Source organism: Ambystoma mexicanum, chromosome 10, assembly GCF_040938575.1.
Source record: "Ambystoma mexicanum isolate Mex_15411 chromosome 10, UKY_AmexF1_1, whole genome shotgun sequence".
Classification (NCBI taxonomy): Eukaryota; Metazoa; Chordata; class Amphibia; order Caudata; family Ambystomatidae; genus Ambystoma; species Ambystoma mexicanum.
Window position 1 is genome coordinate 161,480,523 of NC_090932.1, and position 72,089 is coordinate 161,552,611.

Consider the following 72,089-nt stretch of genomic DNA (forward strand, 5'->3'; position numbering starts at 1 on the left):
CGAAGGCAGGAAGCAAGGGAGGAGTACAAAACTCTACATCCCTTCGTCTTGCAGCCTGCCTGCAAGAATCCAGTTAAAACTGGGAGGCTGGCTGTCCTGAAAGGCCTGCCATCCCCCAAAATTTGAATGTTGCAAGGCTATTTGATTGGCTGGGTTCCTGCATAAAAGTCTGATTGTGAAAGCTGAAGAGCTAGTTGACCACTGTACCTGAATTCGAAGAGAAAGATGAAGAAACCGCTGCTGAGATGATTTCCAGCGACCAGAGAGCCTGCTGTGTAACCAGAGCCTGCCGTTACCCTTCCTTCCATACGACCCGGGGACTCCAAAAATGATGACCACGATACAGAGCTTGATGGGATCCACTAGACTCAAGAAGCCTGCATTTTGAGCCATCCCATGTCATGCTGCGTCCTTTCAGGCTTCAATACCCCAGGACCTCGAGCCAGTGCATGGACTTCTGAATTGAGCTGAAACTTTGGTGGCGTCCTGCTGGACCTCCAGAGACGCAATTCCAGTCCTTGAAGTCCCCTCATCAAAGTGCTTGACCAGATTAGCAACGCACTTAAAATTAGTAGTATTCGTTCTTTTTCTGGCTCCTGAAAAGGTTGCCAAAACCACAGAGCTGCATCCAGCCGTGAAGAAACTCTTTCCTGCCGTCTGCCCCCCGTTGATATCTTGCTGCAAAATTCCTTCCAGGGTCCTGTCTTCCGTCTTCATGACAAAGGAATCCATCGACCATGTTTTTTGCTGCAGATCTGAAGTCTTCCCTGCTGCAACTCTTCTTCTGTGCTGAGGTACTGTGTTGTCTGGGGTAATTACTTTTTGATTCCTCTGTAGCTTTGGGGTGTTTCTTGTGATTGGAAGTCCTCTCATCCAGTTCACCCAGGCCCATTGCTGGAATCCTCCTAGGGTGTTGGTGGAATCCTCGTAGTGTCTTCTCAGAAGTCCCTGGCCCCTTTCAGCCTCTTCAAGTGTAATACCTACCTGTTTGAACGGTCTTCCTTGGGAACTCTGACTTTTGCTACTTCTGTGCCTTCCTGAACTGTCTGTTGGATATTAGAAACCTAGCGACCCCCCTCCCCCCCTTCTGCCACTGATAACACTCATACTCCAAGAATAAGGGACATACTTTCTAAGGAGTGGGCCTGTTGCCTAGAAAAGAGAACAAGTGTTTAAAAGTGTACTTACTTGTACATGAGTTGGTTGGTAACTGTTGCATTGAATGCGTGTTGTGCCATTCTCAAAAGTATATGTAAGGTTCTTTTGCTTGCCTCTGAATTGGTTGGGCCTCTTCCCAAGAGTAATTCTGTTGGCTTTACTTAACTTTTTCTTCTAGAATATTAGTGTATACATTTAACAACTGGGTCTTGCTTCCCCTAACCTGCTGTATAGCCTGTGTAAACTAAGTCTGCCTTTGGTTTTACCTACTTGGAATAACATTGAGTCGTTAAGTGTAACATTGGGTTTTGCTTTCCCTAGTCTGTTTTATACAGATGCTAAAACAGTCTTAGGTTTATATCTACCTTTAAGTTGCTGATAGCTCCTTCAATAAGTATATGGGGCCATCCTAAAATGTGTTAGAGTTCTTGCTTACCTTAGTCTGTGTTACACTGATCTGAAAAGCAACTATAATTGTATATCACACAAAAAGGTTTTACTTGCCTGGTATAACTGAGTGTTATCCTGAATGTAGTTATAGGTGTATACTGTTACTTGAATCTGTGTTCCACTATTCAGAAAAGTATCCTGATGGTGGAGGGGAGGTGCTGTAGCGTGCAAACAAGATGGCCACCTGATCGAGTTGCTTTGCAGCCCGCGACCTCTGGACAGCGACATATGCACCCTTGCCCTGCACTAAACATAGCGAAAATGGCAAATAATTGATCAGGAGGGGCACGTCACCTCCCTTGCCGACTTTGGGCTCTGTTGACCCCCTAAAACCACAACTGGCCACTGTGCGCTCTCCTCTCTGTCAGAGCCTCGTGCTCCGTCTGTCTGCAAAAAGACAACCTACAGACGTGCCTGGAAACACCAGAGCGGAGAGAGCGGCACGAGAGGTTGCCCGCTGCTGCAGGCATTGGTCGGTGCTGGCACTCCCACAACCATTTGGCTCTCACTGTGCCCGACGACCTAGCGTTCTGGAAGCAGCCGGGCGGTCCGCTTCTGTGGCAGCGATAGCATGGTGAGTGGCCTCATACCACATGACACTGGTCCCTTTTTAAACTGCAACCTACCTGCATGCGCTCTGCCCTGCTGTCGTCGTAGTTTCCGGCCTGCTTTAAGATGGCAAGCTGCTCCACGATGCCACTCAACACGCGCTCAACCGTCAAACACTCGTCCAACATCTGCAACCTCCTCGAACTCATGGATCTTGATGTGCTCGCCATCACGGAGACCTGGTTCAAGGCGAACTCCGGCATGAGCTTTGATACACTCCTCCCTGTAGGTTACAAAATCCTCTCTGTGCCTAGGCCTAAGAAGAAAGGTGGGGGAGTGGTGCTCATCTTTCCAAAATGGATACCTGTATCCATCATCCGTACTCGGGCCTACTCCTCCTTCAAGTGTCTAGCATATTCTCACTCTTCCCTAAATCTTCTCTCATTATGGCCACCTTCTGTCGGCCACCTGGACAGTCCACTCTCTTCCTCCCAGAATGGGCTCACCTGGCCGCCTCTCTACTCCTCCTGATGGGTGATCTCAACATCCATCTGGACTCTCCTGACTCCTCAGGACCTTTGCGCAACCTATGTAACGCTCTCCCTATCTATCCTACTCTCTGGCCCCACTCACACCGGGACCACACCTTGGATGTTTTCATCTCTACTGACATCCCTTTCTCTGCCCCTCTCACTACCTCTCTCTCTCCTGGACCGACCACTCTTTTCTCAAGGCACCCGACACACTCCACTCGATGCAATACAACTGCCACTTGGCTTCATAGTCACCAGATCCATGAGAAAAGTGACAGTGACTGCCTTTGCCTCCACCTACTCTCCTCCTCCCATTCCTACGGCTGACTCCCACTCTGACACAGCCCTCGCTAACCTCAACCTCTCTATCTCCAACACTCTTGACCCTCTTGCCCCTGAAACCTTCCAAAAAGTGCAACTCTTGGTACGACTCTGATATGGCCGCCCTTAATCGAAAATGTAGGGCAGCTGAGCGGAAATGGAACTCATCGGCAACCATCTTACAAACTGGCCTGCAGCCTTCTTCAAAGGCAATATCGACTCCTCATCCACTCCAAGAAAATTCTATATTCAAGCCTGCATCTCCGCGGCATCAAACAACACAGCCAAGCTTTTCATAATCTGCATGCATTCTGAAGCAGCCTCTTCTTCTGTCAAACCCACCCAGGACCTTTGCTCGGCACTGGCTGCACATTTCATCACTAAAACCCAAGACATCCCTTCCTCCCTCTCTTTCACCCCATATCATACACCAACACCAGAGCCTCCCTTGGCCCCCTCTCCTCTCTCACCCATCACACCTGATGAGGTCACCAGACAAGTCTGGTCTATGAAGGCCTCATCCAAACAGGTGGACCCCTGCCCCTCTAAAACCATTAAGGACAATATTGACACTTCAACACCTTCTTCAATTACCTTGTATTCTTCTCCAAACAAGTTATGTCGAAGACAATCATCACTTTGAGCAAGGTCTCTAAAGTTTTATGTTTTTCTTGTTTTTGAAAAACTTCACAACCACGCAAATCTTACCTGCACAATAATCTTGTAAAAATTGCTAAAGCGATTAAATCTCGTAATAAAAAAAAAAATAGAAATATTGACACTGTCGCCCCAGCTTTGGCTGATCTCTACAATCTCTTTTTCAACTGGAGGTTTCCCATCTACCCTTAAGCACTCCCTTGTGCACCTTCTGCTCAAGAAACCCTCTGCCGACCCCTCCATTTCAGCAAACTACCATCCTATCTCCATCACTCCCTTCTTGGGCAAACTCCTGGGGAAGTTGGCTATCACTCAGCTGACCCTACACACTGAATCTATTGGCTGCTTCCATGACCATCAATCTGGCTTTAGATCATCCAGAGGCACGGAAACTGCTCCTCTGAACACCTGTGAAGACCTGCTCTGAAATCTTGACACAAACGCTCCCTCTGTCCTCATTCTCCTTGACCTCATCTGCCTTTGACACGGTTAACCACAACATCTGGATCGCACATCTCTGTGACACCCTGGGAATCCCAGGTCAGACTCTGGCATGGTTCATTTCTTTTCTCTCCGACCGCCCATCCCAGGTGGAACTTGGAGCCTTTCACTCCACTACTGCTCTATCAACTTCTGGCGTTTCTCAGGGATCTAACCTCTCCCCTTGGTTCTTCAATGTCTTTATGGCTGCCTTGGCAGGTGTGATTGCCATTTTCAACCCTAACTTCCAATGTTACGCAGATGAAACGCAACTATCTTTCAGGCTACCCTCAGCCGCATCCTTGTCGTCGTCGTCCTCCTCCTCCTCGCTCATACCTGACTGTCCGCCATTCAGTCATGGTGTGCTGCAAACGACCTCTGCCTCAATGCCAGTAAGACTGAGATCGTTTTCATTGGGACCCCTACTCCCGTTTTTCCACTTTCGCTCTGGCTGGCCTCCCTTGGCCCTGCGCCCGCACCCACCTTCGAGGCAAAAAATCTTGGGTCATCTTCAACTCCACTTTCTCTGTCTCCTCTCACATTTTTGACATCTCCAAAAAGTCTATCAGCTACACTTCCTCACAGGTACTCTTCCTTCTCTCACTTTCTCACAGCGGCTCACTGTATTTGTATTTATTTTATTTGTATAGTGCACCAGGCCCGAGGGCAACCAGGAGCATATCGTAGATCAGCAGGTACATAAGAAAGGTTTACAACAGTCAATTTTATTCACAGTACAAATACGTTACATCAATCAGAGAACATTCAAAAGTAAAGTACATAACATTGCAGCAAAGGATTAGATGGCTTGTGCAGGCAATTGGTCACATAAAGCGGATAGCCATAATTTGACTTTGTGTTTGAATACGGTGGGAAAGGGTAGGGTTCTAACAGTGAGTGGCAGTGTGTTCCAGAGTTTGGCAGCCAAGACTGGGAAGCTAGCGCCTCCAGCTTTCTGTAGTTTGTATTTGGGGATCATGAGACATTGTGCTTGCGAAGATCTGAGTGATCGTGTGGGTAAATACTGAGAGAACCGAGAGGCTAGGTAGATGGGGGGCCTGGTTGTTGACACATTTGTGAGTAATGGCCAGGGATTTCAATCATATCCTTTGGGCAACTGAGAGCCAGTGTAGACTTTTCCTAGTTTTGGTGATGTGCAGATCTAGGAATGTTGAGAGCTGCTCTGATAGCATTATTTTGAGTGATCTGGAGCTTTTTGAGGTTGCGTTGGTTGGTGCCTTGATAGAGAGCATTACAATAATCTAGTTTGGACATGACCAAGGTCCTAGCAAGAATAATGCAATTCTGAGTGGAGAGGAACGGACGGCAGGCTGTGATCAGCTTGCATGTGTAAGCAGAGGCAGCGACAAACGCATTGGTTTGTCTATTAAGAGATAGTGTGGAATCAAGGTAGATTCCCAGAGTTTTTGTATCTTTGGATAGTTTGATAGAGTTACCATCAACATTGAAGGTGTTAAATGAAGGGTCAAGCTTATTGGGTCTTTGTTGGGTGCCAAGGATGAGGAGCTCTGTCTTATCATTTAGACAGAGCTCGTGTTGAGCCATCCAAGCTTGGATAACTTGGTAGATGTCATTTAGAGCTTTAGAGACAGCGATTAGTCACCAGTGATAGGAATGAGTATCTGGGTGTCATCAGCGTAGTTGGTATAGGTGACACCCAGATAGTCAAGCACATCAAACAGAGGTTTGGTAAATACATTGTAAAGTGTGGGAGATACACATGACCCTTGTGGGACTCAACAGGGGACCGGAGTTGGATCTGCAGAGGTGGTGGGGGAGAATACTCTCATGTGCCTATTGTCCAAGAAGGATCTGATCCAGTCAGTTGCTTTTTCTGAGAAGTGGGCAGCTGTTTTCAAATGGTGGCAGAGGATTCGGTGATTGACCAAATGGAAGGCTGCTGACAGGTCCAATAGTAGGAGGGCCAGTTTGCCTTTGTCTTTTAGGTCCTCCATTTGGGTTTTGAGGTCTAGTAATGCTGTTTCTGTCCCATGCTTAGGTCTAAAGCCAGATTGCCTTGTGCCAAGTACGTTGTTAGTTTCTAGATACTTCAGTATCTGTAAGTAAGCTGCTCTATCTAATATTTTTAGAAGGAACGGGACCGTGGTGATGGCTCTGTAGTTGGATGGTGTTGCTGGATCTAGTGTGGGTTTTTTTTAGCAAGGGGATGACACACACATCTTTTAGATTGTTAGGAACAATTCCAGAGTGGAATGAGGAATTTATGAAGGTCATGAGCCGATTCCTTAATGATCGGTGCAGGGCAGGAGTCGCATTGGCAGTTGGATGGTTTTAGATTGCTAATCATTTTTTCTACCTCAGGAATAGTGAGGTGTGTGGGTGAAGGCGGTGGTGTCTGTTTTGGGAGTGGGGAGTTTAGATTGGGAGGTGGCAAGAAGGCAGTTTTGTTTGACATTGATTTTAGCTTGTAAGGTGGTTATTTTTGTGAGGAGAGCATTTTGAATATTATTGTACCATGTGCTGTCTTTGCTACATGTGTCAAGGATAGGCAAGGGGGATTCTAATTCTTTAAGAATTTTAAATAACTCCTTGGTGTTGGATTCTGCTTGCGAAATACGCTGGTTGTATATCTTTTTTTGCTTGAAAAATCGCTTCCTTGTAGTTAAGGGATGCAATGAAGAGGTTGTCTTTGTTGGTTGCGCAAGGGAGACTTCTCCAAAGCGCTTCAGCTTTACGTTTTTCTTTACGCAGATCTCTAAGTTGTAGTGTAAACCATGAGTTCAAATGAGTCCATTGTTTAGCTTTCCGTAGTTTGAGCGGTGCTATAGTGTGTCTGGCTTTGAGGAGTGTTTGATTAAAGGTGTCCACTAGGATGGTGGGGTCGTTGTATTGTAGAGTACAGGTGTTAATAATAGGTAGGATGAGGGGGGAGTAGTTTGTCCTTGGTGGTGTGTTTTTTTGTTCCTAGTAGGAATAGGGGGCGCTATATTAGGTTTAGAAGAGGGGTTGGTGGCAGGTATGTGAAAGATGATGATGTGATGGTCAGACCAAGCACAGGTGGAGTTGGAGCTTATTGATGTATTGCAATTTAAGTCTGCAATCCAGTCGAGCGTTCTACCCTTGTTATGGGTGGGTTCGAGGATACGTTGCTGGAAGCCTAGGTTAGATATGATATTGGCAACCTCGGTGGTCATGGTATCCTTAGGATCTGATAATCCAAGGTTAATGTCTCCTAGTAATAGCACTTGGGAGTTGGGCTTGGTATTATCAGTGAGGACAGATGATAAATCCTCTGCGAAGGAGGTGATGGGTCCTGGTGGTCTGTAAATGCGGTGTAGTGTTGCTGTGTTGGTCGGTGACAAAGATAGTTTAACTGAGAGAGATTCGGCAGAGCTAAATTGGGTGTTGGGGATGAGTCTCATGTTGATGTTGTCCCTATGTATAAATGCAACGACACCCCCTTGGGGGAGGTTAGATTGGCGGTCATTTCTAAGGATGGTGTAGCCATCTGGGATGGCAAGGACCAAGAGTGGGCCAGAGGCGGCATGTAGCCAAGTTTCTGTGATGGCGATGAAATCGAGGTTTTGGACGGTGATGAGGTCTGTGATATCGAGAGTGTGGGCAGTGAGGGACCTAGCATTGATGAAGGCTCCCTTTAATTCTTTAGTAGGGGTGGTTGCATGGAAGTCGGGTTGAGTATGCGTGGTAGGCCGTGGGCTAGAGGTGTGAATGTGGAATGTGTTGCGCTGGGTGCAAGCTATGTGAGGCAGTCTGGATCTGCGTCTAGTATTCCTAAAATGGAGTGAACACGGTTTATTCGGAGTGGGTTTCATAGCGAAATGTTGGAGCCACAAGGCAGGCGCATTTAGATATGGGTTGGTGGGGTGGTCGGGGGGGTTAGATGTGCTGTTATACTTGGGTAAGTAGAGGTGAGTAAAGTTGACAGGGGGGGAGAAGTGAATCAATGGTAGTGTGTTTTGGAGCATGGTGGTCGGGTATGTACTAAGGTGGTGGTTGGGAATTTCAACTGTGCCACCAGATGTTGCACAGAGCGCAATGATTAATTGCCAAGTAATGACGAAGTGTATGAGGAGGAAGCTGGCAGTGGGCTGCAGCATCATATTGTGACACAAGTGGGCTAATTGTTAGATTAGGTGGTGTGCGTTCCCTGTGAAGGCGCAAAGGGACATATATGGAGGAAAGCGATAGTTATGCTGTGTGTGTCTCTGGATTCATGACATGCATGCTAGGCAAGCTTAGATGGGAATGCTGTGGCAAGCAGTAGGTAGGCTGTGATCTTAATACTAAGTTAAAGTGTCGGGGCCCAGCAGAGGGTAGGGCACAACAGTAGGGTAAATCCTAAATACAGATGTCTAGGCAGAAAGATGAGATTAATACTGAATTCAGGTGTCCGGGCTCGGTGCGCCTCACAGTAGTGAGCAAGGCACAGCAATAGGCTAGGTACTAAATACAGCTTGCTAGATACAAGAATGAGCTTGATGCTAGGTGCATGTGTCAGAGCAAGTTGCCAAATAGGGGTGACTAGGCGCAGCAATAATCTTAATACTATGCTAGATGCAGGTATCAAGACACATCAGTGGGTTAGATTCCAAATACAAGGTGCATCAATTGGCTAGCTGCTAAATACAAGGAGGTGCAGGTCAGTGTAGGTTAAGTACTAGGTATGGGAATCAGGCACCAAGGTGTGTTAATGCTGAGTGGCAAGTAATGCGCGCGAGATCCGAGCGCCGTGTGTGCATGTTAGGCGCTAAGGCTCAAGATGCAGGCATTAGGTGGGAATGCAATAGAGGTGGACTACTAACTGAATGCCAAATAGTCACAGTGCACAATCACAGTAAGGCACGTTGCACACAGTAAGGCACAATGGCACAAGTAATGCAATATAGGAGGACTGTTGGCCAACTGCCATACAATCACAGTGCTTAATCACAGTACGGCACGTTGCAGAGTGGCTCAAGTAAAGCAATATAGGAAGACTGTTGGCGGACTAGCATACAATCACAGTGCGCAATCACAGTAAGGCACGATGCAAAAAGGCACGAGTAATGCAATATTGGAGGATTGTTGGCAGACTAGCATGTAATCACAGTATGGCATGTTGCAAAATTACAGTATACATAGAGTATGGCACTGTTTTAGGCACCTGTGTCAAGATAATGCAAGGTATTTCAGCCGTGACGTAAGCCAGGATGAAATACTTCAGTATTCCTGTAGAAGTTCAACAGTAAGGCAGCACAACTGGGTGAGGGGCGGGTGTGAGCAGTACAGAGGTGAGGCCACACACAAAGTTTCTGCGCAGAAGTTTCAAAGCAGGCAGAGTATTGCGATGGGATCACGTAAGAGAGAAAAGGTAGAAAGCTCTTACCTACATGAAAAGGTGAGTGTGTGTGGGGTTTGACGAATCACAAGGATTTCGAGCAGCTATCCTGGCCCAGGCACAGATGGCTCACAACAGGCTCTGGACAGGAAGCCTTAGTGTGTGGCCTTTGTGGGTGGGCCGGCAGAAGAGATTGGTAGATGAGGAATCGGTGGACCAATCATGCAGAGCCCAGTATGGAAGGGGCTGTAAGGTCCGGCTAAAAGTCTCCAGATCCTTGGTTCTCTCTAAGCTGGACTATTGCAACAGCCTCTTCCTCAACCTCCCGTCTTCTGCCCTGCACCCTCTGCAACTCATCCAGAACAGAACCGCAAGACTTGTCCTTGGTCTCAAGTCCAGGGACTGCATCTTCCCACATGTCTAATGACGTACAAAGAAAAAAAATATGGAAATTGGCTGATGTTCTCAGAGCGTTTATTGTGAAAAAAAGCACATTATAAATTGCAGAGTATTAGTGTTAGCTTTTAAAAATAGTGTTTTTTTTGTTATTCCAGTTTGGGATGCACTGTGCTGTGAGAGGATGTGTGTTGATATTGAGACGTAGGTGTTGACTGTGCGCGTTTGGCTACGCTGCCCACTAACATCATGAAAATAGGTGGAGAATATTGCTTGGAATAGTGATGTCATCTTCAGGGATGGGGGGTGGATATGAATTAGTGCCGCAGGGGCAGTTTAACTTGGGGCGATGCGGCAACGGATAAGATTAGCACAAGATGGCTGTTCCCCTCTGCCTGATTTTGCATTTGTAGAAGTGCGGAAAACTCTGGTAAGGTGCATAGGAAATGTTTTTACGATCATTCAGTTTGCTTAAAACCACATGCCCGAACGCTCTGGACAATAACATTTTTGAGTGCACTAATCCTTTAATGTCTTTCTTAAACAGTTCACCATGGACATCTCTCTGTTGGGTTCACTCTTTGTCCAACACACTGTTAATCGGGCATCATGCATCACCCCGTTCTGCATGCATCCCTCCCCTGGCTTCACAATTGCCAATTTTCACAGTTCACTTTAGGTTTAACACAATGCGAGATTCACTCTTCTTAGCTTTCGCCTTGGCATCCCTTTGTCAGCTTCACTTAGCCATCTTTAACAAAGTTCATGCTTTTACTCACACTCTTCAGAAAGCAGCGATTCTTTCTCCTAGCTTTCGTTCGGCATCCCTTCCTCAGGTTCACACTTGCCTTGTTTTACAGTATTTGCAGTTTCATCAGAAACAAGGTTCCCTTCCCCTAGTTTTCTTTCTGCAACAGGTCAGAGACTTTCGATTGTACAAGGGATTTTACGTGACCCTTGTAGGACCACTCTGACACCTCACGCCACCCTCTCCCAGGGCCTTCTGGTACTTGCAATTTCAAAACGGGTCCCGGTCAGTCTTGCGAATGAACAACAACGCGGCGCTGGACCCCTCTGCACATGGACCTTAACTGGCTTTCTTTTAAAGTTCATAAACACACAAGTTCTTTGTTGTTCTTTGTTGTATTCAAATGTCTTGCATTCAAAAATGTTTCTACTTGCAGTCTTGGGCTCAGTACAGTTTGGGTTACTATCAGCTTCCTCCGATTCAACGGCTGTGCTGAACCTGTTGGCTTCTCTGATCTCCAGAGTCCAGGAAAGTGCCACGGTAGCCAGCTTGCCTTCCCGCCTGCACGATCTATGCAGGAGGTCTCTGTGCACCGTTGCCATCTTTTGCTCCGCACACCAGCTGTAACTCCGGGTCTTATAATTTCCCTTTCGGAGGCTTTGCAGGTCTGAATTGAAAAGGGCAAGACCAGCTCCCCCTTCGTCGTTCCTCTAGGTCTCGCCGCCTTTCTCCTCCGTTTGCTGGTTTGGTATAGCTGTCTCCTCCTGCGTTGCCTTGCTCGTAGTGTGCTCTTGTGCTCTGCCTTTTATCCCCGTGGGGAAGATAAAGGGCCATCAAGTGTGTGTGGTCATTGTCAATTGCCTGACTCTGCCTAACCCGTGTGTTGGGACATGTCAGGTAAACGGCTCTAGTGTTAGTCCGTTGTCTGTTCCGCTGTAAGAAAGTATTTGTTTCGGAAAGGGGGCTCGAGGGGGGGGTAGAGCTTCTAGGTATCCTATTGGGTAGGATGAGGGAAAAGATGTTACAAGGAAGGGGCTACCAGATCTCAACCGTCTGTATCCCACCTCCATTCCCCAAAGACCCCTCATCCAGGTGATCCTCCCCCGCTGGTCCACCCCCAGGAACTGGATCCAATAGCAATGGGCTTGTCTTGGCCACTTGGATGACAGATTCCCGGGGGCCATTGGGTGAGACACCTTCAGGTTTCTCACAGTAAGCAAACGTTCCCGAAGAAGTAATGCTTTATAGGTGCAAAGAGTACTATTCAAGGCTTGGGAAATCCACATGGGTTACACGCCCTATCTAAGCTGAACTAAAGCAAGCCTATTAGAGAGCTTTGGTGAGCCCCAAGAAACCAAAAGACCAAGTCCTCGCTGAAGTTAGCCTGTCTGAGGGCCAGAGGACTTTGTGGAGCCTGGGAAACACGAAACATAAAGAGCAGAAGTTGAGAGAGAGAACCTGGAGCTTTAGACTCTTAAAGCGCAAAACAAGAACATTGTCAAGCACCAAGAAGGAAATGGTAGAATTGTATTTAGAAAACGTTTTCTTCCTGGAACGAAGGAACCGTATGGAAGTAAGATTTGGCGTACAGAACATGCATAGATGTTGATGACTGTATTGTGAGAAATTGACTAACTTTTGAAACCTCTTGAAAATGGATCCAAGTGATTGGGCCAGGCAGAAGCCAAGGGCAGAGACCATTGCTTCATCCTCCTTTTTCTGTTATCTTTTCTTAAGTGGTAGGGCTAGTTAGTTAAGTAGGATTTGGACTAGAGACTGTTTCTTTTGGAGTTTTACAAGCACCCTTTTAGTTTGTTAGGCAGGGAACTTCCATAGGCATTTATTATTATTATTATTCAAATAAACCACACTGAACATGGCACATCTTAGTCCGCTCCTTCAAGTTCGCCACAGTTCAAATATTCAGAAGCATATAAGTATAATAAATCTAACCAGAATGTGAATCTAAAAATAAGATTTACTGTATTGTATAATTGTGAGGCGTTCTCTGTCCCATTATGTCTTAAAATAGAGTAGGGTCTTCTTTGTTCTGCTGTATTTGATCTCAATATACTGATACATACGTGTGTAGTTTACCAGAGAACAGTTGGGCATTCTAAATGTTTTCATTTGTTTACAGTACAGTGTGCAACACTGTATTATCATTCGTATTGTAGTTTATCACAGTGCAATAGGGCATTCTGTATTGTAAGGAAGGATCTGTATTGATCCTCCCGCACTAGTCCCCCAACCAAGAACTGGATCCAAAAGCGATGTCTGAGTCCGGGCCACCTGTATGACAGATGGGGACTAGCAGGTGAGACACCTTCAGGCTTCTCACAATATCCATAGGACAGAGGTGAGGCGGCATTTTGAATCCATAGCCTGGTGCAGCGGGGCAGTCTATGTCACAATAGAGTTTGAATTCTGTAAGCTGAACATTGTAAATCTGACAGACATTTCCAAATGCGTAAGTTACATCGAATTTTAAAAGCATTCTTCTAAGTTATACCGATTTTGGGCTACTTCCAAATGGCTGAGCTTTTATAGCAAGGATTTTGTGCACCTTTAAGCAAAGTTGTATTATTTATTTGCAGGCAAACTATCCAGACGAGGTGCAGTATAGATTAAAAGTACAAGGAGTAGACCTGGTGATGCATCTTGAGAGGAACAAGTAAGTTTTATTTTTCTGACTGTCCACATTTTCTCCTGCTTCTCGTTCTGTGCAAATGACAAATTGATTTTTTGATTAATGAACCATCCTCTCAATTAGTGGTCACTAATTCATAACCGTGATCCTCATTCATCCTCTCCAGTAATGGGTAATTAATAATCACAAATGATGGTCACTCTTCTTCTCCAGTAATTGTGACTCGTCCTCTGTGATACCACGACACCCTCCTCCAGGATGATTGTTCATCCTCCTTTATGATGGTCCCATGATCTACAGTATGGTCAGATTTTATTTCATTTTAGCACTTTTGGCCAGTGGAAAGTACGCTGCAATTTGGCAAAGCCTATACAATCTGAGATTATCGTGGGATTGGGGAATATAGAGGCATTGCCTCAGGATAGAAAATGGGGAAATTCAGAATGGGAGAAGATATTTTCTTTTTTACAACCAAACTTTACTTGCATTCTATCAAATACATAACACAAACATTTCAAAAATCAACTTTCACATAAATCTCATTAATCATAAAAACCATGGCACGGTATCCCTCACTCAATACTGAATAACAAAGGACATGATCATGTTTTCAAGAAATTCAATCACAGATGATTACCCCGATATAGGATGAGACAATATCATTAACATCGAGATATATACATTTCTGGAGCTTGTGGGTCTGTGTAGATCACATGCTCTGCATAATCAGACCGCTAGTGGAAGTCGCAGAGTATTACAAGATTTCTTTGTGAAACTCGAAAGCATTCTTCGACAGGGCGTGTTTAGTAATACTATCCCGAGGGTGTTGTGTACTGTACCCATGGTCCTTCACGCGTCGAGGTCCCTCAGATTGTTTTTTTCCACCATCAAAGTCGGTCGCAAAAGCGGCGTTCTCTTGTAGACTGATGCCTTTCATTAACTAAACTTGTACTTATAGACTTTCTTTACTTTGTTGTTCGCCTTGCCGCATGACCGCTTGACTGCTCCCGATGAACGCCCGCCCTCTCTGTCGTCGACGACTGACTGATCGACAACCAGACACAGCTTTCACGTGCCTCTTCGGGCTTTGACTCATTATAGTAGGGAGCGAGTGGCGATGTTCTTCATACTGACCTTTTTAGAGAATTCCTATTCCGTCATACACTTTCTTCTTTTCTCACCTATCTGCCCTTTTAAAATATAATCGACAAAACCCCATTTAAATTTTGCCCCTCCTGCCACCGAAAATTCCTGTGGAAGGACACACACAGAGTGTGCAATCACTGTCTTCCGACGGATCACACTGAAAAGGATTGTAAATCCTGTAAACCGTTTCAACCTAAAACCCTAAAGGATCGGCGGACCAAACCCTGGGCCACTCATGCCATGCAGGCTGAAGCCTCCATCGTTGTGACGGAAGACTCAAGCGAGGGTAGTATTGGGGTCATAAGTGACGCCGAAAGTGAGCGAGGTCCGTCGTAAGCCCAAGTGCGGGCCCCCGACTCAAGAAGCAGGCCTGTGGTTTTGCGATGGAGAAGACACCCGGTGGCCAAGGCCAAGAACTGTTTTATGATGACGATGACATCTACGTGATCCAGTCGCCAGACCAACGGGACCAGCCGGTAGCAGATTTGTCTGTTGACGGTCAACTTGAGTACAATCAACTGCTATTAAATGCGGCTCAACATTTTCATATCGACACTCAGGAGGCACAGGTCAACAAGGACTTTGTGGAAGAAATTGAGAAGGACAAACGGTCTGCCACACAGTTTAATCCACTCCTGCAGTTTGTCTACAGACGTATCCAGCCATCCCTACTGGCGTCTAGTCTCATGAGGGCAGTCAACCCTAGAATAGAGAAGCTATTCAAACCCACGCCCACTGACCCCTTGTATATTGGGGGTCAGCTCAAACCAGATTCGGTAGTGGTCACCACCACCAGGAAAAGGGCAGGCACTCCCCTGGTGTCGGCAGAAGCCCTGCCAGACAAGGAGAGCAAAAAGATATATACTTTCGGGAGAAAGGTTGCCTCCTCTGCAGCATACCAGACCCGAATCGCTAACAACACTATGCTGTTAGCTAGTTACGACTGCCACAAATGAGATGATCTGGAACGCCAAATCAACGCCCTCCTAGAGCCACTAAAGGCTCAATTATTGAAGACTATCTCAGAAGGCAAGCAGATCTCAAACTGCATCCTAAAGAATAACCTTGATCCGGCAGATAATGCAGGACGCATCATAGCGGAGGGAATGATAATCAAGTGCCATGCCTGTTTAGACGGTCAGGGTTCAAGCTAGAGACTCCAGCAACCCTCTTAAAAATGTCAGTTGAGCAAAAGACCCCTCAAGAGGGCCAAGGAGGAGTACAACACTCTTAAATCCCTTGGACAGTTGACAAACCCTATTCCCAACGGGGCTCCCCAAACTCTAGATTTTGGGGCCAGGGTGCGCAACGTTCTTCAGGCTACTCTCACGGTGGACAGTCTTCATCTGGGGGCCAGACACAAGGCCAAGGTTCCTTGTCCAATTTTCAAAGAAGAAATAAAAGGGGCAGAGGAAGTGGCAGAACCTCCCAAACAATGACACGCTGTTTCAGGTACCCTGCCATGCCACTCCAGTAGGAGGACGAATTTCTCATTTCACCCATGCATGGGAGGGGATAACGTCTGACAAGTGGGTGTTGTCCACTGTGGCAGGCGGGTATTGTATCGAGTTGCTAAAAAAAAAACACTACCACCCATGGAGACAAAAAAATATGATGGCAGAAGAATAAAGCCTACTGCTGGAGGAAATAAAGGCGCTGCTTGAGACGGACACCATAGAGATTGTCTCGGCAAACGGGGGTATTTATTCAACGTACTTCTGTGTGCCAAAGAAAGACCCTTACCATGCGCACAGTACTATATCTGCGAACAAATATGTCAAACCCCAAAAGTTTTGTATGACCACGCTCCAGGAAGTGATTCCACTCATAAAACGGGGAGACTACATTGCTACATTGGATGTGAAAGATGCATACTTTCATACTTCAATGCAGCCTGCGCACAGAAAATACCTGCATTTCAGGATGGCGGGAGTACACTACCAGTTCAAAGTACTCCCATTCGGCATCGCTTTGGCACCAAGAGTATTTACAAAGGTGCTTGCAGTAGTGGCAGCATACCTGCGCAGAAATTCCATCCCAGTATACCCTTATCTGGACATCTGGCTAATCACTGAGTAATCTCCTCAAATTTGTAAATCAAATACGCAAAAGACAATAAACCTTCTCTTCAATCTGGGTTTCGCCATCAACGAGAAGATATCCAGTCTAGTCCCCAGCCAAATAAAACAATGTATAGGGGCTATCCTAAACACAAAGGAAGAGATGGCTTTTCCTTCAAACGAGAGAGTACAAAATATGCTGTTGCAGGTACCTCACTACAAGGTCGGTCGCCAGATAACTGTACGCAAAGCAATGCGCTTGCTCGGGATGATGGCCTCTTGCATTCACTTGGTTACACACACGCGCGCATGCGTACAATACAGGAATGGTTAGCAAAACAGTGGTCTCGGGGACAATCTAGTGGTTGTTTCACTAACCCTGGTTCAGGCTCTTTGCTGGTGGTCCAAGGACAACCTGTTAAAAGGAAAACCTGTTTGCGCTCCACCAGCACAAACAATTCTAACTACAGACACCTCACTCACCCGATGGGGTGGAGGTGGCACCCACTTCTTCCACCAAAAGGCCCACGGCCAGTTGACATACGCTACTACTGCCCAAAGACCTATCAACTTCCTAGTTCTCTTGACAGTCCTCAAAGTTCTTCGGGCCTTTCAGCAACATCTCAATGGTCAAACAGTGCAGGTCCTCACACAGCACCACGACTATGTTCTATCTGAACAAGCAGGGAGGCACACACTCTGAAAGTCTGTGCAAGCTATCCCAAAAAGCGGAACATGTTCCTAGCATCTCAACATGTTCCAGGGGAACCCAATTCTCTGGCAGACACTCTAAGCAGACACCCTCTACCTGAAGAAAACAAGTGGCAAATCGACAGACATATCTTAGACAGACTATTCTCACTATGGGGACACCCCCCACTAGACTTATTCGCCACAAACCTAAATGCACAATGCCCAGACTTTGCGTCCAGGTTTCCCAAACCAGTGTCCAAGGGGAGGATGAACTGGTCAGGGAAATCTGCTTACCCTACCTCCCCCAAAAGCCCCACCGCCTGACACCGCTCCTGAGTAAGGTAGTGCACAAGAAACAATTAACTCTGATCCTGGTTGCTCCTATGTGGGCGAGACAGCCTTGTTTTCCACATCTGCTCAAACTGGCGACACAATAAAGCTCCCTTGCCCATACAACATGTTGACACAACACAAAGGGGCATCCTTCCACCCGTGCCCACAATCAATGAACTTGGCAGCTTGGCTCCTGAAGTCAGAGTTTGGCGACTTGAATCTTCCAGAGATGTAAACCCAACACCAGGCACTGCTATTTTAATAAGTGGAAAAGATTTGTGATATGGCGTACATCACAATCACTAAACCCAATAGAATGTTCCCCAGCTACACTACACAATTTACCTTCTAGGCTCCGGCCTAGTATTTAATTCCATAAAAGTGCATCTGGCGGCCCTGTCGGCTTACACCACTTCACAGAACATGTCCTGGTGTAAAGTCCCTGTCATTAAGGCATTCATGGAAGGGGTAAAGAGGCGATTACCCCCCGCACCTCAATTTCCAACCCTCCTCCGGGTTGGGATTTCAGTGTTGTGCTCTCCTAGCTCATGGGTCCACACTTTGAGCCTATGCACAAGGCCAACCTAAAATTTCTTACTTACAAGAATTGGCTTTCATTGCAAACGTCCTTCTAGATGACATCTGCAAAGCTGCCGCATGAAGTTCCATCCCTATGTTCACACAGCATTACTGCATTGGCACACACTCTAAAGCAGATTCACAGGTGGGACAATCGGTCCTAAAACCTCTCTCTGCCGCTGTACCTTCTAACTTTCCACCTACACCACTGCTCGCTAATCTATGCAGAGCTTGTGATCTAAGCAGATCCACAAGCTCCAGAAGGGATACATTACTCACCGTAATCGTATTTCTGTTGCTTGTGTCTGCTTAGATTCACATGTGCCCACCCTTCCAAGAAGACGTTGACCAATGGTTCTATAAAATCTGGCCAATTGCTGTCAAGTCGAAACTAAATGAAAGGAAATCCAATGATGAGAGGAATAGTACTAGAATCATCTTGGATGCTTATAGTTGATACATAATGGTGGACTGTCAATGTAGGAATATTACTACTGTAAAAGTTATTTAGAATGTCTCTATACAAACTAGATTTGATTGTGAAGATGAATGGTAGAATGGTGTGTTAGTGATATACACATAGTGCATTTTTGTGTAGACATTTCTCCTATTTGCACAAAAACTTTTATTCAAAAAAATATTTGTTGATTGGAAATGAATTGTCTTATTGTTTAAAAATGATGTATTTTATGAAATTGTAACAGAATAAAATGATTTATTTTTAATAAGAACACACTCTATGGTCCTCAGCATGGGCTTTCTGAAACACATTTATTGGAATTTTTCAGGACATAGGGCATCCTCTGTTTAGTATATATTGAACTCACCCCAGATGCCCATATAGGGGTCCCCACCTTTGTTTTTGGATGTGTGGACAGCCCCACCAGATATGTTCTTTTGTCCCTTCCTTCCCACACTCCCGCCAACACAGGAGAGTTACTACTATACATTTTATGCATTTTTTTATTTATTTTTTATTTTGTGTATTAATCAAATTAGATTTTTACGAAAGAAGTTACGAATCAAATGTTTAATCTCTAAAGGTCTTTCCATATCTTGAGAAAAAGAAGAAGCAAAGTCTTGCGAAAAGTGAGAAGAGTTCAGATGAAGTTCTGAAGAAAATCAAACACAGTTCAGGCACTCGGGTGTATTGTCTGTGTACCCTGATTTTATTAGAAGGAGAGACTTTTCTATGTGTTGCAAAAGTTTGTAGGTGGCTACCAGCCATGAGGTTTTGTCTCCCATCATCATGCGAGACCAACATAGGTCTTCGTCCCTCAATACAAAATCTGAAAATAGATGTTTCATGTAGTGGGCTCTCATAGTTGAAGTACCTGAACAAGAAAGAAGGAGATGATGGATCGACTCCAAGTCTGGTGAGTCGCAAAATCTGCATCCTGTAACGGGCGCTTGCCCTCGAATAGTCAGGATTCGTTTGTGAGTAATAAGTTGAACCTTGCTCTCAGTAGTAGGTTCCTTGCCTGTTTTGATGGAAACTGCTTTAAATGCATTTTCCCTGGTGTGCGATGGCATCTATGCAGAATTTTGTATTGTAGCTCCTAACTCTGTGCATACATGTAGGGCCCAAAGACCTCCTGCCTGAATAGCCTGTCCCCAACCCTTGTCCATGAGTTGTCTACCCATGCCTGCCTCGCACTTGCTTCTCACTTTCAGCTGGCCATTCCGTTCGAATGGATTGTGTCCTCACATGTATTCCTCATCTTTGATATTCGATATCCATCTTTAGCTGCTTCGGGAAAATAATTCGGCAGAGGGTGCTGTGTGTTGATGCATTCGACTCGATGTCCCTCGAGGATGATGTCATCAGAGATATACATATATGGCACACACCGCGCCCGTTAGCTTCAGAGTTCTGTTTTTCAGAGTAAGCTCACACTTCGAGAAACTACAGCGCTCAGGACTGTGATTCAAAGATGTTTTTAACCGACCCACACCGGGTTTGTCTGTGGTGTCTCGGGGTGGAGCCTAAGACCTCGGCCTTCTCCAAATGCTAGTCAAGGACCGGAAAGGCTCTGAAGGAGAGAAAGGGTAAATTAGCGGTAGGTAGAAACCGCAAAAACTCCCCACCAACTACCCCTTAGAAACCTTCCGACAAGCCGAAAGGCGACTCTCCTCGAAGGAAGAAGGTTAAAAGATCAAGTTTGAGGAGTGGCTCCCACCACTCATCGTCGTCGTAGTTGAAAAAGAGGCACCACAGGTCTCAGATATCCTCATCCCAATGGTACAGGGAGTGATCATTTTACCGAAAGCCCTCTCAGATTACGCTCCCTCTTAAACTTACATTGGAATTTCCCTTGTTCACCCTCCACCCCTCCTCCTAGGCCCCCTTGGAGGCTCAAGGATGCCATGTTAACTGATGAGGTCCTAAAAGCTCATGTTTCGGAAGCCATCATAAATTACATCCAAGCTAATGATACAGGGGAGCTTGAATTCCGGACAGTATGGGATGCAAGGAAGGCAGTAATCTGGGGGGGAGGGGTTTATTAAGCAGTCGGTAGACGGTAGCATGGGGGAGAGCTCAGAAACATCGTCGGGCTACGTTAGAGGGCGTGGTCCGGGAGAAGGATTGTGAGACAATGCCGAAAAAAGCCAATCGACGCACCCTGCAGGATCTCCGGACAGCTGAACAGGCTTTAGAAGTGCACTTAACTGGGAAGTAGGCCCATTAACATTAACAATACTGTCAATAAAATAATATTTCTCCCCTAAGGGTAACAAGGCCAACATACTATAAGTGGCCACGCTGAAGAAGTTAATTACTCGCAATCAAATTGGGGCCCTGAGAGGGGAGGACGGGAAACGAGAGATCGGAGACACAGAAGTTACAGATTATGGAAGAGTTTTTCCAGAATCTGTTGGCCCCATATCAAGGGAATTGAACCGCCATTCAGTAATTTATTGGTCAATAACATCTCTCCCGAATCTCTGAACAGACAAGTGGAGCCATGGAGGCGGATATAACTTTACAAGAAGTGACTCAAGCAATTCAATCTCTCCCCGCTGGGAAAACCCCCGGCCCAGATGGTTTCAACAATACATTTTATAAAATGTTTGCTGATCACCTGGTCTGGCAATCTCACTAAACTAGTTAACTTGCTACTGGACTAAGTGTCAAACTGGAAATTGTATCGTGCCTTCTATTGCTATTAATATATGTATATTTGCCTACGCCAAGCTGCTAACAAGCTACTTGTGAAGAAATTCGTGTTGCAAGGTCCTGACCCTAAAATCAATGTAAACCCCCATTTTAGGTTCTTTCTCCCTGTAAAGTCACCCTGTGAGTTAAAATGGTGGACGATGTCATTCAGAATAGAACACGGCCGTCATGACCTCTGTGTACAGCTAATATGTAACTTGCCTGCAGGCCACTTGTTAGGGTCATGAACTGAGACCTTGTCCTTTGCTGACCTGTGTGTAATGGATTACCTGTGTCAACAAAACTGATCTATGAACATATATTAACTGCAATGTCGTTTGAATAACTGAATGGGAACGCCTGTTTAACTACATTGTATAAACTATGTCCTAAGGCTTAATGTTAAACCTAGAGAATACACTGTTGCCATTTTGACTTGTTGATGTGTAAACCAAAGATGAACTAGATACATATAGACGAACAAATTAGAAGCGAACCTGGCAGGAACCCTAGATCAGTAATGTATTTATGGAATAGTTAACCCGCAGTAGGGCTGGACAGCAGGCTGAAAATTGTATAAAAGCCTGACTGTTTCAATGAATATTCCCACTCACTGAGCACACCGAACCACACTGGAGTTCGCTGTGTTGTACTGAGGGCCGATAGCTATCTGATTTTTCTTTGACTTTTTGTAACTGTTTAGCATAAAATAAAGACCTTTGTAACCTGTGTTTGGTGTATTTCCTTTTTGGGCTACCCAGCCTCATATTATTTCTTTGTTCCACCACTTTAATCCTAAACCGGGGAAACGCCAACTGTACAGTAGATTCTTAGCAAGCAGAATGGCCGAGGGCCTCCCAAGCATCATCCGCAATGACCAAACTGGCTTTTATAAAAAAAAAACTGGGTTGCCCATCATGATGTTAGATGGCTGGTGGTGGAACTAATCACCCTACCCCCCCCCCCCCGAATCCCCAGTAGATTGACTCTCCTCTCTCTGAATGCACACCAGACTTTTGACAGTATGTCCTGGCATTATCTAGCAGCCCTCTTCCCTGCCTATGGATTTGGCACGGTATTATCTAAATTGATTATGGCGAACTACCAAATTCCGTTCACCAGAATCAAAGTTAATGCACTTACATCTGCACTTCTCCCCCTTGGTAGGGGCACTAGACAAGGTTGCGCCCTCTACCCCCCAGTATTCGCTTTAGCAATGGAGCCTCTAGCACAAAGGATATGCTTGCACCCCTGCATTACAGGGTTGACACATGGAGGTGGGGGGGGGCTTAGCATAAGGTGGCATACAATGTCAAAACTGTTATCTGCTTCCTCCAGGATCCTCTATCGTCCCTACCGCCGCTTCTAGACCTACTGGAACGATTTGCCTTGATATCAGGCTTTTGCATCAATCATGAAATGTTTCTAGGCTGACAATAACTAAGCCCCCTGAGGTCTTCCATACTTTGAAAACCGCCTTCCCTTTTAGATGGTTAGATCGGGAGATACATACCTAAGGGTCTGTATCACAAATACATATACCTTCCTGCTGCCTGCCAATATCCACACCTTTTGGGAAGAGGCCAAGGACATGTTGCAAAGATGGGAGATGCAAGAAATCTCATGGTTAGACCAAATCTGTGTAGTCAAGATGACCTTGCTGCCTAGGCTCCTCTACATCTTCCAGGCTTTGTCAATCATGATCCCAGAACGGGACCTCCTAGAATTGCACAAAGTAGTAGGGTGCTTTATTTGGCAGGGTTCACCTGGAATCCCCTGCAAAATTCTTCTCTGGTCTAAGGGTCTCGGGGGACTCTGAGTCCCATCCATCCAGCGCTCCTTTCGGGCAAAACAAATCACCCCCTTCACCTAATCCAGAATAGAAATGCAAGACTTATCTTTGGCCTCAAGCCCAGGGACCACATCTCTCCATACCTAAAATCTCTACACTGGCTCCAGGTTGTTGCGAGGACCCTCTATCATCCACAACTCTTTCCCTAAATACCTCACTGCTAGAGACCTTTGGTCTTCTAGCTCCAACTGTTTGCAGATCAGACACTTTTCCAAGCAGAGTGGGGGGGAGGGGTAGATCTCTCTTCCACAGGAGCCTCCCTCTGGATGGCCTCCCTGCCCCTCTTGGGCTTGAGCCGGCACTCCTTAAATTCCGAAAACTTCTCAAGACCATCATTTTTTCTTCTTCCTTCCCTCTCTCCCTCCCCTGCTAATGTCCCCTCTGCCACGTTTTGACTGGCTGCCTGGTTCCTTCCGAGTCCTACAGGCCACCAGGCCCTCCTCGTCCTGTCTACCCGAGCACTTCGTTCTCCCCTGACCCTCCATCCCTACCCAACCTGCACTTGCCCTCCTGGCTCCCTCCCCCCTGTACTAGCCTGGCAGTCCTAAACCCCTACTGAACCTGATCCAGCCCTGTCCTCACACTTGGCATGTGGACCCTCAATCCCTGCACTCCTTGCTTTCCCCTGGCACTTGACCACCTGGCCTCCCCTGTATCACTCGCCTAGTCGAGGGGCCTTCTTTCCCCCTTCCCTCTTCCCCCTCATCCCCCTCAGCACTTGCATGCTCTCCACTCTTCCCTTCCCATTTTAACATTAATGCTTTCCGCTCTGACCGGCAATCGCCCTGCCAGTCCTCTGCACTTTGTGACTTCTTGTTGCTCCACTTGCAGAAACCGAATGACACAAGGCCTAGTAGGACATTTTTTTTTTTTTATTATTCATCCCTGTTCTCCCCCTTCCAGCCCCCCTCTATTTTGTTTTGTGGCGCCTTGAAACACCATTTGCTGTATTGGCGCATATACACCCAATAAATTAATAGATTGGGCATTGGAGGAAAGATTGCCAAAATGGAAGGTTTCTTCCCAAAGCTACAAGTAGCTATCAGGGCCTCCTGGAAACCATGTGTACCACCCTGCGCCAATGGGATAGAGCTTGCTCCCAACTTTAATTTAAATCAGGCCTCTGGCCTCTTTCTCTCCTGTTAGAAATGAGTTTTCCCCGGGTATAGGAGGCAGGTGGTTTGTTCAATGGGAATCACAGGGAGTGCTACGACTGATTCTAGTTGAATCACAGGGAGTGCTCCCCATGTGTCTAGTTGATTCTACTTTTGGAGGATGTTCCAGAGGATATCTCCATCCCGATTTCAGGTCCTAGAGCAAATCTTATGGCACGCCTACTAATGGCAGCAAAAACAAACCATGCCCGATTCTGGAAGACTCCAGACGGCCCTTGTATTTTGTATTGGTGGGTAGAAGTATTGGTGATCCTAGCCATGGAAAAGCTCATTGCACACATTCTCCTGTATTTGGGGGCCCTTTCTTGGGCTTTACTCTGGAGAAGGAACATATGTTTTTTCAGCCACCTATTATGAAACATCTGTTAGTCTTCATGCTGATGGATAGTTCTGGTGGAGGGAAATGTGGGAAGGCGTGGCGTGTGTTACTATTTGTGTGACTTTATTATATTTTTTTTGTTTTACCATTTTTTGATATTTCCTTTTGCTGTCTCACGTTATTTTGTGCCTTATTTGATAGTTGTGGTTAAAGGTTTTGATGGTTCTTTGATGCCTTTACTAGTATTGCATTGTGATTGCACTATGTTCATCGAGATTTCAATAAAAAGACAACTTGTAACAAAACAAATTACGATACACTGTGGAACATTGGCGTTCATAAAAGATGAAGGGCCTCATCACAAGTTGGGAGGTAAGCCCTGAAAGTGTCAGTAACGGAATTAGCGGCGCCAATACCGCTCCACTGGATCACAAGCTGATGCAAAATACCGCAGACTGTAAAATCAGCCGGTTCTATTACATCCAGCACTGTTACAGCCAGCCAAATCTGCATCGGCAACACAAAGCGCAATCACCGCCGCATCACAAGTCCACGTACGGTGGTATTTGCGTCGAAAGCCGCCACTAATACAGCCAAAAACACAGCGCAATTACCTCCAACCTCCAGCTGGAGGTAAATGAACACAGGTGTCAGAAATGAAGCCACAGGTGATCCCAATCCACTCCAGAGGGCTACATAAGGTACAGCCCTACCCTAAACACTGTTTCCAACACCATGTAGCCACTAGCCACTGTGAGCGGGAACAGGCAGCAGCTCATGCTGCGCCTGGAAGTAAAGAGGCAGGACAACCAGGCCTGGGCACAGAGAGGACAGGGGGAGGAGGAGAATGAGGAGGATATCCCGAGCAAGGCGTGCACTGATCCCCAGGGTCAGGCCCACACCCTGGACCTTCACCTACGACCAGTTGGTCACCCTGTACCACTTCAACAGGGAGACCATAACAGAGCTGCTCACCACAATACAGGACGACATAGGGAGCAGAATCAACATCTGGACAGCTGTGTCCCCACTACTGAAGCTAGGGTCTGTCCTACAATTCCTTGGAACTGGCACCTTCCAGCACGCTGTGGCTATGATGCACGGAATGGCACAGCCCACATTCTGTGCAGTGTTGGGCCAGGTGCTTGAAACCCTCCTGCAGCAAGTGCAATGCCACATTTGACTGTCTACCACGCCAGCCCAGGTCTGTGCTATGAAGGCACAGTTCTCTGCCGTTGCCCAAATGTGATAGCAGCCGTGGACTGTACCCATGTTGCGTTGGTCACCCCCAAGGCCCACGAAGCAGTTTACTGTAACCGCAAGCAGTTCCACTCCCTGAATGTGGAGGTGACCTGCGACCTCAACCTGTACATCACCACATGCTGTGCCACCACAACTTGTCTGGTTCCACCCATGATTCCATGGTCCTACGGAACAGCACGCTGCCTGGATACATGGAGAGGCACAGAGGACAACAAATGTGGATAGTGGGTGGGTGGGTAAAATTGCCTGCACAGCTGTGCAGCGAAGCACCTGGCCGAATGCCGGGGGGGGGGTTTCAATGACTACTCAAAGCAAGGCATGACAAGCACATGCAATAGACGTACCCCCTGCCCTAACATCACAGTACAACCCAGGTAGCATGCATATGTCGGACATACCTGGATGGCGAAGCTCATGTACACATACAGTAGCAACTCCTAACACAACCATGACTACAGGTACCACAGTGCAACATGCAAAATCCAAAGCAATGCTGACAAATGGCCACTGCATCATACAACAGCAACCCTGCCAGTAGCACAGCCATGCACCCATATGCGCCCAGCCTGCAATTCCGACCCACTGACCCCAGAAGCCTAGTGGGGGCCGATGGGGAAACCCGCAATGCCACATGCATTTGAGAGATGCACTGCCACAAGACAGCCATCATGTCAGCTGCACATGTCACTGACTAACACCTTACGTAATAACTGCTGCAGGGGAACAGGGTGCATGTGAAGTGAAAGCAATGCATGATACGAGTGACACAGCATGCACAGATATTGCACAGACACATACCACGAAATGAAGCCCATTATGCATACACATGATGTCCATTGCCCTGATACTGTGTAAGGCAACCCCACTCATTCCACCGTGACGGATGTCTGTGCCACCCCCCATGCAGGTGACTCCTGATACCCACAACTGCTGCCCTGTGCATGACCCACAAACTCTGCAGGATATTGCCTACAAGCACACTCGCTGCAGGACTTGTGTGTGTATAGAGTTTACCTTCGGCACAATTCCGCTGCCTCGACCGTACTCGTGGAGCCCTGATGTACGATCCAGAGAAAGTGGGTAAAATTGTGTGCACAATATCTGTACGAAGAGAAATGTTCTGCTAGTCCCCGACGTGGACATGCTTCCCCCCCATGCCAGAGATGATGTGAGGGATGGGAGACTGGCTTGCAAGGGACTGATAGAACATGTCTTTTGATGCATTCAAATGGCACATGCCATGCATCACTGTGAGACACTCGCGGCTAACCCACCACCATTTCCCCAGCAGACTATCCCCCCTCCGGTCACCCAAGCACATCCACCAGGGCGAAAGGTATTTCAATGTTCTTTCTGTGGCCTCTTCTGCCCCGCCCCCTTCCCCCCCTCACAATGCCTATCCCGGGTGATCTGTGGCCCAATTGGCACTGGGACTGGCGCATTGGTGTACTCTGCTGCGACTCCTCGGTGGAGAAGCTATCGAGCCTAGCCCCCGGATGTACGAGTGTGACCTCTGTGCTCTGGCGGATTGCCCCTGTAAGGGCCATGACCCCCTGTATCATTTCTTTGACCCTCTGTCCATAACCAGTCAGGGCGGTAGTACTGGCAGTTGCCACTGCTGAGGTTTTTGACAAGGCCTGCACAATCCTGCGGTTGGCCCCTTGCAGGCATTCACAGATCGCCTGGAAGTGTTCAGAATGGGTGTACCCAATTGCCTCCATCTCCTCCAGCCTCTGCGGTACTGTTGCTTCGTTGTGTGTGCTGAATGGTAGGGAGGCTGTGCAGTGGCTCTGGGCTGTTGGCCGCTGTGTCACATAAAATTTGCCTCGATACATCCTAAAGTATGAGTACCTTATTGTTTGGTTAGTTACTGTTACATATTTAATGTCCTGTATCAAAACGCTGTTTTCCAAACTTTAGCTCCATCACACAGTAGCAGCTTTTGTTTTCTGACGCCTATTACACCGGACACTAACTACCCCTGGTTGTAATTGTATCTCACATGACTACCTTATCCATGATCTTATAGCAGTGGCATGTCTTCCTTGTAAGCAGTATCGACACAAACTGATGCCCTGTAAAAGTAGTTGCATGTTGTTTAGCCCAGTAGTTGTCTCCAACATTGCCGTCCACTGAAGTACCCTTGTTACGGCGGCCTCTGGTCCACTAAACTGTTTTGCATTCTGTTAGGACTCGAAGTAATATCAGCATTGTAACGGGCCTTGTTGTTAGTTTCGGCCTACAGTAAATCTGCACCTTTGTTACCCCTTGCTGTTGTCCAGCTCTAATCTGCTAGTCATTAATTAACTTGACCGTATAAGCATTCCCTTAGTAACTATTGCAATTTTCTTAGCCTGTTACCAGAGGCACTGCCATCCTCCTCATATCAACCTAGCATGGATAATATACCACCTAAGTGGAATGATATTGCCCCACCCCTTTTTTGCCAGCCCTCATCTGTAAACCTAAGGACCCCCTCTTCACTACTCCAAGCACCATCACCCGTTCCACCAACTCCCTAGTCAGCAGGCTAACTAGGTTAAGGAGTCGCACCAAACCTCATCACTATGTAAACTACCCTAGACCCTCTTGCATGAGAAACAAACTACTGGGTATGCGTACCCATCCTAAAGTATTAACTCATATTTTCATACACTCCACACAACATTCGCACCCCTGGATGCGCTTGCCCCTTGTGGCTGCCAGTGTCAAGTAGGACTCTGTTAACCCCCCCCTACTCACGAGTAATGCTAAAACAGTGCCAGAGCACGATCATCTGCACTTACAAATAGTAGATCGCTCCCTGCCCATGTAATTGAAATTCATGCCTTGATCACCAATTTGGACTTAATGCGCTAGCCATTACCGAAACATGGATCCACGAAGCATCGTGGCCAGCTATCTCACTAGCCCTCCCTTCAGGATACACCATGTTTCGCTAAGACAGACCAGTTGCCAAAGGTGGGGGAGTAGCCCTCATAGCCAAAGATACCCTAGCAATAAGACAGACCGCATCACTTCTCTGGGAGAATGTAGAGACCCTCTCGGTCAAACTCGATCTCTCCCAACACCACTATTGCCATCCACATCGCCAACCGCCCACCAGGCCCTCTAGTGGACTTCCACGACAATCTACTCCATCTTCTTGGGGATAATTTAAAAAACACTACTAAATCTGTCCTCCCGGGGGATTTCAACCTAGGATTCAATGATCACAAAGATAAAAAAGCCAAGGCCTTAGTCAAAGCCCTCCATGATCTAGGGTTCCATCAGAGAGTCCTCACCCTACCCACTCCAAAGGTCGCATCCTAGACTGGGTAATGGACCATAACTGTGATGTGGACGTCAGTTCCAATACCCTTGCCCCCTGGACTGACCACCACATTATTCACTTCGCCATCCCCACCATCAATAATATACCCAAATCTGTCACGCCTGCCCCACCAGCCTTAGCTCCTCATTTTTTTTTTATTAGCATCAATTGCTTTACATTAAAACCTTAAATGCACAAAAAAGAAAAAGAAACCCCACATTAAAACAATTATTCATTTACAAATATAAAAAAAAAGCTTAATCCTAAATCAAAATTCCAAGGCCCGGGTAAAGACCCCAAGATAAGTTCAATGGGGCCTAGTTATCTACAAATACAAACATTTCCCTCAAAGTTCAGGAGAGCCAAGGTCAGGGATAGTTTCTTCCCCATTTTAAAGTTAGCCACCACTCTTCCGGTGATCTTGTTTTGATTTCCTCGAGGAATTTTCCCAACCATTTGGCCCTTACTACTGTTAGTGAGTCACACCACATTACTAAGTGGTGCAGGGTCTCCACTCCATTACCACAAATTCAACAAGATCGATCGACCCGGGCCTTTTTCCTTTCAATAACTTCCCTTGTTGGATAAAGGTTCAAGCGGAATCTTAAGAAGTTTTGCCTTTCCTCTTTAGAAGGAAACTTTTCCAGATATGGTGGAACCGTGCCTCTACTGTAGAATTTGTCCTGCCCCTGGGCTGCAGTCTTGTATATCCTCAACTTGTCCTGGGTCGAGATCCAATCCCAGTCCAGGAGCTTTTTCTTGACCCTAGTTGGGTGTTCCATTAACTGTTTTTCTATTTGTGCAATATTTTCCAAAATACACAGGCACATTTCCTGCCACACAGTCAGTGCAGGGACCAATTTACTTGTTAATGCTTTTTTAATAGTGGAGAATCCACTTCTGTCCGGCGGGTTAATGCATTTTCGGTATAGAGCCAGTGACTTCCATACCATAGCAATGTATAGTGATGTTAAACCCAATTCTTTCGTTACACATTCAATTGGTAAGAACTTCGGAAGACTCGAGGCCCTCTTCCAAAAGAGTCCCTCCAGGATGGGCCAGACTTTTGGGTTGATGAAAAAGTTTGCCTCTGCAGCATAAGTCAAAATTGGAGAGACTTCCAGTTTATAGAAATCTATAAGTGGTAGACCGGAAAATGAACAGTAATGATGATTAATTAGCAGTGCTTGTGACGCTAAGTTTTTAACTTAGTCTACTCCTGGACCATCATTAATACCGTCATTTAATGTAATCCCAAGATATACCATTGATGGAACTACTGGAACTAGTTCCCCATTTAGGAACCACTTAAATGTCTTACTCTTATTTACTTGTTTGTTTGCTCCCAAGGTTAAACTTTTCGATTTCGTTGGATTAATCCTAAGGGCATTTTCCTGAACATATAACTCTAGTGAGCTCAGCTATCTCTACAGGCCTATTTCGGTCTGATCCAGAAGTAGTAGATCGTCTGTGAATAACAGGCGACCCACTGGAATCCCTGCGATCTTAGGCGGGAAGCTTCTTGTTGTTTCGAAGGCTTCGAACATATCTGATATGAATAAACAGAAGACCGCAGGCGCCAGACAGCACCCCTGCTTCAATCAGTTTTGTGATGTAATGTTATTTGACAGAGTTCCACTTCTATCCAATCTGATCTTCAGTGTGGTATCATTATGTAGGGCCTCCAGGGGCTCTCTCAGATCATTTGGGCACCCCCATTTTCTCAATTTGTTACATAAAATTCTTCGGTCCACCGAGTCGAACGCCTGTTCTAGATCAATTGATGCAATGTGGATGGCTTTGTAGTTTTTTTGTTTTACCATGCATTTTAATATGTTGATGATTCAGACATTCAGGGCAGTGCTGATGCCTTTGTGGAAAACCGACTGCCATGGGTCTTGGTGGTTAGAAGCCCAGCTCCAAGCATTCAGTTGTCTCAAAATTATAGCCGCAAATATTTTTCCCGCAATATCAAGAAGGGTAAAGAAGGGTGAAGAAGATAGGCCTATAATTACCAGGATCTGACCTATCGCTCCTCTTGAATATGGGGATGACTATAGATTTAGTCCAAAAGACAGGAATCCTCTTTACCTTCTTTAGGACATTGAACAATGCCCATTTTTCTAGATCTTTTTTGAGGATATCATTGGTAAGGCCGTCTGGCCCAGCCGCCCTTCCCTATAAGGTCTAAGATGTCCTGTTCCTCGAACTTTAGATCCCATGCTTCGTTTGAATTTAGATGGATTTTTAACGGGCCAACGTTACTGGCCAGATACAGTTTCCGGTAGTGGTCCTCTCAAGCTCGAGATGACACTGGATTTACAATTCTCGAGTCCACAGGCATACTCAGATCATTTGAGTTTCCAGATGCCTGAGATGTTTTTACATGTAACCAGTTTTAGCATCTTTTCACTGTCCTGATGTCTAATTTGATATTTGTGCTGTCTCAGCCAGTTCTTAAAGGCGTACTTTGTCTTTTTGAGTATTGCTAGATTACTCGGCGTGTTTGATTTATTTTAACACGCCTGCTTGCCCTAGCTACAATTATTTTTTTTGGCTGCAATTTGTTCATCAAAGTTGTGCCTATGTGTAACGGCAAAGTCCTTTTCTTTTTCATTATCACGAAATGCCATGAGTACATCTGGATATTTTAAAATATCAGCTCTTTTATCTCAAGCGTGTGCGCCTAACGACATAAGTGAGTTTAATAAAGTTAACGTGTCTCTTCTCTTTATTCGAAGCTGGTTGCCACCTGATGTCAATTCATAATGATGGTGTTGTTGGTGGCAATCTGGGATTTTAGCATTTCTATCCCAATCCTCACTTTCCAATTCAAGAATGTTGTGGTAACTCTGGTCTCTTGATACCACTACCAGGGACCTGAGTTTCCCCATCAAACCTTCAGTAACTAAGATTTAATCCAGTGTACTATCTTGCATTTCGCGCTTCCAAGTTTTTGCCGTGGGTTTATCACCCCATATGCTGCCGTTTACCATCAAGATTTCTCTCGTAAGCAGCTCTTTTTCGAGATCAAGTCCTCTTTTTGTATTCTCTGTGGAGTACAATGGTAAGACCTCAATTTTGTTGCCATTTTTGTCGAAACATTCCATGTTGTAGTCCCCACAGAGAAGCACCTCAAAATTTGCCCAGAGTATCCTGGCGTCATCGATAGCCCTTAGTAGATCGTTTTTGGTGTTCTGATCGGGCCTAGACCCCGGACTCCAATAAACATTACAAATCAACAACTTCCAGTGGCAAGGAGCCCCCGACTCCTTTGTTGATATTGTCACTGTTGTAAGTTGTATCCATGGGCTTTTATTGACAGAGGAGCGCACCATCAAGCCACTGGATCCTTTAATACCCGTTAAAAGGCCTGACATGGGTCTTCCTTTTTGCTCCTTTTAGGGCTCGGTTTATGTGAATTTCGTAGCCTTCCAGGAGCAGAATCTCTCGTAACCATGTTTCCTGGAGGCAGATCAAATCGTACTTGGACATGTCAAATGCAGTTTTCCCAAACGGATGCGAGAAACCCCTCGTGTTCCAGCTTACAATGAGCTGCTTTTTTAGGGGGTTTCTTGAGTTTTTCAGCTGGCATTATGATTTTACAGCCAAGGATCCCGCCAACCAGTTCCAATCCTCACAACTTCCCACCACTCCTTCAGTTTTTTCCCAGAGGATCGATCTCTTGCCACCTTGCACACCAATTTGCATTGCTTCCTTATCCCTTTTGATACAAATCGCTTGGTGGCCTTGTTCTCTCACAGGATCTAGTGGTTGTTTTTGTCTCTCATTAACCTCTCCTTCCGTGGACGGGGCTCGTGGGGTAGTCTGGTCCATGTCCATCTCCATTAAGGAGAAACCGTGTGGAATTAATTTAGTTCCCCCTTTTGTGTGTAGACACTTTGTATTCCACGACCCCATGTGCAATATAACACTGTTGTGGCGTACCTCACTGTGAAATGCAATCAGGTCAATATCCTTAGAACTTAGATGAGCAAGTGAGTCAACAGAGTACAACGATCTCATAACGTTGGCCTGATTCATGATAAGGATATCTTCATAGCCCAGGGTTCTTTCTAGTAACAGTCTGCATTTACACTTGGTCGTAGCTCTATTTGGCCGATTTTCATCGTTGGCCCTTCTATCCCCAGATTTAGGATCCAAGGAGGGTTTATCAGTCCATGTGACAATTCTTCTAGTGTCCCTTTCTGAAACCTCTCTATAGATTGTATCCGGTCTTTGTTTCAACAGTTCTCTTGGACACCAACTGTCTTCTCTTACTTTCCAAGGCCATACACTCCTGGAATCCAGTGGGTGGAAGAGTGTGCTTTTCAGACTCTGGGTTTAGTGCAGGCCTTTCGCTAGTCAAATGGACTCTTGATTTCCAGGTAAAGCTCTTTGTCTTTCCTTCACAAGGTAGAACCGAATCTTCCACGCCCAATACCTTCTTGCCGACTGGTTTTACCCTGAACTCAATAGACTTCGGGTCATCCCTTAAAGGCCTCACCTTAGTTGAGGGAACGTAGTCTTGGAAACTTTAATCCAACTCGGAGAGTACATTCCCTGCTTCACCATTGTTTGAGGCATCTCCTTCTGAATAAACAGATAAGTTCATCAGCAAATTTTCTACGCTCTCATTGGACATCTCGGCTTCCGAGACCTCTTCACTCCCTCCTAGAAACTCTGATCCAAATTGCTTTGAAACAGCACTTTGTCTAGTTGTTGTTCTCTCAAAAATCACTGGTTTATCTGGACGCGATAGGTTTCGTGGTAGTGCTGCTCTAGTTACTTTCGTAATTCGAGAAGAGTCGTTCAAAGATGGCATATTTGTACTGATTTTGTCATTTTTAGTTGCACTGCTGGAATTAGCATGTGTACGAGCCCCACTTTTATTCACCAATTTCTCACTAGGCGACTTTCCTTGTCTACACTGGTGGCTTCTTAAACATGTTCTATAGTTTAGCTGTGTTGTTAGGGGGCCCAGCCCCAGTCAACTTGACTGGCACTGAACACAATGGTTTTTCTGCATCAACAACCTGAGAACTAGCCTCCATAAACTTTTCTTCCTTGATGGGTTGCTCGGTCAAAGTTGATATATCCTTTAGAATTGGATTTTTAACATTGTTGTCTGAGCCAGTATCAGATTGGGCTAGCCTGGGAATAGATGGCGTTAATGGACCCTCTACCCCAACTGTGGTCCCCCAACACCTAGTGTTTGAAAGTGACAGCTTAGCCTCTCTGATCTCCTTTTTTTTTGTTTTGTTCCCAGGGTCCAGAATGTTCTTCAACATTTGTTTTATCTGGGTCGTGTTTTTTTCTAGATTTGTTTGTAGTGTTGTGATAAAACCTTCCACATATATCATTTTGGAATGCAGCATAGAAATATCGGTCGTGTGGTCCCGCAGGTGATCGTTCTGAGACTCGGTTTCATAAAGGGAGCCGTGGTGATTGCAAATGCTGATATCAATTTTGGGTCAATGGAGGACTCAGTTTTCGGCTGTTCTTCCACCTGTGTGGCAGCCAGGTCCATCAAAAGATTCTGGTCAGAGGGTGACGGTGTCCTTCGATGAGGTTTACTTTTTCAGCCACCAGTAGAACTCTACTTTAGTCGGACCGTTTCCACGCGGTTTCCACACGATGTAACGGTGTAACCAGTAAAGTATAGAGACACGCTGAATTTCACCCCAACAGCCTTGTTTCAGAGTCCGGAGGCGGAATTTGTCACACAATACATTAATGGCAGTTCCAAAAGTCTTGTAACAGCAAATGGATTTACCTTATCTGCCTCAATGCCATAGACTGCCAGAGACTGCACTTAGCCGCACTTTGCCTGGGCAGCTGGGTTAAGAGCAGTAGAGAGGCAGTAGGGAGGCGGAGCGTCCGCTCAACGCTCAAGCCCTTAAAGCAGCAGGTTCGCTTTTGATGGTCCAGAGCCTACTGCAAATTATGAAAGTTCATAGTAGTTCCAAAGTGACACAATCTCTTCAGCCTGGCACAATCCTTATGGTAGCACAAATCCTTGTAGGAAACGCACGTGGGACTGCCATAGACTGCACTTAGCCGCACTTCGTCATTAAAGATAGGATTCTTCCAGTCTTAGAGGTGCCAGCACTCAATCCCCCTTTCTCCCTAGACCCTTCAGTGCTTGTGGAGATTTACAACACCACCATCAAATCGGCAGTTGACGCAATTGCCCCTTTAGAGAGTAAAAAAGCCAAAAAGAAGAAACATGCCAACTCATGATTCTTCACTAAACTCAAAGAACTATGCACTCTCAAGCGCAAAGCGCTTAGGAATGGCAAGCGGCATCACAAGACTCCACCCGATTCACCTACAAATCATTGGCTGCACAATATAAAAAAAATGTCATTCTAGCGAAGTCAACAGCCTATAACGCCAGGATCACTAATGCCATGTCGGAATCAAAAAAAATGTTTGCTATTTTTAAAGAATTGGTCACCATCACACAGGATGTTGTGAAAGATGAAACTTGGTGCACAGGTGTCCAGCCATGATACATAAAATTGAACTCTTGCAGGAAACTATTAATTCCCACATCAAGGCCCTGCCCAAAGCCAACGTGCATGCGTCTCCTGCAACCCATGTAGAAATCAAAAAGCAAACCCTATTCTCCTTTGGAGAAGTAACAGAGATAAAAGTACTTTGCATCATTCAGCAAACCAAACCCTCCTTTTGCAAGGGCGATTTCTGCCCAGCCAATTTCATTAAAGAGTCTTCTGATATCTTGGCACTGTTTTTGACAGCATTCCTTAATGCTTCATTTCACTCGAACACTGTGCCTTCCTGCCTTAAAGAGGCCTGGGTCTGCCCACTTTTAAAAAAATAATCTCTGGACCCAGAAAATCCCAACAACTACAGACCCACCACCATGGTCCCATTCCTCTTAAAAATTCTGGATAAAGTTTCCTATCTTCAAATCCAGCAATTCCTAGAAGCAAACAGTATACTGGGGAAGAGGCAATCTGTTTTCAGCCACGGAACAGAGTCTGCCCTACTCGACCTCAAGATCCAGCTTAGTGATATAATGGACAAAGGCAAGCCGACACTTCTCCTTCTAGATTTGTCGGCAGAGTTTGATCTCATTGACCACGAGACCTTATGTAAACAACTCGAGAACTCCACCCACTTCTCCCCTAAAGCTACATCATGGATCTCATCCTTTTCGAAGGGCAGACCTATGAGAGTGTTTTTGGAGCATGCATGCGCCACTCCTACCACCATCCACTGCGGTGTCCCTCAAGGCTTGTGTACCGCACCCACACTCTATAATTCGTTCACCTTACCTCTCTTCAACGACCTGGATGATCGCGGCATAGCCTACACAAACTATGCCGACGATACTCAAGTTGTACTCCCTCTCACGGGCTCCTATGCACATGATGCAGCTGCACTATTGAACATCTATGCAGCCATCCAGGCATGGATGGCAGCTAATGGTCTATGCCTCAACTGAGACAAAACAGAGATCCTCCTTGTAGGCACCAATGATACTCTCAACAAATTGGACCCTCAATACATTAAGTTTAACATTGATAACACCACCATCACCGTGTCACCTGCAGTCAAAACTCTTGGCGTCTTCATTGACTCCACTCTTTCTATGACTCGGCAAGTTAGCACCATTGTGTCTTCGGCAGCTCTCGCTTCCAAAATCATCAATGCGGGTAAACCTTACCTGTTGACCAAAAAGTGCCTCACAATAGCCAGGGCTACCATTGGAGCCAAATTGGACTATCGCAACACCCTATTCATGGGTACATCCGCCAAAAACCTCAACAGGTTACATGTCACTCAAAACCATGCCCTCACAGCTGCATTGAGTATTTCCAGAAGGGAACATCTTTCACAAGCAAGAAGGGATGCCCACTGGCTCCCAGTTAAAGAGTGAATTCTATTTAAAACCTTGGCTATGAAGCATAAATGTCTCACCCGTACAAACCCCATACCTATCTGATATAAGTCCTGTCTCCTCTTCCAGACCCATACGTGCCCACCATTCCAACCTGATCTACGTCCCTAACTTCAAAAGAGCCAAAGTGGGAGGTTCCAGCTTCCAATATCTAGCACCTAAAAACTGGAATGTGCTGCCTAAGTCACTCTGAAATGAAGTCTCATACGCGGTCTTCCGTATAGCTCTCAAAACAAAACTCTTTAACTAAGACAAGTGTACTAGGCCAGCAGCGCCAGCCCCTTTGGCCCTCGCTCTCCATCGACTGGATTGGGAATGCTATCCAGGCCAGATTTGGATGGACTCAAACGCCTGCTTTGCCTGCATACAGACGGGTTGGACGGAGGTGGCCGGGGTCGAACTTGGACAAGGTTATGAACGTTGGTGAGCATCATGTGTGGAAGGAACTGTGAGTGGCGGCCGGTCCCAGATCTGGATGGGGATGCGGAGATGCTCACGCACCCCACCTGGAGAGAGTATGAAAGTTTAGCGCCTCCCTTCCAGACAGCAATGCCAATTAACCAATCCACTAACAATTTCACCCCTCTGCATACACCTCTCAAACTCTAATCAAACACAACCACAAGCCTGTAACACAACAATCCGCACAAACCTCACTACACTGCAACCACAAAACAAACCCTACATAGACTTGCACAACAGCAGACAAAGACTACTGACCGAAAAACACCCCAAGCCCAGCTTATTCCCACTAACTGACCCCCCCCCCCTTTTTCAGAGCCGTCAGAGCGCCAGGGGACCACTCCGGTGGTAATAGTGCACGGTACAAATATCCTTTAACATAGTATCCATTTGTTTCCAGTATTTGCTCCTTCTCATCTGCTCTGGTTCCGTCTTAACCAAAGAACCACTAGGCCCTAAATCTTGTTAGTGTCCCTGTTAGTGTCCCTGTAACTCAATGTCTTTACTGGTCCTTACTGTCTATAATCTTCTCTCCCCCTGCTTCCCCTGCTCGACCTCAACCATAGTATCGTTTTTGTCCAGTAATTGCTTCTGCTCATCTATTGAGGTTCCACTGTAAACATGGAACCATTATTTATTTTTTTGTTTTTCTAAAGCGCACAGGCAGCCCTAGGGCATCGTGGCACTGTTACAGTTGATTTACTTAATTACATGAGGCAAGCAGAGTAGGACACATTCACATTAAGCAGATAGTACATGAACAGTTGCATGGTGACCTAGGCCAAATAGTTCAGTGGTTACAGGTGAACAAGGTCATATTACTAAACTGTCAGGACACAAGAAGTGCAGTGCGTATCACAGTGAGACGCTACATTTAACATTTCCAATGAAAGAAATAAGATGTGAGGCTTACGGGTTCCTTGGTTACAGTGGAACTAGATACTAGAAGCTAAGCCATTTAGTATACAGTTAGGATAATTTCTTTGAGAAAGGGAGCAGTAGGGCAGTGGTGGAAAGGACAACGTATTTATCTAGTTGAAAAGTTTTGTCTTGAGCGCTTTGCAGGAGACAGCGTACGAGGTTTCACTCCTGAGAGTGGTGGGCAGCGCATTCCAATCTTTAGGCGCTACGTATTGGAAACAAGCACCACACGCCTTGGCTCTTTTGAAGGTGGGGACAGCGATAAGGTTGGTGTGTGGGGAACGAGTGAGTCTAGAGGAGGAGGCAGATAATATTTTTTCTGACGGGTACCTGGGGGCTGAGAGGGAAAGGCACTTGTGCGTGATGGCCATGGTCTTGAATAGAATTTGCTCTTTAACTGGCAGCCAGTGAGCGTCCCTCCTTGCCTGAGAGAGAGGTTCTCTTTTGGGGATGCTTAGCGCCACTCTAAGAGCATTGTTTTGCGTGACTTGTAACCTGTGGAGGTTTTTGGCAGATGTGCCCATAAGTAGGGCGTTGAAATAGTACAGTTTGGCCCCAATGGTTGCCCTGGCTTTTGACGGGCAGTTTTTGGTGGACAAGTAGGGTTTGACAGCATTCATGATTTTGGTGGTAAGTGCTGATGAAGACGCAATGGCGCTGACTTGTCGCGTCATGGAATACACCTAGCGTTTTGACTGCTGATGACACTGTGATGATAGTGTTACTAATGTTAAACGTCTTTATTGAGCATCCTACTTGTTCAGAGTATTGTTTGTACCGACCAGGAGGATCTCAGTTTTGTCCCCATTGAGACACAATCGGTTAGCTGCCATCCAACCCTGGATGGTTGCGTACGTTTTGGAGAGTGTTGCATCCTGTGCATAGGAGCCAGTGAGAGGGATAAGCACTTGAGTGTCATCGGCATAGTTAGTATATGCTATGCCGTGATCATCAAGGTCGTTCAACAGAGGGCGGGTGAAGATGTCAGAGAGTAGGGGCGGTGCACCATCCTTGAGGGACACCACAGTGGATGGTGGTAGGTGCGGCGCATGCCTGCTCCGAGAACACTCTCATAGGTCTCCCCTTAAGTGGAAGATTATGCCAAACATCTTGCTGTTTCCCCGTAGCTCAAATGTCTTTACTTGTCCTCACTGTCCTTGTTTTTTCTCCTTCGATTAAGTTATCCTTCCTGTAACCATGGAACCAGCTGCCCAATGCCACCATGTCAATTATCTATGTAGTATTAGTTGTGATTGTTTGTCAGCACTGCCCATATGTTTTCCTCTCGCAACTAAGTAAGCCCTACTGTAATAGCTCCATGATCCCTAAGGGCCGTTTTGTGCACTTTATACATACATACATATAAATAAATAAGATTGAATGTTCAATGTCCAGCTTAGGGTTCAGTGCACACTGGTGAGGTTGAGGGCTCTCAGGGTTTTGTGGCTCTTCTGTAGGCGGTGAAACTGGGCTGATGTCCCCCTCTGTCTTAGGAGTTGCCCTGCCAGGAGGTGTGCCTTCAGTTTCAGTCACTGCAGCTGCAGGAGTGGGTGCAATGGGCTTTGGAGTTCTCCCGGTGGCCTGAGATGTGGTCGTAGCCTTGGCCTTGCTGGGTCATGGTGTCTCACAGGTGTCAATCCGCGTAGGCATAGCCTGTGTGCACCTTTGAGGAGTGGTGGTGGCTGAACTGGAGGGCCTGGAGGTGCTACTGTCCGATGGGCCTGCCCCCCACGCTGCCGCCTCAGATTCCTCTGCTGATGTGCGAGTACCTGTAGGGGACATATGAATATCTGTCAGGTATGGTTCTTCCATGTGTGTTGGCACGCAAGACCCATTTTCTAGGGTACAGAGTGGGACCCCACATACTTGGGCAAATGTACATGGTTGGTCAGGGGACATTGCATGTCGGCACAGCATTGTGTGAATGGTTGCTGCAATGGGAGGATAGCTCAGAGGCAACACGCTTGCCTTGGAAGCAAGACTATGAGGCGCAACAAAAGTTTGATCCTCAGGTCCGCGCTTGGAAACCTCTCGGTATTAAGCATGTTACAAATAACCAATTATAATAATAGTGTGTGTGACACATGGTCAGTTGTCCTTTGGCCTGTGTGTGTGGAGGGCAGGGTGTCCATGCTGGGGCAGCTAATGTATAGCTTGCATGGTTGTGGTTCTTCATGCCCCCACATCCCCTCCCCGAGAGGCACCCACTTTGTTGGAGTGGGTGTGGTGGCTTCATCCATGGTACTGTCATGGTACTGTCATGGTGCTGTGGGGCGCTGCTATGCTGCCTTATGTGTTGCACTGTGGTGTACAGTGATTGGCTAGCTGTGCCCATGTCGACCTAGGGGGACATGTACTTCCATGTGGCTCGTCTGCCATGCCAACAAGGGTCCGGCCAACTGGGCCCCGCAACCTGTTGGTGTGACTGCTGCACAGTGCTGTGGTCGCTAACGCACCACAATCTCACCCGCACAGGATGCAACGGCAGTTGTGTGGTGTGCTTGGGACTTGGATTGGTCACTTACCACCCCTTTCCCACTGCTGTTAAGCTAAGGGGTGCTGTTGGTGCCCTGCCCCATGGCTGCTGTGGTGGGTGGCTGATGTGGCACCGGCACGCCGTCACTACACCCTGATTAGCCTGCCCAGCTTCTGGGCCTGCCAACATGTGTCCCTGTCCACAGGGACGTCTTGTGCTAGGCTGACGTTTGTGCATGGATATGTAGTTCGGTGGGACGGGGTTTTACTCACCTCCTGGCTGCTGGCACCCGCCTCTGCACCTCCAACTCCCTCAATGCTTCATGTACAGCACTGTGCTGCACTTCTCCCCCGAGACAGTGTCGGCCATTGGTTCGACAGTGCCTCTTCCATCACCAGGGCTCCTGGCGGTGTTGGGACAGGAGACCACACACCCCCGACCCTTAGGTCATTCCACCGCTTCCTGCAGTCCTCTCTGTCACAGGGTACGGGCACCGCACCAGTTAGCTTCTGGCTGATAGCATGCCAGATGGCTGTGTTGTGATTTTTTTGCCGCCTATTGTCTTATAGCTCCTGACAGTGGGCAGTGAGGAAAACCAGCTCTCCCTCACTGACCTTTAGTTTTCGCAAACTATTTTCAGGCACCTTACCTCTGGTCCTCTACTGTGACATTTTGGCTTATTTCCAGGTCCAGATTGCTGCAGGAAGTGGCGATTTTGGATGGATTGAGTTTTTCAAGATGGCCGCCCCCATAATGCTTCCTGTTCTGTTACCGCCGGAGTGGGGCATGCGTTCACGCCAGGTTGAGATGCAGCGCCTTGAGATGCAGCGCTAATACTGCTGCATGACCCAGCGGTAATGCTATTTCCACTTTGCAGAAATTGTGCCGGAATACTGCCAGACTCCTGATGAGGCCAAATAGGTTTCTAACCGTTCTGTACCACAGATTGAATGCCTCCGCCCTCCCCCCAATCTGTGATAGAATGTCTTGCACTGCTACTCTATATTTGTTAAGTTAGGCATTATTCCAAAGCCTCACTCAATAATACATGGGTTTGGTTATCAGATCTATATCAATAACTTGTAAATGCATTTCTAGATTTAAAAGTAAAGTAGGAGTGCTTTTCGGTAAATATAAGAATTTGTCCGGAAAAGATTTCTCATTAAGAGACAATTAAGTTGATCAACATTAGCCGTATCGTTCAGAGCCAAATAGGGTGCTTGTCTTGCTTGAAGATTATATATCTTCAATGATGGTGAGAAGGGACCATTTCCAGAATCGTTATTGAACCTTGAAATACCTCTGCAGTATCTTTCCAGCGTAAGATTAGATTTTTCAATATGATTGTTCCATTTGTAATTGCTCATGAATCAGATCCCTAAATAATCATAGGATTGAACCTACTCATTGGCAACACCATCAACAGCCAATGACAATTTATTTTGTATTGTATAAGTGGAAAAAGCCATCAACTTGTTTTTAGCATGATTAATGAGAGGTCACAGAAGTCGCAAAAATACCTTAACTGGCTGTTTAAACTTACCAGTGTAAGAGACAGTACCACAGCATTGTTGGCAAAAAGAAGTGGAATTTTATCTGAACTAAGTCTTGGGGCATTAGAGTTTAAAAGTAGCTTCGGATCCAAGTTGGCCACCGGAGAAGGAAAGTCGTGAGTGAGAGGGCTCTGATCACCCAGGGCTAGAATCAACAAAGAATATACCTTAAGAATACCCAATCCGGGTCGGATGATGTGAGAAGATTTACTCATAACAGTGGTGTGACTAATGGCTGAAGCGGTCTCCCTCTCCCCCAACGTACAGAATAATGCGCCCTGGGAAGCATCTGGATGTAAGAGGCGACCGTAACAGACGGGCCCCGCAGTGATAGCCATCAGCAGTCATAGTGGTGATACAAGCGGCTTCAACGGTCGGCGTGGTGGGGCGCAAGCAACGTATGCAAACTAAACACCCCCAGCATTACTTAACATCAAAGGCGACAGAGCGGTGTATTGCAGCGTGGGTCGGTCGACAGTGCAGCGCACCCAACCTGATTTCCCAGGGGCAGCTGGTGTGGGGAACTGCTGAGGGAAGCATGAGGCATGCTTGGAGCGGCTCTGAACTGGCGAAGGGGCTTCAGGCGGGAACGCCTGACGGGAGTGTTTGTCTGTGACTTGCAGCCCTGAGAAGGCACGGGGGAAAGGGCATACCCCCGACCAGGGAGGAGGCCTACTCATCGGTGTGAGAAACCAGAAGGTGTCTCACCCGCTAGTCCCCGGCGGTAGGGGGTGCGGGGTCGCTCTCTGACCCAGGTAGCCAGGGCACAGCCATCGCCTTTGGATCCAGACCCTGGGGATGGGCCAGTTCGGGAGGATCACCTGGGTGAGGGGTCTTTCGGGGTATGGGAGTGGGACACCTGGCGGCGAGAAGTGGTATACCCCTCCCTGTAACACCTTTACCCCATCCTATCCGATAGGATATTTAGAAACTCTACCCCCCACTACACAAACACTTTCACGTGGACAGCCCACTCTTGCAGAATACAGAATAACACCTGAGCATTGTATATGACATTTCCCATTACCATGGCCAGGTAAGGTCAGGCAATTACTGGTAATCACTCACACCTGACTTCCATTAAACTTCCCCACACGGATAAAAGGCGGAGCATGAGGACACACTCTGAGCGAGGCAAAACACACAAAGGAACAGTACTTTCCTGACGACAGCTGAACGAACGAATGAAGGAAGACTGCAAAGCAAGAAGGGTATGCAAGGAGGGAGATAACCTTGACCTTTTTGGCGAGAAGCTGTTACTTTCCAGGACCTTTCAGATTAGAAAGCTTAAGGCTAGGAAACCAAACTGAAGAATCCTGTATTGTGTGTTGGAGATACCCGCGGCCCTCCTGCACGGCTTACCGAGTTGGGGAGGAACAGCAGCCACTGTGGTACCGTCCTTGGCTCCATGATCAAAAGCAGCACCAGAAAGATCAACACAGCCGGTGTGTTGGGGAGACTAATGCAAGACTGGTCTGTGTTGACGTCAAGGTTGTAAGCGGCAACATTGTGTAAAGAGCGCAAGAAAGAAGATTGAAACGTGTGTGATGAAAAACAAGAAGAAAGCTTAATAGCTGATGAATGTTTGAACGTTGAAGGAGAAAAATACAATACCAGTGACTGAGTGGTACAGCACCACGAGGGTGCTCAACCAAAGGTCTCTCTAAGGTATCCAGCCGAGAAGTGGCAAAAACAAAAGTAGAAGATTGGAAAGAACATTGTGTGAAGTGAATCGAAGTGGTCCCGTGAAAGTTTAAGCAAAACCCATTGCACATTTGAAAGTCTTTGATTTTTGATATCAAGATTGAAGCGTAGAAAGTGAGATTACATACTCTGAGCCGAACGAGAGAGATCCATGGTCCGAGCCCGAACGAGGGAGACCAATTGTGAACATTGTGGTAAAAAAGGGGTCCGAGCCTGGAGGAGGGAGACCCATGATAAACACTGTAAGCGAGAACTTGTGCATGTAAAAATCCTGATATGAAAGTAACTTTGGTGCTTGTTTGTTACACCAGGCCCTCTGCTGTAAGAGACCTATTGATAAAGGGGCTTTGGCAGAAGGCCCCTATCAGCTTTGAATTGTATCCATGTGGCAGAGAAGTCAGAGTGTGTGTGAAGCTCCACCGTGCTTAAAACGTGGGGAAGGGAAGCCAACTACTCAACTATCCTGACATTTCTTGAACACTTTTCTTTTCTGCATACATTGTCCCACACCATTTTGTATTTAGAAGTAAGGATTGACAATAGCTTTATTAGTATAGGCCCTTTTATTTTGACAGTGACTCGACTAGGACTGTGTTATTATTAGATGGTCATAGCTTGCTCCCATCCTTAGATTTAGGTTTAGATAGGTGTTTAAGCAACCCATTGAAGTTCAACAAACACCCTTGAACTGTGATCACTTGTGTCTGTCTTTGCTGTGTGATATCATGCCTTCCTTACAGGAGTGAATGATAGGTTTGCTCCAGGGGACCAATGAGAATGAAGAATCCCACCAGGGCCGTGAATACGGCCCAAAGAACCCAGAGAGGCGAATAAGAACACTTTATTGGAGCTGGGAGAACACAAAATACCTATTCCCCACAAGAGGGTCCTGACTGCAGGTGGGTGTGAGCAACAAATGTATTGCAGTACTCTCGGAAACACTTGAAGCAGTGGCCAAGGGGCGGTGCTATTATTTTAGACTTTAAATGCCCAGGAATAAGCGTTAAAAAGGCTCAGAATAGACCAAATAACCTAAAAGGCAACAGGAGGGTAGTCTAAAGTGGTGCTGGAAGCAGAAGAGCCTATGTGTCTGTTGTACAGCAGAGAAGCAGGAAGCAGTTCCAGAGGCAAGTAGTTCCCCGGACATGGTGATAAATAGGGAGGAATTGCAACAATGCTTTGAGGACTTTCAAAACAGGTTCACAGAATCCCCCAATCGCAATTTGCAGAGATGAAAGCTGACATGAAACAAATATTGCAAGAAATGAGGGGAGGCATAGCTAACCTAGGAGCGTGTCGGATGCCACTGAAAATGCCCTCCAGGACCTGGTGGATGATACCAGAAAAAACAACGAAGTCCTGCCACACCTCTCACAAGTTGCACAGAATTTAGAAATACAATGTAAAGGCCTGGAGAATCGCTCTGAGGTACAACATCAGAATTAAGAACCTGCCAGAGAGTGTCAAGGATAAAGATTTGAAAGACCGTGTGCAAAACATCTTCAGAGAAATCCCGAGAGAGGACCTGGAAGTTTTGATACCAAATGACTGAATACACAGGGTTGGCCCCAAGAGAGGAGAACCGGGCATGAGATGTATTGGCTCCGTTATCTATTCATAACCAAAACGAATCATGTATGCCATTAGTACAGCAGACGTCATGAAAGTGAATAGCAGAGATTCGCCTATTCCAGGACATAGCACAATCAACACTGATTAAACACTGCATGAAGGGCCCACTGACTAGAGTCCTCATACAAAAGAAAAGAAAACATAAATGGAACTTCCCATTTGGTCTTTTGTTTATATAGGAGGGCAAACAGCACATGCTATGACCTTTGATGGAGGGATGGCCATAGTACAAATGGCCGAGGGCGTCACTCAAGGCACAACAGCTGATGTGACATTGGTCACTCCAAGGAGGAAACCTTGGGAATGAAGGTTTCCAGAAAGGACAAAACCTTGGGGTGAAGGTATCCAGAAAGGACAAAAGAGGACATTGGCATCATGGAAGAGAGGGGAGAACCATGTCAATATAATGGCTACACTCAAAAGCCAGTAGAGGATCTGATAGGGATCACGTAATTGTGACGACAGAGAATACCTACACATCACAGAAAATAGAAGAACAATAAGATACGGACCTCATTGGAGGTTTGCTTAGAGGTGGAATGGATTAGTCACTTGGATTACAGTAGGGGATTGTAGTTTCCCTGCATAATACCTCTGGGTTTTTCAGGCGACTCAAATCCGGGAGTATGGAACTCCTGGGCTCACTAAGAACTTTGACTGGTTCAGGTTTGTTTGGGACAAGAGGAGGGTGGGGGTAGGGAAGGGACGGGATTGTTCTGTTAGGGAAGAGAGGGCTGGAGTTCAATGGGGAGAGTTGGCTATTTGGGGGGGGAAGAAAGGATCCCGCATTGAGAATATGTATAGTTCCTGATTAGTGCAAGAAGGGATTGCAAGCCGTCCACAAAAAGCTATGTCATTGCACAATTAGTCGCAGGTGCTTGAGAGACTAGATCTAAGAAGAGAAGAAGTTAGATGGGACCACAATTCAAGCTCCGGAGTGTGAGGGGATTGAATACCCCTGTCAAAATGAAAAAAATAGAACATTATCTGGCCAAACACCCAGAGATCATTGCCCTCCAAGAAACTCACTGGCATCCGAAAAAAGGATACACAGGTTAAAATTAAGAGGCTATCCGACCATGTGCCAATCCAATGCGGAGGGGAAAATGGGGGGGATCCCTTATAGCCTTAGACATATAGAAGATCTAACAATCATGGATACAAAGGGAGACCAATAACTCTTTGTTAAATGTAAAATAGGTATTAAAATAAGTATACATATTATAACAATTGCCTTGGTATATGTGCCGAATGTAGGTCAGGATAGTTTCCAGAGAGTGACATTCACTGCCTTGGGCACATTTCCCTCTAGTGACATTATACTAATGGATGATCTGAACATAGCATGCGACCCACAAAAAGACCACCGTTCTGAAATGTGTCGTGGACAGGTGTCCCCTACGAAAAAGCTTTGAAACTTCGAATAGATCAATTAGCACTAAAGGATGTTATATGGGGAAACCGAAGGTTACACACATTATTTGCATGTCAATCGCATATTTTCAAGGATAGATGTGTATGGGCATTGTGAGAAACCAAAGGTTGTCTCACCCACTAGTCCCTGCAGATCTTTTTCTCAGGTGGCCAGGGCATGACTATCGTCCTTGGATCCAGACCTTGGGGGTGGACTAGTGCGGGAGGATCACCTGGGTGAAGGGTCTTCGACGATGGGGGGGTGAGGCAGCCGATGGTGAGATGCGGTATCCCCCCCCCCCTTTTTGTAATTCTAACCAATCCTATCTTTTTAGGACTCTCCAATGTCGCAACTTCCCCTGCCCCCTTTCTACACAAACTGACAGAGAGTAACAAAACTAACTCTTATACGTCATTCTGGACATGTCCCGCTAATCAGGTAAAAGTCAGGCACTTGACATTAAGTGCATAAACCCGATACCAATGAGCTGTCCTCACACAGATAAAAGGCGGAACCTGGAGATACACTCAGCAAGATGGACCACAAGTATGAGCAGAACTTCCGGGATGAAGGCGAACCTACTGGAGCAGAGCGACAGACCAAGGAACGAGAGCAGCGGGACGAAACCCCCAGGCATTCCCTACAGGAGGGTGTTGCCTCCAAAAGGCTGCGAAAGACATGTGGAGAAGGCCAGATTCCAAAGTAGAACGCTGCATTGTGTTTCAAGGACGCCAGCAACCCTCGTGGGTGAACTGCCGAGTTGGGGAGGCGAGGCCAAGCCTGTAGTACTAACCTTGACTCGGGAAGTGGAAATCAAAAAACCAAGAAAGAAACACACACAGCCGGTGAGTTGGCAAGCGACCTAAGAGACTGGTGTGTAAGACAGATTGAAGTGGCAACATGATGTCACAAGTAAAGGCTGCACGTGTGTGGATAAGCCGCGAAGAAAGGTAGACCTCTCAATGAACTTTGAAGTAAGGACATCTGTGAAATCAGCTATACTGAGTTACGGAGCGGTCCGGCGAAAGGAAGTAGCCCACTCAAAAATCTCTGTGAAAGGTGCATTGTTTGTAGCGATAGAAGTGAATGAACTGTAAAAGTGAAAGTGAACATACTTCACCCAGAGAGAAGGGGAGAGTAAAAAGCTGAACACTGAACTTTGAGTCGAAGTGGTCCTGCAGAGGTCTGTAAAGAAAGCCACACACATTTGAAAGTCTTTGACAGCCGAAAACGGCCAGAGCCCGACTGAGGGAGACACAAAGTGCAATATGTTTGGGAAAGGGAGCCCCCTGCAAGTATTGTTGAACTTTTTTGTTGAACTTTATTGTGAAAGGTCTACACCTGACAGAGGGGGACCAACGTGAACTTTTGTTGTGAACGGTCTGAGCCCGACCGAGGGCGACCAACGTGAAATTTTTGATGAAATGTTATTTGAAAGTCTGGGAAGAGACTTTAACGTGGAGGGCCAGGCGGGCCTTGATCCAGGTATTGAACTGCTTTGTGTTGAAAACCCGAGCCAGAGTGTGTCATCCTGCCTATGAGGACCACCTTACTCCGTGCTGTCTGGCGTAGGGAGGAGAGCTGATTCAGCTACATTTATTATTTATATTTGAACACTGATTTTCCTTTACATACATATCTCCTTTATACACTTTTTGTGCAAGAGATAGGGCAGGCATTAGGTTTTGTTAGCATAGGATATTTTGTTTCGATGGACTAGGACTGTTTTATTTATTATTTGATGGTCAGGACTATTCCCATCCTAGTTATAGGGCAGAATAGGACTTTTTCCAAACCCAGAAACTTTGATAAAGGTTTTACAAATTGTACCATTTGTGTCAGTGTCATACTTGTGATACCATGCCTCCCCAACAGCATCACAACATTAATGGGTCGGATAAAATGCATGGACGTGGGAACCATACATCTATCGGACCACTGTTGACCACCATACAAATTGAGTGTTGAACATTCAGCTTGTGGTGATGGTCATAGATGTGAGTATTTCACTATAAATGACACACCTGAAATGGCAGGGGCAACATTATGGGATGCCTCTAAAGCAAGGGGGAAATTATAGCATTAACGGCCACGAGGGACAAACAGTTGAGACCAACGGAGTCGGAGTTGGAGGCCAAACTAAAGGGGATCATGGCGCAAACAGTCCACGATAGTAGTAGAACAGTCAGACCACCAGGGGGCACGGACCGAGATGGCCGCGTAATTACTTTGTTCCATCTACCCTCGCCTGTGGTGTTAAGATTCGAAGTGCCCTGCAAGTCCCTTCCAAGTCTGGATTCACCATACCATAGTGTGTTGTGTGGATTACCCCTGCCCCAGCTTTATGCAGCATTGTGGGGTGTAGTGTGCCCCCTGACCCAGGCCGCAATGGTGCGTGTTCCTGCACGTGGCCCGGTGCTGTTCCTGGAGCGAAGAAGTGGGCCGCTGAAGGAAAGTTGCCTGGACCTCGACAGAGGTGGCAGGGCTGTGATCGGACCACTAGAGGGGCCGGCCCACTTTTCCCCTGGTCCAGAGCTGATGTCAAAAAGGAGAGAGTTGTTGCCGGAGAGCCGTCAGACCCCAGGTGGTTGTGGGCCGACCCGGCAGGGGGTGCAGATTTGCCAGGGACCCGCAGCCACATAATCGCTGGGAGGATGAGGCCCTGCCGCAGGCCGCAATGAGATGTGCTGCTGGACCAGGTGGCACAAGGAAGGCCCGGGTCGCAAGCACTGTCAGGACTAGATCCCTGAACCGACCCCCGGACTGCTAGTGCTCCTGCTGTTGAAGGGGAATAGGTTATGCCACTGAGGGGCCAGCCGGTGCTGGGCTCTGTAGCCCGGGCTGCGGGTGGCAGTTCAGAGGCACTTTGGAATCTTTGGTGACTGCCGTTTCTCCATGTGCAATTTGGAGGACACTGTGGGGGTGATCTGGCGCAAGTTGTGCGGGGAGGGCACTGGACGCGGGTTTCCCAGGTCTGAGTGTGCCAGCAAGAAGAGGAGCCTGGAATGGGGGGGGGGGGTGCTGCTGCAAGTGCAGGAGGAAAGATTTGAGGGGATGGAGAATAATCACCTCAGGGCCGATTTATTTGATAAGGAGTAGCAGACAAGGATGTATGACGTGGAGCAGCGGGAGGAGGACTTTCGTTTGAAGTTGGATGACTTCGAAAACAGGGAGAGGAGGAACAATTTGAGTGTGTTTGGCCTCAAAGAGCAGGAGGAGAATCCCCCAGTGATGTCTGTAGGAAAGTGGAAGGGATTCTGAATGTTATATTTGTGGACGTTGGAGGTGGAGCGGTACAGAGTTCCAGGGGGTTTGAAATAGTTGCTTACTTTGTTGCTTTGGTCCATAGGGGTGTGGGGCCATCTTGTTCTCGGGGGGTAGGGTGGGTCGAGGGGGCTGGAGTGATCGACTGGTGGTGGGTACTTTGAATGTTAAGGGGACGAATTCACCCACCAAATGCTGCTTGATAGCAAGAGAATTCCGGAGGATGGGTCTAGATGTTTTGATGATTCAGGAGACAAGGATGGTGTCGAGGGAGGAATGGCAGATACCCAGTGGATTGATTGGCCAGGTATTTTGGGAGTCGGGGGACGCAAAGAAAGGGGGTGTAGGCATCATGTTGCACAAGAGATTGAGGATGGGGGACCTGAAAGTGTGGAGAGACGGGAGCAGTAGAGCGCTCATGGCACCTGGCTCCATTGGGGGGGGCATGGATGAGCGTTGTCAATTTATTGCCTAAATCAGGGGCAGTTGGAGTATTTCAAGAGCATCTTGGCACAGGTATTGGCAGAAAGCAGGGGGGTACTTTTATATTAGGTGGTGACTTCAATAGGTGGGCTGACCCGGGGGTGGACAGATTTGAGCGTGGGAGGGGGGGCTGTGGGGGAGGTGGAGCCAATCTCAGGGGCCGGATAGTCTTCATGAACAACTTTCCACACAGGGTTTAATGGATGTATGGAGTGTACTGCACCCCAAGGAGAAGTTATACATTCTACTACCCGCCACATGGGACATATACCCGTATTGATTACCTCCTGCTTGTGTAGCAAGCTGCGTGGGAGGTTTGGCTCATGTGACTGGTTCCCTGTTGGTCCGACCACGATATGGTGGCCATGCAGGTCGTTACGGTGGTTCTCCACACACACAACTCTCAGTGGCGTTGCAATGATCCTCTGTGGAAAGAGACTGTTTTTCTTTTGCAAATGAGGGAAGCGATCCCAGACTTTCTTTGGTGGAATATCACGGTTGAGGTTGACCTATGGTGTGGGAAGCAGCAAAGGTGACCTGTAGAGGGCTACTCATCAGGGAATGGTCCAGTAAGAAGAGGGAAAGGTTATTAGTGGAGAATAAACTGCAGGGGGAAATCGCCTCCTTGGAGAAGATACAGATCGGACCCCAATTGTGGGACGACCTCGTAAAAGATGTTAGGGTAAAGGGAGGGGGAGCTATGGGCCCTTGAGATGGGAAAAGTCGTGCAGAATTTACTGTTTCTGCGCCAAGAATAAAATGAGAAGAGGGATAAAGCCGGCATGCTTTTGGCAGCGCAGCTGAGGGTCCAGAGGGTGGATAGATGGGTTAAGGAGGTCTTGGATGGCCCAGGAACCCTGGTTACTGATCCTGTAGACATCGAGGACTGCTTTGTAGCATTCAACAAGCAGCTTTATAGCCCTGAAAGTGTGCTGAGTAAGAATATCAGGGTGTACTTGGCTGGGACCTCCCTTCCTCGGTTGGAACGTGGTGAAATAGAGGGGTTGCACGCCCCGATCTCGGAGGATGAAATTCTACTGCCATTAGGCATCTGCAGGCAGGCATGGTCCTGGGGGGGGGGGGTATGACTTTAAGAGTTGCTTGCCCCTCATATGGCCAAGTTCATTTTTATTATGGAGAAGGGTAGGGCACCGAGATCCTTTTGTCAGGCTTTGATCTCCGCATTGCCCAAGGATGGGAAGGATTCACAGCTGTGCACTTCCTATCGACCCTTCTCTCTAAGCGCTGATGGCAAGATATTTTCTAGGGTCCTGGCTTCTCGGGTTTGAGGGGCTGATGCCGCGGTTGGTCCACTCTGACCAAGGGTTCATCCTGGGGTGGCAGAGGGCGGATTCTCTGCAGAAGACCTTGCATCTTATGGATGTTTCCAGGGGAAAGGGGGGGGGGGGGTGTCTGTCCCTGTTAGCTCTGGATGCCGAAAAGGCCATAGATAGGGTCGACTGGACTTTCCTGTAAGCAGTCCTACGGAAATATGGTATGGGACTGAACCTTCTCAACAGTATCGGAGCGGTGTACACGTATCCCAGGGTGGCGGTGAATGGCAAGTTCTTGCGTGAATTCGGCCTCCACGGGGGGACTAGACTGCTTTGCCCTCTGTCCCCCCTGTTGTCTGCCTTGTCACTTCAGCCGTTGGCAGGGCGATTGCGACAGGCTTCCCGGGTGGAGGGGATAGTACTGGGAGGTAGAGAATACAAGTTGGGGATGTACGCCAACAACAATCCTATACACTTAAGGAATCTGCAGGTCTCCATACCGGCAGCCTTGGAAGTGATCGAAGAGTATGGGTCCCTCGCGGGGTATAATCTGAATAGGGAAAAATGTTTCCTTTCGTCAAGGACCATGGGTGGGGCTTGGCGGGCCTTTCACACTTGGAAATGATGGTGGCATTAGAGCGGATCCAGTATCGGAGAGTGTTCATAATAAGGGCTTTTGAGGAGTTAAACGTTGCTAACTAGCGATATGGGAAGATGTGGGGGAGAGGACTATTTATTTGATGGGTAAACTCAACGCCTTAAAGATGAACTTCCTCCCTAGTAGATTCTACTAGTTTCAAATGTTGCCGGTGGTGGTGTCACAGGGATTGTTCTCTGAGGCAAAGGGTTGTATGCTACGCTTTCTTTGGGAAGGGCATAAACCACGGGTAGCCTATAATAAACTGGTGTTACACAAGGATAGGGGGGTGGGTGGGGTCTTGAATCTTAACTTGATTTTATAGGGAAGCCCTGCTCACGGTTAATGTTTCCTACCTGCGAGAGGATGGAGACAACCAATGAGTTTACCTGGAGAACCTCCATATGAGACCGGCAACAGTGGGAGAGTGGTTGTGGGTCTCCAGGGACAGGATCCCGTTTAGGATCAGGGAACACCCTATACTGGGGGTAATTTGGAGCATTTTGCGGCGTGGCCCTGTAATGAGGTGGGGGGGGGCTCACTACGTGGCTCTCGTCTCTGTGCCACGTTACCATGGGATGCAATTCCGAACCCCGAAATATTTCAACTATGGTTTGCGGCTGGGCCAGATAGAGTGGGCCAGTTGTGAAGGGGAAGCAGGAGGAGTACATCACTATCACCAGATGCTGCAAATTGGGTGACTCCAGATGTTCCCCTTCCTCCAGTTAGAGGGGTTTTGAGCGCTGAAAAATGCCAGGTTTATTCAGGGGGAGCTTACCCGTACGGAGCAGATCTTTGATACACAACATGATACTAAGGGGTGCATCTCCTTGCTGTATGCTGGATGACCCAGATGGGCTTTGGGCCAAGTGGGGAGAGGGACTTTGGGCATGAGGTGGAGGGTCAGCTATGGCGGAAGATGTGCAGTGGGTTGTTCAAGACTTCGGTAGCCTGCCAATATAAATTACATGGGTTAAAATTGCTTCACTGGTGGCAGTAGGACACTGTCCGGCTTTTGAAAATATTTTTGGGGGTGAGCCCACTGTGTTAGCACAGTTGTGGGGAAAGGCCCACATACTAGCACATGTGGTGGTCTTGCAGCAAGGTGCAGGTGTACTTGTCGGAGGTGTTGGGATGGATAAAGAGCATTGACTGGATTGAACGGCAGGCAGACCCCATGTTGGTGCTTTTAGGGTTCAAAGCAGTGGAAGGGGGTTGGTAAGCTGTCTCATTTGCTCCTTGTGGCGGCTAGGGCGTGCCGTGCAATTCACTGGAACAGTGAGAATTTGCCATTGAGGTTGGAATGGCAGGCTAAAGCCAGGGAGATGTATTTGATGGAAAGGATTACGGCCGCCCTCCATGCTGGGTATATGGGTTTTGAAGGGGAATCGATGGGCTTCCGGAATGTCCACCCATAGTTGTGAAGAGAGGAATGGTGTTCTAGGGCTCTAGTCGTATGGGTAGTTGGATGAACATTTCTCATGCCCCTCCCCACTGCCTCTCTTGTTCGGAGGGCTCTTATGTGCATATTGGGGGCTCCTACCTCTCGGACTGTTATGTGGGGTTTTGTGCTGTTGCAACTATGCCTCGATGTTATGAGGACTGGATTTCCGTACGGGTGGATAGTCGTGGGGGAGGCGAGCGACTGCATTCAATTGGAAAAAAGTCCCAGGTGGTGCCCTGGTTTTTTCTTTGTGTGCAAAATCAATAGAAATGGAGTTAAACAAATAGAACAGTCAACAGAGAATATAGAGGTGTGAGGGGCCATCTAGATATATGTACACAAGAAGAGTGGAAAAAGCCCTCTTATATGCGAAACAAAAATACTATGTAAAGACAAGCAAAGCAGTCTGCCTGCTAGATTCCTTAAGGGATACGGGGCTTATCGAACAATAACCCAGATTAAAAATCAGCAGGGAGGTGAAAGTCAGCGGTCCCCAAAATGCAGTTCAAACTCCCCACTGAGAGTCAATAATGGACACACCCTAGGAGGGAATGAGACCAAGACCAAGTGCTCGTGAAAGTAAAAGTAAAGTTTATCTAAAACCAAAATAGGGCAAGCAGAGAATTCTGCAAACTCTGAGAGCGCTCTGCTCAATATCACTCTAACAGTACTTAAAAAAGGGTTACAGCATCATAAATGACGACAATCTATGAGTTACACAATTTACATTTTCATTGGTAGATTCACAGGTTCAGGATAGCTTTGTAGGTGCCGCCTCCAGATGATTGGATAGTTACTTGGAGGGAAGGCGGACATCATGTGCATCAACCAGGCTGGTCGGTGTGAGGTGAAGGTCATGGGGCTCCGGATAAGGTGATTGATACTAACTCTCTAATCTAAACACCACTTTAAAGTATGCAATAAAAAGACACTTATAAAAAATAACCATTGACGACATGACAGTTCGGGGGAGAATCATATATTTTACACTTATTTATACATACATGTGTCTTGGGTCCCTGAGAGGGGGAGGTATGAGGGTCATCTTGTGTCAGGGGACAGGAAGGTGACATTCTGTGTGGGCCTAGTGGAAGTAGCAGAAGATACATTTGTTGCAATAAGGCATCAGTGAGACATGGACCTTTGGCCGCAGCACTATCGTAAGGAGGGAAAAGGGTGGGGGATGTGTGCTCGTCGTGCGTGGCGCTGCTGGAGAGGGGAGAGGGGGCCCTTTGGCCCAGTAAGATTGAGTCAACCATTGGAATGAGGTTGAACGTGTTTACTGTCACTTCATTTACAACAAGTAGAAAGCAGGTTCTGACTATATCGTGTGCTCTGTCTTCACATATACAATGGTCACCTGTGCTACAGAATTGCTTTTATTTGCATTAGTCTCTTTGCTGCACCGTTTATACTGTACACGTGACCCTTCTAACATCTCAATACATTTGTGAGTATACACAGTGCTGGAAAACAATTGAGCGTTTAGGCCATACATTTTGTATCATAACGTACGAGTCACCCCGCATCTATTACATTTTGCAAGAGCATCTGGTAATGAGAGACATGGAACCCGTATCATAAAACACCAACATGTGGACCATATCGTATTCATTGCAATTGATTTAGATGGGTTAATTATTAGGGACAGCTCCCTTACACGTTAACACAGGAGAGAATGTATAGCCTCACAGAGGGGATTAATGTTGTGGGTGAAACAGGGTGGCACACAGTCGTGGGGCATGCATCTGCCACATCAGAAGGGGTGTGGGGTTGTGGGTTATACAAGTTATATATCTTAAGGGTAGCTTCTGCAAATAATGGGTCATGTTTGTGGAGATGAATTGTTTTTCCAGGCCCAAGCTCTTGTCCGGTCATTCACAGGTCAGTGATGGAAGGAGGAAGGCGAGAGATGCAGTGTTCAATTTGTAGCTGTTCGCACCCAGTCTTCTGTGAGAACAGGGCAGCTACAGGGACACCAGAGGGGAGGAGGTGGGGGAAGTAGCTGGCTAACTGTGCGCCGTGCCAGGGGAGAGGTGCAGGCTGGGTTTGCTGTGAGGCCTGCTTTGGCATATACAAAATGGAGTCGGGTTCAGTACAAAATGGAGTCGGTAATCAGCCCTCTTCTGGACATTGCACCTGTATGTGTCGTCCTGAGGCTGCCCGGCACCTCTGGCCACAGGCGCATGGGCAGCCGTTGGATGAGCATAGTGTGCGTGCGTGAGAGGGAATGAAGGGAAGGGGGCCTGAATGACCTTTCCTCCCACACATTCCCCCCTTTTGTTACTTAAGTAACGAATATTGTAATTCACCCAACCTTTTACGGTTGTCTTCCTCTTCTACTGCCTCATCCCATGCAGGTGTTCCCTTTCGTTGCATCCAGGCTCTGCATACTTCCCTCAGGGTCTCCTGCCCGGGCATACTCATCCGGGGTGCAGGTCATGTAAATACAACCCCCCTCCCCTTCCAGGTCAACCTAAACTTCATCATACCATGCTAATTCACGGGGCACTTTAATTGTTGTGTGATCTAACCTATCTACAATATACCCTGTGTTATATATACCCGTCATTCTAGATTTTGGTTCTGAGTCATCACCTGTTTGTACTTGTGCCTCGTGTGTCATCTATTCCACTCCTTTTGCACTGCCCATTGTCACCATCATCATTGCACTGTTAGGTACTGCATTTATACAAAAAAATCAAAAGAAGAAAAACCATGGTGGGTATTAATAGTTTGACAGTCATTCCTAGTCAGGATGGCACCCACAAAAACATGTCATCGAACCAAGTACTTGGATGTACCCCTCCTTCTTTCATACATTCGCCAAGGTTGTGCACGGCTGCTATGACATGTGATAGAGTTCCATTGTCTGCGTCTGCAGAAGGTACGAAAGTGCAGCATGTGCTCCCGATTTTTTGGCAAACCCCTCCATCCATAGCTGTCAATAGGTCTTGGACATGCCTGTTCTGCATTATCATCAACCGCAGGGCCCTTAGCTCCACCTTTATCACGTTGAGCCCTTCTTCTTTGTCGTTGGCCAATTGGTTCAGTTCCGAGCATGTTATTTGGAGCCATTTTACGTTGGCCCACGCCTGGTTGCTTGGAACAAGGGAAGCAAAGAACTTCTCATCGGAGTTGAACAGTCGGAACCGATTTGGAATCTGTGCCAAATGTTCAGAGGATGCCTTGGAGATATAGTTTGACTATCTTTTTTTCGCAAGACTGTGCTTTGCAGCTTTTCTTCTCGGAAAGGGTGTATATGGGGGTATCATCAGTTGTTGGCAGGGGCTCCGGATCTTTTATTGTAGATGGCCCCCTCACCCCTTGGATATGGCTTCCGGGTATCCCCATCAGAGCGGAATTCAGCGTTGCCAGGGAGCAAGTGCCCAACCATGACTGCGGAAGGTGCAGGTACGCCTGTTTGCCGCAAACCCAGTAAGTGTCCATTAATGCAGCCGTAACTTTTTTTATGTCTGCGATGATGAGGGTTTTGCTACAATTCTTGTTTGCATCCAGATTTACTTTTCCCCTCTCCGTGGAAGCACAGCTCATAGGATATCTCCTTCTACAGTTTGAATGGCTTTTCGAGTGCCGTTACCCACGTGAGCTTTGTGATGTATTGGATCCATATCGGGGCGCATGTTCTATGGATCCATTGTAATTTTTCGTCTGACAGTCCTCGCAGTGCCTCTGCTTTACATGTTATTTTCTCTTCTTGCCGCTTATTGTCCGAATATAATATTCCTTTGATCACCAAGAAAGGTTCTTTCAGGCAGATTACTCCTTGTGGTTTTGTGTAGCATGTCTTCTCATTCTGCAGTATTTCAAATGAAACAGTGTGTGCTTGAAAAGTATTTGTTTTCTGCATACTGCAAGATGAAGGAGACACTGTGCCTCTGCAACAGGTGACTCTTGTGGTAACAGCACTTTAGGAGTACCGAGGCATGGGTATCAGAGCACACATAGCAGCTCACATTGGTTGTCTGTTTTGCGGTGGTGCTCATGTCTGCTGTGGGTGTTGTGGGTCTTCTATTGTGTCCAGTCCCAGCCCATGATACTCATATCTTTCGTCCCGCCTCCCCTTTTCCTCCTCCTATTCTTTCTTAGACGTCCCAGTCTTTGCTTTTCTTCCTTATGTTGGATTGGGAATATCCCGCCTGTCCTCACCCCTCCCCCTCCCATTCATTATATAGTGCAGCATATCTTTCAACAGTATTTTCATCCATATTTTTCACACTATTTGTTTGCTGTGTGCTGTTCAACTGTGTCTGGTGTAAATAATACAGTTGGATAAGGATCATGTAACGAGAATAATTCAGAAGGGTCTGGGTCATTCATCTCATAAACACTGAACTCAAGATTCATAATAACGAGTGGTGGGACGTACAGGTGCGGGAGTACTGGATGTATGATTGTTATCGTGCAAGCCGTTTCTATGGGTCCCGTATGTCAAGTTCAATTTAAATCCATCCCTGTTTCACCAATTTTGCGCCCACCTCATTCAGATCGATGGAAATTAATGCTATAGCCCAATACACTACTAGGCCAAACAACATTGAAAAGAAAATGACTGCACAGAAAATTAACCACATTCATATGAATATTGTGTTAAATTAAATTCTCTATTCCTATCTAATCTACTGTTGTTCACATTGCCCCCCCCTCCCTCCGTTGCCATGGATACTCCTACAGAATGAAACATGAAAGGGTGTTAAGCATACATTCATCTAACTTTATCTTTTTTTTTCATCATTATAACTTAGGGCTTTTGATACCTTATACACATTTTCTCTCAATTCATATCCTTTGATCACACATAAAATCATTATTAAATCTAGAGAAACAGTAGGCGAGAGAGAGAGGGCGAGAGAGATTCCCTACCAACACCATTATTTGAATGTGACCTTATCTTTTTCACATTTATCATTTGTAATACATTATTTACACATTCTTTTATCATTCTCATTATCATTTTCCTCCTGTTTCTTTCAAATATCTTTCTTTTACCTGTTTTCCCTTATTACGTTTGTGTTTCTTCTTCTGACCTGTTTCCTCCTCCATTTTGCCCTACGCCGTCGCATGCTTTGCGTACGTCGGACAAATTAATCCAGTATCCCAGGCCCTTCACCTTCACTGCAGTAGGTGTGCAATACACCACTTCATATGGGCCATGTATTCTGGGTGCATTCCACCGATGCACGAAGCTTCTCACATATACCATCTCCCCTGACATGTGCTGGCAGCTTGGGCTATCTGTGGCTGGGGTTACCGTGTCACCCGCTGTTTCTTGTGTGAAGGGGTGTGCTAGCTGGGTATCTCGTACACTAACTACGCTGACGATACCCAGATCCTCCTCACTCTAACAGGAGACTATCACACTGACTCTAAAACGCTTAACAACATCTACAACACAATTCAAGCATTGATGGCAACCAACGGACCTGTGCCTCAACTCGGACAAAACTGAACTTGTCATAGTGGGCTCCAAAGAGACACTCAAGAACCTCGACTCACAGTTCACCCACTTTACAATCGACAGTATAAAAATCCCAGTAGCCAACGCAGTAAATACACTAGGTGTCTATCTGGACTCAAATTTAACAATGACCAGACAGGTGAACGCCATCGCCTCAACAGCAGCCTACCATGCTAAACTACTCACAGCAGCCAGACCCTTTCTATCAAAGGAAAATTGCATCACAATTGCCAGAGCCATAACAGGGTCAAGACTTTACTATTGTAATGCCCTCTTTCTGGGCACTTCTCCCAAAAACTTAGCGAAACTTCAAACTATAAAAAACAACGCCCTCAGAGCAGTCACTGGAATACCCATAAAAGAGCACATCACAGAGGCGAGAAAATAGGCACATTGGCTCCCAGTAAGTTAAAGAGTTGTCTTCAAAGCACTTGCCATTACCCACAAATGCATCCATCTCACTGCTCCTCCCTATCGCTCCGACAGGATGCACCTCACCAGATCATCCAGGCCTACCAGAACCCCATACACAAACATGCTCATGACCCCCAGAGTCAAGAGAGCCAGAGCAGGTCGGGCCAGCTTCCCATACCTAGCTGCACTACGCTGGAATGCCCTACCACCATCCCTGCGAGCAGAAGTCTCTCACCTAGCATTCCGAAAATCTATGAAAACCATGCTCTTCAACTGACGTTTGTAAACTTGGCCTGCACCCCACCTTCACCGGAACGCCTCAAGGTGCCCTAAACATAAAACCGCTTTGAATGATTGTGTAACAAATACTGTGAAACAAATTCTCAATTTACAACAATTCCAGCATATACCGTCATCTGACATGTAACCTATGTATGTAACCTTTGCGTAAGTAAGTATGCCACAAGTAACAGCACCATAATGCCTTTGGGCTGTATGTGCGCTATACAAATGTAAAAATAAAATAAATAAATAGCTGCTTTGCAATCATACGTGCTACTTTTATAAGTTGTTTCAAATACTCGTGGAATTATTCCCCCAACACTGTTGCAATTCTGTGTGCATCTGACTGTCTTCGTAATGGGGCGTGCGCTGTGTGCATGCGTCTACCTGTTACTATCTCGTGGGGGGGGGGGGGCAAGTGGTGGTCCTTGCTGGGTTGGTTTCCCAATTCAAATGGGGCCATGGGTAAGCAATATACCCAAATTTTCTTTGAGTGACGTTTGGACAACCTCCTACTTTTAAGAAGTCTGTTTATTTTCTCAACAACGCCATTTGATTGCGGGTGATAAATCGTACATAGTTTGTGGGTGATGCCCAGCATCGTTGTCACTGCTTTGAACAGGTCATTGATTTTATCTCAAACAAACAACATACAACCAAACCTACAGTACATGTCATAATATTTCGAATTTTATACAGATTAATCAATGTCTACTGCGTCTCCCGTTCCCTCCCCCCCGTTCATGCCACTCTACTTCGTGATCTGCTTCTTCGTCATGCAAAGGGGTTCCTTTGTCTATATCCTCAGCTGGGTCCTGGTCACTCGGCCAGTCCTGAGTGGGCCCATATAGTGTAACCACTAAATGTTTCCAGGCTGTCAGGGTTTCTGCTTCTTCATCCCCTCCTTTATTACCAGCTTCCTGCCACACTGCTGTTTCAGCTTCAGTCCATTTCTGGAGGTCTCTCCACCAAATTTCTATCCTTGGTCTATGGCATGCCTTCCATCCCATGGCCATTCTACGCTTAGCAAGTATATATGTCAAAACCTTTAATTTACTTACATGTTTTAGTATGCATGATCTAGGGAACCCTCACATCAGACATGCCCACGCTGTTTCAACATTTATCTTGATCCCTTTTTCATCTAATCTGTGGGCTACGTCTTCCCAGAATTTCCCAATCTCTGGACACGTCCAAAACATATGTGTCTTCCCAGCGTTTTCTTTGCCACATTTGGGGCATGTTTGTCATTCTGCATTTTTAAGTTTAACCATCCTTTGGGGTGTCATATATGCCCTATGGGTTCTATATAGCTGTATTTGCTTTAACCTTGCATTACTTGACACTTTCTTGTGGTACCCTTGGGCCCGCTCCCACATTCCGTCACTCATTGGAGCACCCACTTCTTCTTCCCAGTCCTGTCTTAGTTGTACCACTTCCTTCCCCGCTTTGGACATCAACAGCTCATATATTCTAGATATCTCGTGCCGTCCTTCTGCCATGCCGTATATCGTTTCTATGTCAGCGTCCGGTTGCTCCTCTAGTGCTATTTTCGACCACATCTCTTTGATCCGCCGCACTATTCCAAATTCCTTTATCCTCCCCCTTTATCTTGCCTTATGTCTTTATCCTCCCCACTGTTGTTAACCGTACCGGTTCCCAGTGCCTCCTAATCATCTTCATTAACTGGCCCTCTTTTCCCGTTTGTGCGACTAGTGGCACTTGCGGGGAACACATGGTTCAGTTCTCGATAACCTGGCAGGCTTTACGCCATACTTTCCATCCCAGTGTTATCATCTCTAGGCGTTCTTTCATTTCTAATTTGGGCAGCCATATCACTTCTTTCGGGAAGAACGGAGCACATTCCAGTCTCAGCAATCTAGATTCTGAGGTCGGATCTTCTGATGGCCATTTTGCCACATATTGTAGTTGGCTAGCTAGATAATGTATCTCGTAGTTTGGCAGTTGTATACCCCTGTTATCATACGTGTTTTGTAACTTCCAAAGGGCAATTCTGTTCCTCGTCCTGTGCCAGAGAAATTCCCTGCATATGCTATGTAGCTTAACAAAAAATCGCCTTGGTATCAGATATGGTATGTTCCCAAAATAATGTAATAATCTCGGCAGAACTACCATTTTCAGCATTGCCCCCCCCTTCCTATCATTGCCAAGGGAAGTTTTGCCCAGAACCTCATGCTGTTTTCGATGCTCTTTACCGCTTTCTCGGTATTATGTTGGTGTTCGGCCTCTACTGTGTGGTAAATGTCTATCCCCAGGTATCTGAACGTATTTATCTGCCATGGTATTTGTAAAATTGGTAATTGATCTCGCGGGATCTCTACATACCTACCCAGCGGAAATATACATGATTTTTTGGGGTTCACCGTTATACCAGATAGCGACGCAAATCCCTCCATCACTTCCAGGACATAATTGAGGTTTTCTTCAGGGTATCGTAAATACAACAGCATGTCATCTGCGTATAGTGAGACTAAGCGCAGCTCCCCTTTTATGTCGATCCCTATTATGTCGTACTGCTGCCTCAGGTATATCGCCAGGGGTTCTAGTGCTAAAATATACAGCATCGAAGACCACAGGCATCCTTGTCTAGTACCCCTACTAAGTTGATACCGCTCCGATTTTATCGCTTCTGTTTTGACTCTAGCCAGCGGTGCACTATATAGTAATTTGACCCATTTGTGATACCCAGGCCCTATCCCGTAATTAGTCAGGGCTGCAATCAGCCAAGGCCATTTGACTGAATCAAAGGCTTTTATTGCATCCAATGATCCAATTGCAATCTCGCCCGAGTCTCCTTTTGTGTGTTCTATAAATCGGTGAAGTCGTCTGAGGTTATCGGATATATTCCTATGTGGCACATATCCGGTCTGATCCGGGTTTATTCGTTTATTAATGATCCATCTCATTCTGTTTGCCAGAACCGCTGTGAGCATTTTGCTATCTTCGTTAAGCATCGATAGCGGTCTGAATGATCCGCAATCCTTGCCAGGCTTATTGGGTTTAAGGAGTGGAATGATGATCGCCTTTCTTGGGGATTCTGGCATCCTTCCTGTTTCGTATGACTCATTAAGCATTGCTAAGAGCGGGGGAAGCACCTCGTTTCTATACATTTTATAAAATTCACTAGGGAGTCCATCAGCCCCCGGAGACTTGCTAGTGGGTAGCTGCACTACCACCTCTTCAAGTTCCTCTAGGGTGATTGGGGCATCTAAATCCTCTCGCTCCTCCTCCGCGCTGATTTGTGGCATGCCTATGTCTTCCAGTGTTTCCCTTATTGCCCTGCGGTCGCTTCCTTCTTCATCGCCATACAATTGTTGATAGTATTCAAGGAACTCATGATTCACGCCCACTTGGGTGTCCACTATTTGCCCATCCTCCCTCATTATTGCTCTGATTATAGGTTTGGGGCTCTCACTTTTGTATAACCATGCCAGCATCCTTCCTGGTTTGTCTCTTCCCGCATGCTGCCTCTCTACATACTTTTTATAGTTCAGATGGCATAGCCTCTCCCAGTGTCCCGCATATTTCTGTTAGAGTTTGAGTATGGTTTCAGCATAGTCCTTGGTGCTACCCCCTCTGCCCAAAGCTATTTCTAGCTCTGTTTCCGCTTCCTGCAGTTCTATTAATATCCCTCCTTGCAGCCTCTTGGATTTAGCTATAGCTATCCCTCTTACTACCACTTTGAAGGCTTCCCAGAGCGTACCAGCTGACTCAACACTTCCAGTGTTGGTCTCAAAGTAACTTATTGTTTCTTCTCTCAAATCCTCCCTAAACATTATATCTTTTAGTGCCTCAGCTCTGAGTCGCCATGTTGGAACCCTAGCTCTTGGTCACGCTTACCTGGTCTCCATGGGGGCGTCATATGAAGCTGCACGAATGATGTCTGTGCTGACGTTACAGGGGGCTGAGTGATGAGGCTTGCACGCGACTTCTCCCTCACTGTCACTTCCCAGGAAGCGTTTGCCTAGAATGTCAAAATAAGATATTTGCCAGCCGTGAGGAGCAGGTTTGGTTCCCACCTCCCATTACCTCCTAATGCCCCATCTCTGCTTCAGCCTCACCTTGGGTTTTTTAATGGTGGACTCTCCGTCCTGCGATCTCTAGCAGGGGCGCAATATGTTCAGTCTTTCCCTGGATCGAGTTCCTTCATTGTTCCTGCAGGGGCTGTAGCAGAGTCTTGAATAGCTTGACTCAGCAGGTAAGTCTCTATGCCAATAGATGCTTGGTATAGATATCATTGCCCCCCTTACACCCATAAAAAAGCCAAGAAAACCAAGCACTCTAATGCCTGGTTCTCCCAAGCTCTCATGGATCTCCGAGCCAAAAAAAGGGTATCACTCTCCACATGGAAAAGAAACCCTACTGAACTGAACAAAACCGCATTTAAGACGATCGCGAGAGAATATAAAACAACCATAATTCATGCCAAAGCTGATTCCTACAATACTAGGATCAACAATGCAAAATCAGGGACCAAAGAAATCTTCGCGATTTTTAGGGAACTGGAAATACCCTCATCTCCACCCACCACAATTGTTAAAGATCAATCCTGGTGCAACCAAATCCAATCTGCCATGCTTGACAAACTTGACACCTTGCACACCAAAATTCTTGCCCATCAAGAAGCCCTCGCCTCCCTCATAGCCTCCCACACAGCACCCCCCACGTGCTATGCTGACAACCAAACACCCAAATTTGAATTCACTTGAGACAGAGGTCACTGCCCTCATAAAATCCATTAAATCTTCCAATTGCAAAGGGGACGCATGCCCGGCTCACATAATCAAAGAATGTGCACCACCACTTGCGCCATTTGTTACTGCTTTCATCAATTCGTCCTTCCAAACAGCTCATGTACCTACTTCCCTTAAAGAAGCCTGGGTGAGACCTCTACTAAAGAAACCCTCTCTCGATCCAATGACACCAGGGAACTATAGACCCATCACCACGGTTCCGTTTGTATTGAAAATCCTGGACAAAGCAGCCTACCTGCAAGTTCAAAAATACATTGAGGACAATCACCTTCTTGGACTTCGCCAGTCTGGCTTTCGGCCTTGCCATGGCACAGAAACGGCACTACTAGATGTGAAAAACCAAATAGATGACCTTAGAGATGTAGACAAACCTGCTCTCCTCCTGCTACTACAAATCTCCGCTGCCTTCGACCTCATTGAGCACAAAACCTTATGTCACCATCTCACCTCCATGGCAAACTTCTCTCCTAAGGCCTGTGACTGGATTAACTCTTTCCTTCAGGAGAGAGTAATAAAGATCTTTTCCGAATCGGCCAATGCCACTCCGAGCCCTATCAAATGTGGGGTCCCACAGGGCTCATGCATAGCCCCTACGCTGTATAACCTTTTTACCTGACCCCTATTCAAAATTTTAGACCCTTTGGGCATCTCGTATACTAATTATGCTGATGGACACCCAGGTGCTCATACCTCTCACAGGAGACTATCTAGCTGACTCTAACACCCTCAACCTCATCTACTCCACCATACAATCTTGGATGGCAGACAATTGGCTCTGTTTAAACAGTGACAAAACGGAACTGCTTATAGGATCCCCCTTCACTCTAAATAAGCTTGCCAAAGAATACCATACATTCACAATCAATAATATCCCTATCGCAGTATCACAAACGATAAAAACACTAGGCGTATACCTTGAACCAAACCTCACCATGGACAGGCAGGTCAACGCCATCGCGTCCTCTGCAGCTTACCACGCCAAACTGATTAACGCTGTCAGACCATTCCTTACCCAACAGAACTGTATCACCATAACTAGAGCCATCATCGGCTCTAGACTGGATTACTGCAATGCCCTCTTCATTGGCACATCTCAAAAGAACCTGGCCAAATTTCAGATAGCACAGAACAACGCCTTAAGGGCAGCCACTGGCCTTTTACGCAGGAAACACATCTCCACGATCAGAAGACGAGCACACAGGCTACCTATTAAGGAAAGGGTCGTATTCAAAACACTAGCCCTTACCCACAAATGTATTCACGGCCTCGCCCCTAGTTACCTTACGCAAAGGATCTCCAGACAAACAGCTTCCAGACCTGCAAGAACTGCATATGCTAACCGCATCACAGAACCCCACTCACGCAGAGTGCGTGCTGGAGGATCTAGCTTCCCAACTTTGGCCGCCACTCTTTCGAACAAACTCCCAGACCAGATTAGATCCATCGAGTCCCATGCTGCCTTCCGCAAGGCCCTAAAGACAAGGCTCTTTGTCTAAAGAGCCTTTCTGCTTTTTACATAATGTTTCTACCACTGTTCTAATCTGTACTCGACACACTCTGTACTGTAGAACATTGTACTCTGTAATTTAACTGTATAAGTAACTGTATGTTGTCAAGCTTCACACCTTGGGCCGCTTATTGTAACCCACAAGCAAGCCTCCTTAAGCATACTTTTATAGCACCTCATTGCCTAGAGGGCTGCAGTGCGCTTTACAAATCCAAATAAATAAAAAAAATAAAAATAGTTGCTTAATGTCTTTATTGCCCAGGTTTTGACTTTTGTTTCTCTTTTCTTTTAGGCGCGGCCTTGGGCGGTTTTCAGATGAAGATTTGCCTCTTCTTACAACGCTGAGCAGATATCCTGCGTTTGAGTATAGCGCGAGTGCGTGGCGCTAAATGTCTTTAATAATGGTTCCTTTCCCGTGCGCGACTAACCTGCTGTTTTCTTTCCTTTTTCTGCAATGCAGATGCAGCGCGGCTCCGGAGCGGCTACCGGACGGACCGCCTCAAAGATACTCCAGAAGAAAGCAGTCTCCGGCTGAGTATTGGCTATTCTTGCAGATGCTTTCTTTTCTGCAGGTGCGATGATCTGGAGAGCAGCTGAAAGCGCGGCCTTTCGGATGGAGTGCTTTAGGTAAGTCCTCAGTAGCTGTACTAATTCCTATTCCTGTTTCTTTCTCTTCTTCTCAAGTGCCGATGGATCATGATTCCAGAACAGGCGTGGCTGTTGAAGTTCGGGTGCTGGAGCTAAGCAGACACGGTGAGCGTTACGCTGCAGGAGCGCAGAAAAACGCAAAGCGTGTTCTGTCTGTATGGTGTGGTTTAAATAGCCTTGCAAGTAGTTCCAAGTAAAATAGTCCCTCCAGCCTCATCCTGCAATCTCAGGTAAAGTAGTCCCTCAGCCACACCCAGGGTAGGCTAGATGGCTCAGCCCATTAGGCAGGGCTGTATGTAGTTCCATGCAGTTGATCACCAGATGGAATATTATGAGCCTGGTGCCAACAGCGCCAGGACTGAGTCCAGGAAGTCCTAAAACAACCCTTTGAGGCCTTATAAGCCTTTATGGGTGGCAGTGACTGGGGTAGGCACGCCAGCTCCAGATGTTTTGGAGCATGCACCATGACACTCTTGGGGGTCAATATTGCCACATTAGGACCAATGGCGAGTGGTCTGATAAGACCCTCGCTTTATATTCTGTCTGTACTATTTCTGCCATCAGCTCCTGTGTGGAAAACATATAGTGTAGCCTAGTGTGCACATTTTGTGGGGCAGAGTAATCTGAATACTGTCTATCCTGTGGGTGGTGCACCCTCCATACGTCCTCAAGCCCGAAGTCTGTCAACAATGACTGCAATGCCCTAGCAGCAGGGGTGGGTCTGTCTATTTTGCTATCTGATCTATCTACTTTTAGGTTTAGTGTGCAGTTAAAATCACCGCTGGTACATGCTCATTTCTTTTGTATAGGGTCTTGAAGTATGCCACTGTGTTCTGGTTCGGGGCATATGTATTTATAATGCATATTTATTTATTTTCCACCAGCCCCCTTATTGCAACCATCCTCCCATCTGCTTCCACTGTGGACTGTAGTAACTGGAATGGAACATGCAGTGCTACCCAGGTGATCACTCCTCTAGCATAGTCTGAATATGTTACACCAACGACGGTCCCCCTCCACTTATTCTGGATCACCACTAGTTTTTCTTTTGTGAGGTGAGTCTCTTGTATTAGGGCTATATCTATTTTCTGTCTACACAGGTACATCATGACCTTATTCCTTTATTGGTAGCTATTGAGCTCCCTGACATTCCAAGTGATTAAATTATGGTCCCCCATAATACCATTGCATCCCGCTCCTCACTTTGTAGATCTCCAGGCTTTGCTTGGAGGCCATCGCTCGTGTATGTAAGCTCGTTCCCCAACTTCAAACTGTCCCTCCCCGTTAACCTTAAAACCTCCCCAACTTCCCTCCCTCCTCCCTCACTTCCCATCCCTAACTCCCTCGCCAATTCCCCCCCCCCCCCCCATCCCAACTGATGCCCAGCTCCATCCCTGGATCTCAGGCACCCCCGCATCTAGTCCTTTTTCCGGCTATTGCCAGTACTCCCAGCAGGGAGATATCGCTCTAGTGGCGTTTCAACTATGCTACCTACTGGGGCTAGGTCACCTACATCCTGTGCCTCCTATATTAGCTACAAATCGCAGCACACTTCTATATTCCAGTCCAACAAGTCCACATATTGCGTGTGCCAATTAATAGCCTTCGCCCTGTTATAACGTGCCCCTTGCACCCCCTTCAGGCATAATCACTTGCTGTATCCCTCACCTCCAAAATGAACACCCATGGCGCCGGATCACTTATCCTGTCCATCTCGCTCCTGCCCATCTCTAGACACTTGACATCCATGGGCATCCAGCCATCGTTCCGCCTCGCCTGGGGCTTTGAAAAAAATATGCTTTGCCTTTGTGCAGGACCTTGAGTTTGGCAGGGTACAAAAGCATACATTTGAATCCGGCCGTTCGCAGTCTTCTTTTCACTGCCACGTAGCTGTAGCGTTGTCTCTGTACCAGCATAGTGTAGTCCGGGTATGCCGTGATGGTCGCCGACGCCCGTGTTATTGTTCCGCCTTTTCCGAAAGAATTCCAGGATCTTTTCCCCGTCTCTGTAATTCAAGATCTTTTCTATGATTGCGCGAGGAGGAGCCCCGTGCTGGGGCCTCTTCATCAGGGCCCTGTGTGATAGTTTGATCGCGAACCCCTGGGAGAGCCTGCTGGCTCCTATTTCCTAGATTATCATACTTTCCACATAATCCGTAGGGTCCAAGCCTTCTTCCCCTTCAGGCAGGCTCACTACGCGTATGTTGTTGCGTCTTGCTTGCCCTTCCGCTTCCTCTGCTCGGTTTTCCAGGTTGGACACTTGTTGTTTCAATATGTGGATCTCCTTAGCATTAGTGGTGCTCGCTTCCGTGTTGGTTTTGACGGCGCTCTCCAGGCCACTCGTCCGTCCCGCCAGTGCTCTCACATCTTGTCTCAACAGGTTGACCTCTATTCCTACTGTGTCGATCTTAGTTTCCAGTGACGCTTTCAGGTCTGCCATTGCTGTCCCCCACAAGGATTTTAGTTCAGTAATGTCTGCAAGGATAAGGTGATCGTCCCTTGGCGAGATCATCCCTTCTGGTGTAGTGGCCAGGGTTTGTGTCGGCATAACTGGGGAATGCTGCTGTTTCGTAAAGATGTTCATTGTTGGCTGTTTGCCTTTCCCTTTGCCCCCTTTAAGAGCCATTGGGCCTCATTAGGACCCAGGCGGTAAGGGGTTTACGGCGGCGTAAACAGCGCTGACCCTTACCGCCTGATTCCGAGGTCCCTTAGCGCCATGGAGGATTTAACACCTGCTTTTAGCAGGTGTTAAAATCCATGGCGCTAAGGGACCTTGTTGTTAATTACGCCACCGTAATTTACGGTGGCGTAAACAGCGCTGACCCTTACCGCCTGATTCCGAGGTACCTTAGCGCCATGGAGGATTTAACACCTGCTTTTAGCAGGTGTTAAAATCCAGGGCGCTAAGGGACCTTGTTGTTAATTACGCCACCGTAATTTACGGCGGCGTAAACAGCGCTGACCCTTACCGCCTGATTCCGAGGTCCCTTAGCGCCATGGAGGATTTAACACCTGTTAACGCCTTCCCCACTCCCATTATGCCCTATGGGGCAAAAATGGGAATGGGGAAGGGTAAATGGGGATTGGGGACTTACCGCCCCGCCAACCTCGGAATGGGGCGGTAAGTCCGCCAACCACCATGGCGTAAACGTAGTTTACGCCATGGTGGTAAAGGTACGACCCAGGCGGTAACTTACCGCCTGGGTCGTAATGAGGCCCATTGTCATGGATGCCCCTGGTCCTGCCCGTCTGCTGCTTAAGGGTGCGTTTTATCGGTATTGTGCCATTCCAGTGCCAGCCTCCTGCTCCATTTTCGCATGTGCATGCCTGCCTATGGTGCCGCCTCCTGTTTACTCCTGTTCTTAGTTTGCGGGTCCGTATCTTGCGGGGCCTACAATTCTTTTCCATCGGTCTCCCTGCCCAGTATGCTTCTGGCTTTCCCGTGGGGCCCCCGACACTTCTCCGCTCACATGCTTGTTCCCTTGTTCAGCACCCTAGGTGCTCTGCCCCAATGTGTTAAGAGTGCGCCACCTCTCCCAAGCTTTGATGTATACTGGCTATTGCTGCTGCACCCAATCTTCCCTCTTGGGTTGGGGTATTGCTATGTCTGTATCGCTCAGCTGTCTTTCCACGAGGCCAGCTGTGTCTTGCTGTTCAACGCCTGAATTGCTCATGTGGCACCTCACATTTCATAGCCCACGTTTTTATTTTTTTCATTTATTTTTTTAGTTGGCGAGGGGGGTCGCCGCCGCAGCAGCGTTCCACCGCTCCCCCTCCAGCCGAATCGCGTCTGCCTTCTTCGCTGCTCATCTTAGTTCAGGGACCACATCTGATACCCGTGGCCCCATTTCCTTGTTTCTCGTTGACTTTCATACGCCATCGGGGTTCCATCCGGATTACTGCTGCTCACATACCCGTCCTTGTGGGCTCGCACCCTTGATATCTGCTCCCAGGGTGTCCGTACATTCGCATGTGGGCATCCGCCGTTTTTGCGCTCCTGCCGCGACCTCCGGCTCCGCTTGGAGTTGCGGATGTTGTCTTGGTGTCTGGGCTGGCCCCGTCTTCGCTGCCAGATCCCTGGCTTGCAGTGCGCTGTCCTCTTGTGCTAATTGGGGGGCTGTCCTTTTGTTGCCCTCACGTATGCCCACTGGGCAGTGCGCCTGGGGTGCAACCCTGCAGGAGCACTGATCTGAGTGTCTCTATCATGCCAAGTCGAGCATGTAGTATGTTCTATGGTGTATAGCGGCTGTGGCCGGCATCCCGAGGGGTGTCGGCTCGATCTCGCTCCGGTCCCAACTTCCCCACATCAAAGGCTCCTTTGTTTAGGTGGCGCCGCCATTTTGCATCCAGTTTCGTTGTGCCCGTGGTGGCCGTCTAAGGTCCGTAACTTCTGTTTCAGCCTTCCAGTCTTCTAGCATTTACCTGCATTGGGATCTCCTCCTATTCCCACTGCCATGGTCATGTTTTGTTAGTGGAATTTCACTGTATGGTGCGTGCGCTATTACGGATTATTTTTCAGATTGCGGAGCACACACGAAGAGCAACCTAGTCCATGGCTGCCAAGCCACGCCCCTGCTCTTTGTGTTGTTAATGTACTTTTTGATCTTTCAAGTATGGCAAACAATGAATGCTCTACGTA